The sequence below is a fragment of the Mesoplodon bidens genome, assembly GCF_964165515.1.
Source record: "Mesoplodon bidens genome assembly, chromosome: 20".
In the NCBI taxonomy this organism is placed as follows: Eukaryota; Metazoa; Chordata; class Mammalia; order Artiodactyla; family Ziphiidae; genus Mesoplodon; species Mesoplodon bidens.
In genome coordinates this window covers 26,123,169-26,195,257 of record NC_138181.1, presented here as the reverse complement: position 1 = coordinate 26,195,257, position 72,089 = coordinate 26,123,169, and the positions used below count along the sequence as shown (strand labels likewise).

Genomic DNA, 72,089 nt, shown 5'->3' with positions numbered 1-72,089 from the left:
CCAAGGACTGTAATGTTTAAGGACACTAATGATTCTGGTCACTTCATGGCACTTCCCCAGTTTTGCTATGCCTCTCTCCTCTCAGACTTCAGCATACAATTGGAAAGTCTCCTAACATTCTGTCCATCCATATTCATGTACCTGCTCTGTGGTTTAGTTTAATAGAAGTCACCTCCGTATCCAATCTAAATTATAACAAAAATAAATACATTTCTACTTCAGCTATAAGGAGGATAATACACCTATACTTTGCTTATCTCTGTGGGCTACTTAACTGTATTCTATCATAAAGAAACTAGTCTTGGGCTTCCCTGGTGGCGCAGTGGTTGAGAGTCTGCCTGCTGATGCAGGGGACGTGGGTTCGTGCCCCAGTCTGGAGGATCCCACATGCCGCGGAGCGGCTGGGCCTGTGAGCCATGGCCGCTGAGCCTGCGCGTCCGGAGCCTGTGCTCCACAACGGGAGAGGCCACAGCAGCGAGAGGCCCGTGTACAGCAAAAAAAAAAAAAAGAAACTAGTCTTTGGGGGAATCCATAGAAATTATAATGGAGCAATTAGACAGCTCAATAAAATAAAAAGGAGTTTAATTCAATCAACCAAACAAGAAGAACAATCATGGTAAATATAGTACTAGTGTATAGTGTATGCAATGCTATCTCTTGATACACCACAAAGCATATTCACGTTAAGGTATTTTCATGGCCTTAATTAGCTGATCTGAAAAAAATGTGTGAAATGAACATCCTAGGTCATTTCTATTTTGACCTCATAATAATCTATAGTTCTACTTTAATTTTGTCTTCTCTTGTAGCTTACTATTTAACTTCTAAAAAAATACCCTCTAGCCTCAGGACACTTCCAAAATTGCCTTTCTAAAGGGAATACCTCACTTGTCACAACTAGTGGCTGACTTTCCCTTTATCTATCTGCTCTTTACCCCGCAAAATGCCCTCATTAAGTATGTTATCCTTATGAAACTCTTCTCCCTGGTTGCTTTGTCTCTCAAGTCCTTCTCTCCCTTTAATCCATTTATTGCCCTTTCTATCTTCATGGCTCCTCTTACTGATTTTATCCCGAGAGTTGCCTCTTCTTTCCCCAGGCTTGATTTTGGTCATCACATAGTTACCTCGTGTGTGAATAAAACTCTAAAAACTAAATTTCAAACCCCAACCTGTCTGCTTCCATCTAGTCCTTGATCCTCATTCTCTGCTATTTCTAAATCTGGAAAGCATCTGGAACTGAACGTATCCCAAACTGAGTTCAAAATTTTATTCTTCCTCCTATTCTGGAATGTCCTACCTCAAAGTGAAGAAGACTCGAATCTTTAGGATCATGATGGAGACCTTGCCCTTTAAACCTCCAAGCCCGAAGCTTGGATCATTCTGTTTGGGCTTTCTCTCTCTTTGCTGCTCTTGCTTCACCTATCCTGTCACTTTTTTCATTCAGCTTCATAAAACCTGGTAAAAAAAACACTGTAATAATCTTTGATCTTATCCGCCTAATTTGAGACTTAAACTTGTAAATCTAGTATCCAAACTCTAGCATCCTTTATCTGATCCCTAACTTTTTAACTTTAAGATTTGGCTTTCTAATTATTAAATGTTTACAGTAAAAATAAGTTTAAATATATAGTTTTACTTGTACTTAAAATTAAAAAGAACATACATTTTAATGACTGTGTTTTATTGTAAAAACTAAAAGAGTTTTAGATTTGAGAGAGAGCAAGGGCTAAAATAATTACTTCAGTATTTATATACGGGGTGAAATTTTTGAAATTTTATTTATTTTAGCTATATTACATTAAGCATATTTGTCCTATGAGCTTTAAAAAGTTTTTATAACATGTATATGTACAATGTAAATTCCATGAACATAGGTGCTTTATCTCCAGCAATTATGAAAGTACCTGGAATTTAGTAGGTACTCATAGAATATTTTCTGGCTCAAGGATTATAAAATTCAGCAGCTACAGAAGGGCATAAAAGGAAAGTCATTTTCCCTTCTTTCCCTCCAGATAACCAGTTTCTATCCAGAGAGGCAATTACCACTTTACCAATTTCTTTTGTATTTTTCTAGCTATTATAAGCCCACCTAAGCATGTGTGCATTTATGGGATAAGCAGATGTGTGTGTGTGTGTGTGTGTGTGTGTACACACACCATAATTATCCTTTTCTCTCCCCTCAAATAGGAACAACTTATACACATTTCCTGTACCTTATCTTTTGCATCTACTATATTTTGTGTGTCATTTCACATTAATTTATGGAAAACTCTCTTCTTCATAAAGATGGCATAGGTATTCCTTGAATGAGAATGTCCTCAATTTATTTGATCAGTTATCAGTGTATTTAGGGAATACAGGATACCAAGATTTTGTGATTTTAAACAATGTTGCAATAAATGTTCTTGTATGGACATCATCGCTCATATGTGCAAGTATATAGAGGATAAAATCCTAGGAGTGGAATTGCTGAATCAAAGAGTAAATGTATTTAAAATTTCAATCAATATTGTCAAATTTCCTTCCAAAGACATTATACCAATTTACACTTCCATCAACAATGGATAAGAGTACCATTTTCCTTCATGCTAGTCCACACAAAAAATGATAGCACATTGTAACGTTTATGTTCTTTCCTTTAAATATAAATGAAATAAAACATTTCATTAATCATTCTCACATTTTAAAGACATCTGTATTTTCATTTCTATGAATTGTCAAGAACTCTACATAGTATCAACTCATTTTTACTATCTTCTACTCTCCTGTAATTTCAGTCATTACATTTTCCTCACTTCCCCACCTCAGTGGCTCTGCATTTGCAATTCTCTGTTCCTGACATGACTTTTTTTTTAGTATTTCCTTAAATCTTAAATCAGCATTGATACACATGTATTAATAATTCACGTCTTTGACTTTTAAGATATAGCTTGAGTGTTATTTTGAGTTGAAAGTAATTTATCTTTACTATTATTAACACTCATGAAAATTAACTGTATATGCATAATATACATATAAAATGTATATAACATACGTATTTTTATTTTTAAAAAAGTATTTCTCCTGTAGTTTATCTTCTTAATTGGGAATCTGTGTCTGATTATTCTTTGAATTCTGCCAGTATGCCAAGCACATTCCTTAATCAATGTAGGTACTCAAAAGCTGTTTAATTCATTTAGCAAACATTTATTGAGCTGCTGTTCTGGGAAAGTATTTTGGTAATCACTGGCAATAGAATTTACAGTCACAATCCTTGCCCTTAGAGATCCCAGTTAATGATGAAGATAAACATGGAGATAAATAACTTTAATAGGTGCGATTGAGACATGCAAATAAGAGAAATGATAAACATCAAGTGATTATCTCAGCATTTTCCAAAGATGGAGTCAAGTAGCACCTTCTCATGATGATTGTCGTTGATCACCAGCAACACTTTTTATTAGATAATGATTTATTGCAGAAAACATATTACAAAAACTAATAACTTTGTGGATATTAATTTAGCATGAGGTTACAGTTGACACTTAATTTTAAGAAGTCAGACATTGTAAAGAAAAATATTAAGTAAATAAGAGTTTAGACAGAACATAGCTATCGCGATAATAGTGAAGCGGAGATAGGGATGACTGAAGTTTGGCGGTTGTTGATCTGTCACGTGCCAACCAGGTACACACTGTATTGGTAGTGATAATTGTAATTAAATATTAGAATAGCTTCCCTTTTTTGAGGGTTTTCTTTGTATCAAGCATTATATACTTTATGGTACCCACCTAATGGTCGAAATATCCCAAAGAGACGTGTATTTTCTTGAGGAAATAGAGGTTGAGAAAGGTTAATTAAGTGGCACCCACAACTAAAAGTATACTTTTTAATTGCTATACAGTTGTACCTACTAGGTGCCAGGTATTGGAGGAAATAATACTGACCTCACAAATTTTGAATTCAATTGGGGAAAACAAATATTAGATGAATAAATGACATTTATGAGAGGTGCTATGAAAGGGTATTATGAATGCTTAAGGCAGAAGGATACTTAGGGGTGGGAGGTAAGATCAGAGAAGACTTCCTTCAGGAAGTGAGGTTAAATTTTGCTCTGACAAATGAATAGGAGTTACTGGGCTCTGCACAAAGTGAACTTCAAGTGGAAGTTCCTGAGGAAAGACATGAAAGAAGGCCAGTGTGGTTGGGTATAAAGAACGTCATAGTCTTACAAACAATGATAAGAGAGTGCCTGTTTCCACAGCCCTGAAAGAGTGGGCTGTCACATTTTTGGATTTTTGCCAATCTCATGAGTAAGAAGTGGTATGTCAAGATAGATTTATTTCACAAAGCCTTGGCTGTTACTTTATTGTACATTTAAGGCAGGCTCTTATTAAGAAGACATATTTGTAATACATGTTTTGATATACTAGACAATCAGTGTTCTAAGGATTAAATAAGAGGATCCATTCTATGTAAATTGTTTAGCCCAGAATTCTCAATACATATAAACTTAAAAGTTTTTCTGGAAGTTGCTTTCATCGCTTTGCTCAAAATATATTTCAGAAATCTTTTCCTTCCATCCTTCCATCCATCTCCTATTTAACAGTCACATAAAGTTTCATAATTTAGTTCAGCATTCCCCTACTGACATTTTCCCTTCTTATAACAATGTTAAAATGAATGCCTTGTAATCCATATTTATACACCTGTCCAATTATTTCCATGGGTTAAGTCCTAGAAGTGGACTTGCTGGATCAAAACCAATACATTTAAATCGATTTTTTCCCGGGGTTCCCCATAAAGAGGTTGTACTCACATACACCATCTCCAAGCAATTATGAGAGTGTCTGTTTCCCCATAACCTTGGCAAAAAGGTGCTATAAATATTTGCACATGTAAAAAAAATTATTTCCTTAATGCCTGAATTTGTATTTCATGCATTATTAGTGAAGGTAAAAGCATATTTACTGTCTACTTTATCTCTGCCATTGTGAAATACCTTTTCATGTTCTTATTTTTCTATTGGACTCTTTGTCTTTTATTTATTGATTTGTTGGAGCTCTTTATATTAAGACTATTAATACTTTGCCATATATGTTGCAGAACATTTTCCCCAGTTCGCCATTTGTCTTTAACTTTATGTAGTTTTAAATACTTCAACCTTTATTTTATGGTATCTAGGATTTATGTCTTGCTTAAGAAAGCCTTTCCTAGTCCAAAATTATAAAGCTATTTTTTTCTGTAGTCTCCTTTACAGTGTTGGATTAATTTGTTTGCACTTGCCCTTAATCCATTTGGAATTTATTACTGAGTTTGAGGTAAAGTTATATGTTTTATTCCTGAAGGCAGAGCCAACTGTCCCAAACTGTTTACTGAATAATTTATTGTCTATATCTGGTTGGGAGTCCCCATCTCATTTTTTCTTTTGGATACTTTTTATTGGCTCTTTTCACACATTTATTATTCCATATACACTTTAGAACCATTTGTTGTGTTCCATGAAAATCCTAAAGGGACTATATTTGGAATCGCTTTAGAAATTAGGTGAGAATTGGCATTTGTATGATACAAAATGTTTCATTGAGAAGCATAGTGTATCTTCCCACTTTTAAGCTCTTTAAGTAAACTTCATTATTAACTTTTCCATAAATAAGTCTTTCACATTTCTTGTTAATGCCTAGGTATCTTATAATTCTGAGGGTTTTTTCTCTCAATGAATGAGATTATTTTTTCCTTTCCATTATTTTCCTTAGTTATTGCTAATGTTACATCTACAAAATGCTATGGATCTTTGTATGCATGCATGTGTACACACACACAGCATGCAACAAATAATAAAACTCAAAGATGTGAGATGTACATAAAATTTTGGATGCATTATTTTATTTATTTATTTCAGAACTCTATGGCCCAGCAACTGCACTTCTAAACATCTACCCAAGTGAAATCAATGCATGTGTCTACAAAAAAATGTGCGCAAGAACATTTATAGCAGTTTTGTTCACAATAGCTAAAAACTGGAAATAATCCGTATGTCCACCAACGGGAGAATAGATAAAAAATGTGATTTGTTTTTACCATGGGGTGCTACAGAGAAATGCCAACAATAATAAAACAACTACCAATACAAGAAACAGCATGGAAAATCTCATGACCAGTATTTTATCATTTCATTCATACTACATTCAGGAACAGGCAGAACTAATCATGTAATAGAAGTTAGCAGAGTCGTTACTTTTGGGGAGGTTAGGTATTGTCTAGGAAGCTGCACTAGCTGATCTTGGGGTATGTCAGAAACCTGAATCTGAACCTTAAGTGGTAGTATCACTGGTACATAAATGTGTAAAAGTTAATGGAGCGTTACACTTAAGTTTGGGTTACTCAACATAAATTTTAACTAATTAAAGAAGAAAATAGCATCCTAATTGGCTTGTGCATATCCAGTCCTTAAAATAAAAGTAAAAAAAAAGTCAAAATGAAAACAAACAAATCCCCCAAATAAATAACCGAATAAACAAAAACAGACAAAAAAGAGAAAGTAATTGTCTGAGCTGTCTCAAAAATCAACTCTTGACTATAAGACTCATTCTAGGAGTCCATGCTTTGATCTGCTTTATCTGGATAGCCCCCAGTATCCAAGGCAGCATATTCCCAGAGGATCTTGCCTCCTACACCTGCTGTTCCTTATGTGTCTTGTATTTCTCTTCATGACATTTCTATCTCCCAGTCCCCCAAGTTAAAACTTAGAGCATGATGTTTTACACCCTATAATAACAACATCATCTCACATCAATCTCCTTTTCCCTGCTTACTAATGCCATCTTCAAATGGACTACAAAAATAGCCTTCAGATAGGATTCTTCCCACCCATCCTCTGGCCCCAGTGTATTGGTATTTTGCGAAATACTCTCAGTTTAATTTTTTAAAACAGTGCTTTCTGTGATGATGGAAATATTCTGTAGCTGCACAACTGTCCAATGAGGGGGCCACTGGCCGCAAGCATTAGGTACTTGAAATGTGGCCAGTTTGGCTGAAAAACTGAATTTTTAGTTTCATTTCATTTTAATTAATCTAAATTTATATAGCCACATATGGCTATGGCTAGTGTGTTGAACAGTGTAGTTCTAGAAGCACAGCTCTAAGCTGTGTCTCTCTACAGATGGGTCTAGACTTTACACAACACTGACTGGGGGCCTGGGCAGGTCCTGAACCCATATTCGTTCAGTGGTTCCTCCTCATCAAACCTAAACAAGTTGTTTTGCAAAATTGACTTTTCCTAGCTGGATTTGTTCTTTTAACATGAACCAAGTACTTGACTAGAAATACTTTTTAAATGCAAGAACTCTTCTCATCACTGACCATAAATGCTAGATTATTTTTAAGTGGTCTGACTCTGTTCTGCAGGTATTCGAAAAGTTTCCAATCTCTCATCACTTCCACTTGAAAAGCACTTTGGCAGAGTCTTCATCCCAAATAACAGAACTATGTGTGACTGAAACCAGGTTGTATTGCCTATCATATGTACAGATAAGAAAAATTATAAACAACTTAACATCCAATCAAAACTTGGGTAATTCATTTATGGTAAACTGATAGAATGGAGCTATACAGCTATTAAAGTCATTTAGATTTATATTGACACAGAAAGATATTTAGACATTATGACATGAAATCAGCCAGGGATAAAATATTAAATATCCTAACCCTAATTTATTTTTAAGATAAAAATATGTATACATTCATAAAGGAATAAACTGAAAGGAAATACATTAAAATGTTAACAACATTGGTTTATCTCCAAGTGGTAGAATTTGATGTAGTCAGTCCAAATTGTCTATATTAACTGGCGTTAACACTCTTTAAAAATGAAAACAGCACATGCAAATCCAGCAGGATTCTTCTAGATATTCTGCGTAACTGTTTTCTGCAAAATCCATAGCTACAGCATCAGGTAAACTGAAAATCCCAAGGTTAGATTTTTAATTATTCAACAAAGGCCTCTACTGATATCCATTTTCTGAAAAAGGGAAAATGTAAGATTTCAAATATGGCCCTAAACAATATCAAGTGTAAATCTATGTTGGGAATGGTATTCTAAGGAATGATTACCAATTCTAAAATTCAGAAAAGGGTCTATGCAAAGATACTGGTTGAAAAGAGGAAAAGAAAACTAATAAAAAGGGGATTAAAAAAAACAATGTTCACAGTGGGGAGGGTTGTCCTAAACATAGCACAAAACAGAGAAAATATAGAAGATTGAGCTACATGGCAAAAACTACAAAAAGCAACATAAAAACAAAACTGGGAGACGTCTGCAACTAATATCACAAAAGAGTAACTTCCTTAATACATAGGTAACTTTTATAAATCAATAAAACCCCAGGGGCTTCCCTGGTGGCGCAGTGATTGGGAGTCTGCCTGCCGATGCAGGGGACGCAGGTTCGTGCCCCGGTCCCGGAGGATCCCACATACCGCGCAGCGGCTGGGCACGTGAGCCATGGCTGCTGAGCCTTGCGTCTGGAGCCCGTGCGTCCGGAGCTTGTGCTCCGCAACGGGAGAGGCTGCAACGGTGAGAGCCACGCGTACCGCAAAAAAAAAAAAAAACGGGGAATTCCCTGGCTCTCCAGTGGTTAGAGCTCTACACTTTCAATGCTGAGGGCCTAGGTTCAATCCCTGGTCAGGGAACTAAGATCTCGCAGGCCGCGTGGCACGGCCGAAGAAAAAAAAACAAAAACCAAAAAACAGACAACAAAAATATACACAAGCTATAAATGCAAAATTAAAAATATTCGTTATTTTGGAGAGGGAGGAAGAGAGAAACTATTAGGGAGAAGTAGTTTCTAAGATACTAGAAAGCTTCTAAGATACTTTGTAATAATATATAATGTAATATATATATACATTCTTGCTTTAAACTAGATGATGGGTTCACGGGTGTTTTATTATTCTTTAGTCACTCTCTCTGTGTAGATATATGTGTGTGTATATACATACATATATGTATATTTGTGTGTATGTGTGTGTATGACGCAAGACCCACAAAGATCCTGTTGGCAACTGTGAGGATGTCCTCTGCTAGTGATGGCATCCACCCAACACACACACACGCATCCCTGGCCTCCAGTGTTCCTCAGGAGGCCAGCAAACCCCCAGCCTCTTCTGTGGGCCCTTCAGTTCCTGAGCCCATCAGTCAGGTGCACCCGCTTGTGGAGTACATCAGAAAACTCAGTCATCATTTACATGTTTAAAAGGACAGATGGTTGTAGAATCTATTTGTAATAAAGGTTTATCAATTTATAAAAAAAATATATATATACACATAACACACTTATGCATATCTATATACACATACATTACATGTGTATATTTCTAAAAAAATAATTAAATGCATTAAGAAGGTTTGATTATACTGAGTCAAAGGGAAAGAGACAATTGTCAGTGAAAATGTATGTTGGTATTCCTGTGGAGAATTATGACATATATAAAAATTATAAGACACATATTCTTGATTCTACTATGAATTTCCCTCTAAAGTATAATTGAACATGTATTATATGAAATGACGTTATACAAGGCTATTTGTTGTAACATGTGTTACAGTAAAATTTTGCAAACAGATAAAGAGAATTCCATGATGTATTATTTTGTGAAAAAACGTGGAAAAGTACTGTAATTAGTTTGTTAAAAAGAAATATATACTTGTTTGTATATTTACAGACTCTCCGGAGAGGGATACTTGGTTGGATGATGAGTAGATGTAGGGAGATGTATTATCTACTCAAAAAATAAATTTTAAAAACAAGTTGCCGTATAATTTAGTTATCAAAGCAAATAAAGTGCACTCATAATTATACATAGTATGATTCCAGTTACACAAATTAAAACCTTAATAGAGGAAGGGGAATTGCAAGAAATACTCTATATTAAATTAATTACAGTTCTCTTTGTGTGATGGAGCTGGAGGGGGTCATTCATATTTCTCCATTTTCATGACAGCTCAGACACTTAACAACACGAACTTTCAGTGTTTTACATGAGCTATCATAAGGAGTTGCTCCTGACAAAATTTGAAGGAAGATAGTATATTAGTTCCTTCCTTCTGTGTAAGGAAAACATTCAGTTACTGTCTCAGGCCATTCAACGAAGACCAGAGTCCTAGTTCATAGCATATTAGTGTATCAACAAATCAGCTTACTGGAACCATACAATTCTGTCCCAAACCCTCTTTGGGAGAACAGAATAGATGCAAACTTCTCCAGTGAATTGCTTTCTTCCTTAGACGGAGAAGGTGTTAGAACTGTTCTTTTAGTTGACACTGGGACCTAGACTAGTTTGTATCCCCGCCTTCTGAGAATACCATTAATGTGGCCCTTCAAGGATGACACAGAGTTACTTGATTTTGCCAAATCAAAATCAGAGCCTGATTTTAAAAGATTTACACTCAAGCCCTTCCCTGGTGATTTCCCCACCGCTTATCATCCAGAAGGAAAACAAGGGTCAAGAACCTCCCAAAGGCAAATTATGCCTTGGGGAAGCCTTGAGAAAACCGCCTTATACCAAACACTGGCCATACTAAAACCCCACAGTTTCATTTTTCTACAGTCACGTGAGAAAATCAGGAGGGTTCTTTTCTTTTTTCTGATACTAGGTAATGTCCGTAAGGTCATCCCAGCTCCTCAGGATGAAGTCATCATTTCCACCATTTGGAATTTACTTCACGACACTTGCTATTTCTGCCTTTTTGGTGGGATAACCTCAGGTGTTCCAAGACTAAATGGAAGGTCTCAGTGCCTTCTGATCTCAGCTTCCTGCAGTAACGTTATTTCTCAAGACTATTCTTTGGTTGCACTTTGCCACTAGGACACTCTTCCTAAAAGAATCTCGAAGCTCCTCATAGGGGTCAAAAGCTAGCAGAACTAGCAGACCAACTTTTTTTTTTTTCTCGGTTGTTAGAATTTTTTTGAATGATTTCATATACTGATTCCTATTTCTCTTGGAAAAGAGTGGGAGGATCTGGCAGAAACAGATTTTCCATCTAGCAACATTTTCTTGGAATGGAAAGGCTCTCCAGGTCAGCCTCGTTAGCTCTGCCCTGCTTCATTCATTTCCTTCTTACACCTGCAGGATTTCAATCCACTGGTCTAAATCTGTGCTACTCTGTAAGATCTGTAGATATGCACCATCAGCATCTGCATTCAGACATGCAGAATTTCAGGTCCATATTCCTCTCTGCTTAATCGGAGTCTGCATTTTAACAAGAGCCCTAGATGATTTCATAGCGCATTAACATTCAAGAGGCCCTAATCACTTCCTGTCTTACCTTTACTCACCACCTACTAATGAGCATTTTACATTCCAGCAATACTGAACTCCTTGTAATTTTCCTACTCAAAACAGCTACTTTTCTTCTCCTTGATTTTATGGTGCTATTCTTTTTGCCTAGATGACCTTCTCTAAGTCACCCACATGCCCTAGATAACTCATCTTTTAAATTTCTGTTTAGAGGCCACTTGGCCCCCTCTAAGATTTTCCAGCAACGCACCTCACTCCAACTATAATGAGGTAAAGCATTCCTCCTCTGTGTTCTGCTAATGCTTGGTTTATGACTCTTCAAGATTTTAGCTTTCTAGTTATGTGGCTGTCTAGACTGTGGACTTCTTGTGAGCTCAGTGAGTGTTTTATTCATTTTTCTAGCACTAAGGCCTACAACTGGGTTGAATGGTGGCCCTCAAAAAGGTATGCTGATGCTTTAATTCCCAGAACCTGTGGCTGGGACCATTTGGTAAAAGAGTCCTTGCAGATGTAATTAGCTTAAGAATCTTGGGGTGAGATCAATCTAGGCAATTCTGTGGGCAGTAAATCCGATGGCAAGTGTCCTTATCTGGGACACACAGAGAAGGAGGAGGAGAAAAAGGCCATTTGAAGATGGAGGCAGGGACTGGAGTGATGCAGCCATCAGGCAAGGAACACCTGGACCTATCAGAAGCTGGAAGAGGCAGGGACAGATTTTTCCCTAGAGCCTTCAGAGGGAATACATCCCTACCAAAATGTGAATTTCAGACTTCTGGCCTCCAGAACTGTGAGTGAAGAACTTTGTTGTTTTAAGTCAGTCAGTTTGCAATAATCTATCATAGCAGGTGGTCCTAGGAAACTAAGGAAGTGCCTAATATATAATTTGGCTGTTGTCTAATTGCTAACAACAGTTGCCAATACTGAGCACCTACTAGCTACCAGCATTTTTTCAGGTATTTGTCAGATGTTGTTTTTTACCCCCCGAGTTTTTATTTATTTATTTATTTTTATTTTATTTATTTTTTTGGCTGCTTTGGGTCTTTGTTGCTGCGTGAGGGCTTTCTCTAGTTGCGGCGAGCGGGGGCTACTCTTCATTGTGGTGCGTGAGCTTCTCATTGCAGTGGCTTCTCTTGTTATGGAGCATGGGCTTTAGGCACGTGGGCTTCCGTAGTTGTAGCACATGGGCTCAGTAGTTGTGATGCACGGGCTTAGTTGCTCCGCGGCATGTGGGATCTTCCCAGACCAGAGATCGAACCCGTGTCCCCTGCATTGGCAGGTGGATTATTAACCAGGTAAGATTCTCCACCAGGGAAGTCCTGTCAGATGTTTTGAAAGTTAAACTGGAGGATGAGGGGAAAGGTGGTTTGGGAAAAGCATAAGCAGATATACAACAATGAAGGAGCTGAGAGGATGAGAATCTTATCACCTGAATTCTCATTTAAATGATTTGACTACAAATGAAGGTTTTAACAATCAGATGAGCAATATGATCCATCCGTGGGAGTTCATCAGCTTTTTCTACCAGCCAGCCAGTTTGCAAGGGCTCAAGAAATTCTGAAGACAATAATACAGCTAAGGAAAAAGAGGAACAAGTAGAGGGCAGATGGGTCACAGTATAAGAGTTAAAGAATACCAAAACCTAATTGAGTACAGCTTCCAAACACATGGAAACTTAAAAGCCTTTATGTTTCTCACAACTTTTTTTTTCTCATAACCTTAGAGGGCTTATAGGAAATGGGATTCCTTATAGCAAATGAATATCTAAGTTCAACAATTCTTTGACTTTTTTTCCTGAAAATTTAATTATAAAATGAAATACTTTCTTAAGAGTAGCACGCATAGGCAGTGGTGTGCTGGTCAGTGTTGAGCAGCCAGCTGGAAGTGTGGAGCCCTAATTTGAGCACACACTGATTTCTGTGGTGTAAATACATCCATCGTGACTGATCTCAAGGTATGGATATGATGTCAACTGGCTGTCATAATTCCTGAAAATTTAATAATTGGCTCACAGGCTCTAGCAGATCAGTGAGTTGGGGGAACTAACACAAGAGTCCTGATCAGAGGTTCAGATTAAAGGAGACGCCCACTGACTTGAAGTCCGGAGAAACAGGAGACTGGATAATGGCTTTCAGACAAATTTAACTATCTGAGTGACACAGGAAAAAAAAGTAGCATCTCTAAAGTGATCCCATTTTTTTTATGATACTGTATCTCTCTACCCACCCACAGATACAGAGAAATACTCACACTAAGTTGCTTTATTTCTGGACATGAAATGTACAGAAATGTACCAGTTAAGGTAAGGGGAAGTCTCTTGGAAACTACTAGGAAAAATTTTCTTGTCTAAGAAATGAGAAGTGAGAACTGAAACCAACATAGTGGCCTACTAAGACCAAACAAAGATAATTTAGCAACTGGTTTTAGGCAATTTATGTCTGAAAGATAAGCCTATGAACCACCTAACACAGCTTGATTAGCAAGAACTGCAGCATGCCCACCAATACTTGTTAGGTACCTCACCTGCTGGGGTGACCAGCACATGCTGTGATGTCATAACCATGGCCCAACCTCTGTCAGTTCTCTGCCTTGCAAAACACACCTTGGAAATTACATGACTCAGGTCCTAAAACCATGCAATATTCTTCACTAGCTTCCCTATTTGAGACCCTACTTAGAGCCTCTTGAATTCCATTTTCTAATATCAATATTGATGAGTGCAAAGCCATTCTGATAATGGATTATACATCTGTGCCCTATTTTTTCTCCTTTTGGAAGTTGTTAGCATCTTCTCTTTATCCCTGATATTCTGTATTGGTGTGGATGCTTTCATTCACCACTCTGGCATATAAGGGACCCTTTTAATGCAAAATCCATCAGTTTAAAATTTGTTTGAAATTTTCCTCCCCTCCCCTGTCACTTTCTGTTCTCTCTTTGGAAATCCCATTGGTTAGATGGCAAAGTTCCTGGATTAGATAGATATAAATAGGTTGATTTACCTTTGCTTTTTCAGCTATTTTTCATCTTCTTGCTCTCCTCACTGGGATTTTTTCTTCTTCCAGCTTTTTAACTGTTTTTTTTGTTGTTTTTTGTTTGTTTGTTTTTTTGCGGTACACGGGCCTCTCACTGTTGTGGCCTCTCCCGTTGTGGAGCACAGGCTCCGGACGCGCAGGCTCAGCGGCCATGGCTCACGGACCCAGCCGCTCCGCGGCATGTGGGATCCTCCTGGACCGGGGCACGAACCCACGTCCGCTGCATCGGCAGGCGGATTCTCAACCACTGCGCCACCAGGGAAGCCCAAATGGCCTTTTTTCATGGGAAAGCCAGGGGGAATTTCCCAGAGTAACCTTCATAGGCTTATGGGGAAATGGCTCTTGGGATTTTTAATTAGTACACAACCTTAACCTGTAATGGTCTATTTTTTTTAATTAATTAATTTATTTATTTAAAAATTTTTCTTTGGCTGCGTTGGTTCTATCGTTGCTGTGTGCGGGTTTTCTCTAGTTCCGGCGAGCGGGAGCTACTCTTCGTTGCAGTGCCCGGGCTTCTCATCGCGGTGGCTTCTCTTGTTGCGGAGCACGGGCTGTAGGCGTGCGGGCTTCAGTAGTTTTGGCTCGCAGGCTCTAGAGCGCAGGCTCAGTAGTTGTGGCGCACGGGCTTAGTTGCTTCGCGGCATGTGGGCTCTTCCTGAACCAGGACTTGAACCCGTGTCCCCTGCGTTGGCAGGTGGATTCTTAACCACTGTGCCACTAGGGAAGCCCCTGTAATGGTCTATTTTTACCTGAGTAGTTATAGCCTCTGTTTAGCAGACACTTTATGTGACCTTTGCCCCTAAGCCCAGAATTACTGTATTCCATCCATGCAAGGATAAAATGCTGTACACGTGTAAACAAAGATCATCTGTTCTTGATGATTGAAAAGGCTTAACTCCTCCTCAGTGGATTTGAAGCAAGTGAGTCAGGCCATGCCTTCATCTCTTCTGGATACATCTCAAGCTTTATACCTGAGCTAGAAAACTAGTCTGCTCTTGGATCAGAATACACTGAGTTCTGATTTTTAAAATAATGTATTCAGAGACATACTTGGTAAAACTTGGTCACTGGTTCATGATGAAATGACACTAGAGAAGTCTATTTCATTAGGAGCTGTCATCTTTACAAAAAATAAAAGCAAGCAAACGAACAGAAAATAATTCTTAAGAGTTCCTTTAGACAAAATTGTACTCCAAAGCTCTAAAGTCAGACTGTCATCCACTCATTGATGTCAGGGATCTGTGTTTTTGTTTTCTCATGTCAAATACCTAGTGTACAGGGATCACTTAATAAATATTTGTTGGTTGTCTTTTTCACCATTCATTCAAAGCCCTCGCCATGACGTAGTTTACATTTCCAGAGAGGAAAGACAGATAAGTTAAATAATATTAATTCAGGTAATGATCAATGCTATAAAGGAAATACTGTAGAGTAAGAGGTAAGAGAATGAAAGAGGATTAGGTAATGTTCAGGGAAAGTTCTTTGTGGAGGGTAGGCAGAGGAAGGCAAGAATGAAAGCTACACTTGGAAGAGTTTAGACTAGTATGGTAAGAGGGAAGATAGTAAAAAGTTTGAGTTGGGATATATATGGAAGGTAGAGTTAACAGTACTTGCTGATAGGCTGAACATAGAATGGGAGCAAAATAAAGGTGTCAATGATTTCCAAAGTAAATTGAGACAAAGTGAAACTGTGAAGCTCACATAAAACATGGGATGCCACAGAGGTTGGCACATTTGGGAATGTAGTTGGCTCTGACTGGGGGTGGGGAAGACTTTTTTTAAAAATAAATTTATTTTATTTATTTATCTTTGGCTGCGTTGGGTCTTCACTGCTGCGCACAGGCTTTCTCTAGTTGGGGATAGTGGGGGCTACTCTTCGTTGCGGTGCGCAGGCTTCTTGTTGTGGTGGCTTCTCTTGTGGAGCATGGGCTCTAGGCACGTAGGCTTCAGTAGCTGTGGCACGTGGGCTCAGTAGTTGTGGCTCGCGGGCTCTAGAGCGCAGGCTCAGTAGTTGTGGCGCACGGGCTTAGTTGCTCCACAGCATGTAGGATCTTCCCAGACCAGGGATCGAACCTGTGTTCCCTGCATTGGCAGACGGATTCTTAACCACTGTGCCACCAGGGAAGTCCCGGGGAAGACATTTGATGGATCTTCACATGTATTATTCGTAAGTTTTTGAAAAGAGGCTGGTATGTCACACACCTCCTCCAGTTCCCCAAATCACTCTAGACCCAGGAAACTAGTATCCCTGCCTTTCCCTCCATAACAAGCCATGTAACTCCATGATGAAGATAAGGATAGTATATTCTCAGAGGAAATTCACATTTATAGTCCCTGGGCTAAGATTCACTGATGTTTGAAGTTCTGAATCTCAACATCAAATATAGGAACAGCTTTTAGCTTTAGAAATGTCACAGGCCACACAAAGAGTTAGGGAGACTGCAGCCAGTACCCTTAGACACCTCCCTTTTTCAAATAGAAAACCCACCAGCATCTGGAATCACCGTATAGTTCTCCTATCTGAAATAAGAAACACAAATACAGGGTAATCTTTAGCTGATTTCATTAGGATGAACACAAAGCTCATTAAAAGTACTCACTTAGGGAAAAAAAAGCTTACTCACGTAAGGTTTCAAAGTAGTATACAAATACATAAATACATTTCATGAAAATAATTTTACATTGTCTCCACTGACTGCTTCTTTTGAGAAATGTGAATTTCACTTTCATCTTTACTAGGCCTCAACTTCCCTCACCTTCCCTTCCAGTCAACCTCAGATCTCACTGAATAACTTTAGGGATATACAGTCTGGGTGGAAAGAAATGAATAGCTTCATTTTTCAAGAGTTTGTATCACTATTTGGTGGTTTTTTAGCTTATTTTTGATTCAGTAAAATAAAAAATATCTCTTAGAAGAATCAAATGAGGTAATGCATATAAAGCATTTGGAAGTTTATCTTGAAGATAGTATATGTACAAACTTAAATTTTAATATGTAATATTTAAATTCAACAACGCTTTTGTCACCCTACCACATTCATTTACTGCTGCAGATAATTCCTCTCACTTGGGGGTAAGTTTCTAATCTCACACTTCGCTTTCTTCAAGGCAAATGTCCCATTCTGTTGTATACTTTCCAATTTGTCAGGACAGCTAAAATGCAAGCTTCTCCAATTTTTTCCATTCCCCATCCATGTGCTTTTTAACTTCAGTTTACCACTGATGGCATTTATCACATTCTAATCAGGGACTCCAAGAAATCAAAGTTTCAAATCACTTGCCCATTCTCCATGAATTCATTATCTCCTCTATCCGAATTCCTTTTCTTTATCCAAAATCAAAAAAAGTAATGGCAGTGAGGCCACTTACCTTTTCTTCTTTTAGCCCCCAGATTATTTCAGGCAGACTGTCCTGACTCTCAGGGGAAGGTCGCAGGTCTAGACTGGTATGGGCTTAATTCTTAACCCAGAAATGTGTTAGCAGTTCAGCTATAAAGAATCTCACAACTGAAGTATTCTACAAAGGTGTAAAGAAGTCATTTCGAGTTACAACTAAAAAATGGAACTGGAGTTTTTACTTAAGTGTTTTGCCCAAGTTACATTTATCATATGTAAAGTGTTCTAAGGGTAGAGATGTGTCCCCAGTGTGGTGGGATAATCCTACATGTTCTAAAACACTGGAGGCTCCTCCAGTGGCCGAAGAGTTCCTAGGTCTTACTTAGCCCAGTTATCCAAGACATACAGTTTCTTAAAGTGACTTCCAATTATACCTTACCCAATCAACAATCTTCTAAGACAGCAGGCTGACTGGCAGCCCCAGTCATATGAAACACACATGTTTACTCATTACTAAAGAAGGCATCCAAGGCTCACCTTAATCTTTGACCTACTAAGAGCCCACCTCCCCAGCACTATCACCACACATCTTAACCTTTTAAGACTTAAAATTACAAGCCACACAAAAGGCTGGAGTCACTGACCAAACCAGTTGTTCTGTTTGCGTTTACTAACTTTCTTCTTAATCTTGGCTCCATGTTGTAAATCACCCACGGACTTCTGTAAAAGTGATTCCTGGATTCCAGTACCAGAGATCTTGATGTAATTAGTATGTATGTGTGGGGGGGTAAAGGGTGATGGGGGTAAGGGGTGATGATTTTTAAAAATCCTCGGGCTTCCCTGGTGGCGCAGTGGTTGAGAGTCTGCCTGCCGATGCAGGGGACACGGGTTCGTGCCCCGGTCTGGGAAGATCCCACATGCCACGGAGCGGCTGGGCCTGTGAGCCATGGCCGCTGAGCCTGCGCGTCCGGAGCCTGTGCTCTGCAACGGGAGAGGCCACAACAGTGAGAGGCCCGCGTACCACAAAAAAAAAAAAAAAAAAAAAAATCCTCAGGTGCTTACAGGATACACAGAATCTGCAGACCTGCTGCTGCATGTGAAAAACTCTTTTCATACTAACCCGCCTGCTATGGGTTAAATTGTGTCATCCCCCACCACCCCCCATGCCCCCACAAGAGTCCTATCTCCCCGTACCTCAGATGTAACCTTATCTGGAAATAGGGTCACTATTAAGTTAAAATGAACCCATACTGTAGGGTGGGCCCCGAACCCAATGTGACTGATGTCCTTATTTATTTTTAAAAAGGCCATGTGTAGAGACAGAGATACAGGGAGGACACCAAGTGAAGACAGAAGGAGAGAAGGGAGTGATATATCGATAAGACAAAGAACAAAGATGTCCAGCAAACCACCAGAAGCTAGGAGAGAGGCATGCAACCGCCTTCAGAAGGAAACGGCCCTGCGAACACCTTCATTTCTACCCTTCAGAACTATGAAAAAAGGCATTTCTGTTGCTTAAGCCACCCAGTTGTGGTACTTCGTTATGGCTGCCCTAACAAACTAAACCACCAGTTCACCTGAATTTATTTACTGACCTTTTCATTTTGACGTGGGTGCACCTCCCTTCCAAGACTTTAACCAATAACCATCACCTACCCACCTCCATAATATACAACACTACTTGTTGCTTTTTCCTCACTTTCAATATGTATTTGAGAATTTATGTGCTAAGGACTGTTTAACACAAGATAAGATAATGAACAGAAACAAGCACAGTCCTTACTCTCATGGAATTTAGTCTAGTGGGAAAGGCAATCAAAGAATCGTCCAAATAAATATAAAATTGCAACTGTGCTTTGCATAAAAGAAGCTGTAACTGGTGCAATGATGTCCCAGGATTCTCCCTTGTTAAGTTTGTCAAGGAAGGCTGCTTTGTGGAGCAACACTTAAGCTGAATTAGCGAAAAGGGGGAGAGTGGTGACTGAAGTCAGGGAAGTGTATGTGCAAAGTCTCTATGACTCGTAGAAGGATACACTAGGCATCCATTTATTCAGAGGGTCAGTAGGCTGTGCTAAAGTATTATTTTCAAAGGCTAAAATTCATGGTCCTCATACAAATATTGACAGTGATATGTCAAAGATTTTGCTCAACTCAGTAATTAGTTAGGGAACCAGTTAGAGAGTAAAGTTTGTTGCAAGAGAAATGAGAAGCAGTTTAAATAAAATTGCTTAGGGTAGATCCAAAACTGGTTAATACTCTACATGGTAATAAAACCAAAACCTTTAAGGATTTCTTTTCTACCAGATAATTCTTCGAGTTAACATGTAACTTCAGTGTCTAGGTTCTCATCAGCTGGTAACTACCAAAGTCAATCGCAGATGCATTTTCCTAAATAATTTAAATAATCTTTTTGTGTTGGTTAGACAATGTCTCAGACTGACATTGGTAGGACATGCTGCATTCTCTTTTGGTTTCTAAGTTTGGGAAAATAGTTCTTAAGAGTCAAGTTGTGGAGGCAGTAGAAATTTGAGGTAAGATGAAGGTGAAGATTTAGACTCATATATACAATTATTATTAAATTCTCACATTTCCCTATATAGTAAATCGTCATCTTTCCCACAGGAAATTGGGACGGGGTTTGAGAGCCATTGCTCTGAGTTCTAAATCTCAGTGTTTCAAATGATCATCTAACCTCCAGCTCACTCACCTGAGCTAAACCCCCTTCTCAGATCAGGGCTACTTTCCCCTTAAGTCTTGTGATTTGATGTGAAGCTATGCAATGACTTTTTCCAGGCTTACATTTTTTACAAATTTGAGACAGAGCTTGCTTTTAACATGATGATCCAGGTTTAATTCTTACCCTTGTAACTTACTAGATACTTAACAGCTATGTGACTTAAGGAAAATTAAATCACCTCTGAGCCTCAGCTTCTACATTTGAATAATAAAGATCAATACACACTTACAGGTTGTTAAATACATAAAGGGAGATACACTATGATAAACCTTTCATTAAAAGTCCCTCTAATAAATATTTTTGTTGTCTTTTCAGCATCGTACGACCACCCCTGAACAAGGCTCTAGCAAAAAATTTTCAGTGGATTATCAAATAGAGAAAGATGAAGGCAAATACAAGACACCACTACATTATTTAATGTAATAGTTTTTCAAAGCAGTGAACTATCAGACTTCTTTTAAGAAATCTAATTTTCCTTGTAAGAGAGAAGTTGGATACTTGAAATATTTTTTAAATACATTTTCTGCAACACCTCCTCCCCACTGAGATAAGGTATCCAGGGAAATTAAGTTGTCCTCTATTTTGAGTGATGTTAGAAGTCTTGACAATGTCAGGAATAGGATGTCTCCATTCTACATGTCACTCTGACGATAGCCTCAAATCTAAAGTCTTGATTATACCCAATTCTGTTTTCAGAAATCTCTAGAGTCCTTAACCTAGTCTTAACGATCCCAGACTATTTCCGTCTCTAATTTCCCAATCTTATGCTGCATAGGCATTTGCTGTTCTAATTAACGTGCAGCCCTTCAGTTATTATCATCCATGATTCAGGTTAAATGTTACCTCTTCCATGAAATGGGTGTTGAAAGCCACATGAATGCAAAGGCTCTGGGGTGTTAACCTGGGTTCCAACTCAAGTGCTAAAAACCTTTTATTGGATTACTTTGTAAAATAATTTATATAAAGTCATGCTTGTAACATTCAGGCCTCCTGTGGTCTTAGATTTCACACCAAAGAAGATTGAGGGCTAAAAGTACCATTACAAGAAGAAACATGAGGGAGGCAGATGCTCAGAGAGTCTGAATTCATGCCTCCATTTGAAATACAAAGAGAAAATACAGGCCTGAGAGCTCCTTGGAAGGCGAGATAAGAGAAATTATAGATGAGGGATCTCTTTGTCACATCATAGAAGGATATCTGGCCATACTCATAATCCAGGAAAACTCCAACTCTGTGCATTTGCTCTCTCCAGGAAACCCTTTTTAAAGGGGGAAAGGCCCAGAAAGTATAATCAGTCCCCATAATGGATCCTGTGAATAAGACCTTATCTCCGGAAGCACTTCTGCTGGCAGAGCTTCCGTGTACCCCCAGCTGCCACTGTGTTGCCTTTTCCACATCCACCTCCCAGTAGTGCCGCCCTGAGGTGAAGCTCTCCACACCCAACACAGTGGCGCTGAAGTCAAATCTCTCTGGGTGACTGGGTACATCCTGCTGCACATTTCTGAGTCTCACACTTCTCAGATCCTCAGATAAGACCAGACAGGGATGAGCTGTTTTAGGGTCCAAAGTTATAGGTCCTGCAGGGAGAAAGAAATTTAGTTAACCTAGGGGTTTGTCAGTGCCAGAGACTGATGATTTCTAACACGCAGGGGCTTCCTCATGAGTGGGCACGAGTCTCAGGCACAGATATGGGAGATGCAATCTAGGAGAGTACAGATAAAGGGACCCCTAAGCTCTGTTTCAAGAAATGGGGGAATTTCCTGGTGGCCTAGTGGTTATGACTCCCGTGCTTCCAATGCAGGGGACCTGGGTTCGATCCCTGGGCAGGGAACTAAGATCCCACATGCCGTGCTGTGCAGCCAAAAAAAAAAAAAAAAAAAAAAAAGAAATGGACATCACAGAGGAACAAAGTCAATAAGATAATGGAAGGAGATGAAAATGAAATCTATCTGAGGAAGAAGAACAAAACAATGAGTAATGAACTACGGAGAGGTTTAGAAATACCTCTCAAAACAGAAAGGAATTCTGCCGGGCTGTAAAAATGACCTGATACTCAGTCCTAGCCCAGTATCACCTGAGACCCAACTCCAGTCCCTAAAGATCTTCTCCAAGCCTGGAGCAGCCAGAAACATTAAGTCTCCTAATAGAGCAGTTGATTCATGGCTCTATCCTGTGACTGAACTGCTTTCTTCATCTTAAATATCACCAAGATGTGACAGATACTTAGAAACTGCTGCCAGCAGGCCCTTAATACTGAGTAAATCAAAAGAGAATATATTAGAGGCCAGAAATCCTGTGAGAATCATCCAGAAAAATCAAGCTGAGATCAAGAACGCTCACTGTGATTTCTTATATGTGAATGAAAGTGGTACGTGCCTTCATATCGCTAACTGTTCCTTCTCATTTCTTTCTCTTCAACTTTTAAATATTCTAATTTCTCAGGGATTGGTCCTGGGTCTTACTTTTCACTACTTGTATCCTTTTCCTGTAAGTGCCTTTATATAGCCTCAGTTTTAAATATCTTCTATATGTTCATGACTTACTCCATAAAAAAGTTGACAAATACCAGTTGAACAAAACGTAGAAATTTCAAACATACCCCATCCAAAATGGAACTCCAAACTTATCCCTTCCCAGTTTCTACTTTTCAGTAGAACACTTATTGCTTTATAGTTGGTCAAGCCATAAACCTGTAGTAGTCCTTGATTTCTTTCTTTAACATCTAATCCAGCAGCAAGTTTTATGGGCAAATGAACTTAAATCTCTGCACTTAATTCATATCATTATTAAAGTGGTCTTAAAAGCCACAAGCCTTGAATTTTAAATTTCAACTTGTCCCAGGCTCCTAGTATTTCCAGAAGACTGGCAGAAATAAATGCAAATTTTCTCTACAAGTATGTACACCTTCATTCCTGTCCTCAAAGAACTTCTAAAAATAATATTTAAGGAAAAAAGGAAAGCTTACTATTAAAAAAATCATTAACCACACACTCAAAGTAAAAAAGTACTACTGAGTGAGACTAGCAGAAATAAATCTGAAGGACTTCCCTGGTGGCGCAGTGGTTAAGAATCCGCCTGCCAATGCAGGGGACATGGGTTTGATCCCTAGGTTGGGAAGATCCCACACACCACGGAGCAACTAAGCCCGTGTGCCACAGCGACTGAGCCTGCGCTCTAGAGGCTGTGAGCCACAACTACTGAGCCCACATGCCACAACTACTGAAGCCTGCATGCCTAGAGCCTGTGCTCTGCAACAAAAGAAGCCAGTGCACTACAACAGAGTAGCCCCCGCTTGCAGCAACGAAGACCCAATGCAGCCAAAAATAATAAATAAATAAATAAATTTATTTTTAAAAATCTGAAGAATTTTACATACTGGAATTGCCAGGCACAAACTCTACAGTAATTTTTGCTTACTATGTTTAAAAAAAAAAAGAAAAACTTAAAAGTATCTACAGGGCTTCCCTGGTGGCGCAGTGGTTGAGAGTCCGCCTGCCGATGCAGGAGACACGGGTTCATACCCTGGTCCGGGAAGATCCCACATGCCACGGAGCGGCTGGGTCCGTGAGCCATGGCCGCTGAGCCTGCGCGTCCGGAGCCTGTGCTCCGCGATGGGAGGGGCCACAACAGTGAGAGGCCCACGTACAGCAAAAAAAAAAAAAAAAAGTATCTACAGAATATAGGAAACTAAAGAAAGCAAGACTAAGTGGATTTGACAAAGAACTAAATAGATTATCTAGAAATAGAAATAAAATGTATTAAATAAAGTGCCAATGGATGATTACAAGAAAGCTACAGAAAAATGTCTCATTAGCATAAATGCAAAAATTCTTTAAAAACCATTACTACATTGAATCTGGCAATATGTAAAATGGCTAAAACATTATTACCAAGAGTTTATCTTGGGAATGCAAGGGTGGTTCAACATATGAAGCAAATATAATTCACCATATCAATATATGAAGGAAAAAATAAATATTTTGGTAGATACAGAAAAAAGCATCTAATAAATTCTACATCTGTTCATGATACAAAGTTTTAGTGAATCAGGAATAGACAGGGAACTTCCTCAACTTGACAAAAGGCAACTATGAAAAACCTACAGCTAACATTAAACTTAAAGGTGAAAAACAATGCTTTCTTTCTTCCTGAGATCAGGAAGAAGGTAGATGATTCTCACCACTCCTATTCACCATCATACTGAAGGCGCTAGTAAGTGCAAAAGGTAAGAATAATACAGAAAAGGCTTACAGAAAGGAAGAAAAAAATTGTCTATATTTATAGATTACTTGAATATCTTTGTAGAGAATCCCCTCAAAATCTATAAAAGTCACTAGATCTAATAAATCAGTTTAGCACAGTTGTAAGATACAATGTCAATCAATATACACAAATGAATATTTCTATATACCATTGATAAACTAGAAATAAAATTTCAATTAGAAGTTGATATTTAATTCCATGAGTAGAACTAAAAAATACTTAGGTATCTAACTAAATATGTACAATATTAGCTGAAAACTACAAAACACTGTTGAGAGAAATCAAAGACGACCTAAATAAATGGAGATATACCACCATATCCCTAAATTGTTCTATAGATTCAGTGTAATACCAATCAAAACCCCAGCAGGTTTTTTGTAGATGCCGACAAACTCATTTTAAAGTTTATGTGGAGAAGGATTTAGAGTAGCCAAAGTTATTTTTGAAGGAACAAATCTGGAGAACTCACAGTGCCCAATTTTAAGACTTTTTGTAGAGTAATCAATCAAGCCAACGTGGTATTAGCAAAAGGATAGATACAATGGTCAATGGACCTATTAGACTTGACATAGATCTGCTCGTATGTGCCCACGGATTTTCAACAAATGATGTTGGAACAATTGGATACACACATGTACTAAAAGAGGAGGGGAGTTGTACCATATCTCGAATCATACATAAATATAACTTTAGGGGTCCCACTGGCAGTCCAGTGGTTAAGACCCTGCGCTTCCACTGGTTCGATCCCTGGTCAGGGAACTAAGCTTCTGCATGCCACACGGTGCAGCCAAAAAACAAACACACACAACTTTAAATGAACAATAGACCTAAATGCAAAAACTAAAACTGTAAAAATTCTAGAAGGAAATCTTTGTTGGGGTACAAAAAGATTTCTTAGGACACAAAAAGCGTACACCATTTAAAAAAGAAAAAGGTAACTTCAAAATCTAAAACTTCTGCTCTTCAAAAGACACTATTAGGCAAATGAAAATATAAACCACAGGAGAGAAATATTTGCAAATAGAGTCGTTTTAAATCCTTAAGCTATCTGGAATTTCACTTATGGTAGGATGTTCATTATCCTCAAATACAAATATAAAGTGTCCTGTGATCATGGATGTGTGTCAACTCACTTTGCAGCACTTCTAGCATTTTGCTCATTCCTGTTATTTGGCATAAACTCAGGTCTGTGATTCGGGCGGGCTCTAGACACTGAAGCAGTAGTGACTCACTCCTGTTAAAGAAAGGACAATCTCAGTTACCTGTGCAGACCGCAGGCCCCTCCATCCAGAGGATGGATCTCATTACATGGCCTTGCTATCTGCACCCCAACATCTCTAACCCCTGTGTGCTCACAAATCAGATTGTGAATCTGACCTAAGTGTTTCCAAAATGAATAACTTACCTTTCCAAAGAATGTCTTGCATTCTATGGGGTGAAAAGAGACAAAATTACTAGCGGGTATTTGAGCCAAGCCTTTTGTGAATTGTGCTCATGAAAGTATTTTCTCTTATAATGAAACTCGATTTGCATGTAATTTCTTCAGCCTCATGCTAATTCTCAGATACCAAATTTCGACACTGAATAGGAAAAGTCAGAAAAATGCTTGATATCACTGTTCTATTCCCAAGGGAAATAATCTTCTATACCTCAAATTCACAATGCTCCGCATTCAAATTCTGCCCGTCTATTTGCTTTCTATCCTGGGGCGGGCAGGAATTGAGCCTCCTGCCCCGCGTCCTCCGCCCGGGCTTCCTGCAGCCACGGAGACAGGCGTAGCCTCGTCGGGGGGGCGGGCTCTGGGGGTCCCTGCCCCGGGAGGGTCCACCTGTGGGAAGGGTGGGCTTTGTTCCCCGAAGAGGGGCCTGCTGAGCCCTGGGTGGCAGGGCGGGGGTACATCTGGGACACCCTGGGCCCCAGCCAGCCCTGTGGTGACCCACTCAGGCCTTGGGCAGGAAGTGGGGGACCTGGGGACGCACGGGACGGGGCCACTGACCCGCGCTGGGTGTGGGAATGGGCCTTTGTGTGGCCGCAAGTGCTTCTGTCCCCTGTGGGTGTTGCGGCGTGGGTGTTCCTGGGCGGGTGGGAACCCAGGGGCGGCCGGTGGAGGGGCAGGGCACCCTCGGAGACTCCTGAGAGGCAGCGGGTTCAGGACCTGGGGGTGGCGGGCCCAGTGCGCCCAGAAGGAAGCCCCCTGTGGGGAGGGGCTGGGAGGGCCTGGCAGGTGGCAGGGGTGGGGAGGGGACATCCTTCAGAGGGTGGGAGCCACGGGCATGGTGGGGCACCCAGACCCTGGGGTGTGCCGGCTGCCCTGTTCTTCAGCCCCTGAAACAGAGGTTCCCGGACTCCAGGGCCTTGTGATTGATTGAGGCCCCCGGGGCATTTCTGCGATGGGGCTCTATCTTGCTGTTTATCTTCGTGGAATTTAAAGTTGAAGAGATTTAGAAATTGCTCTTTAGTCATTCATTTAAAACAATAATAAACTCATTAGTTATTAACAAACAAACAAACAAACAAAAAAAAAAAAAAGAAAAGAATTGAGCCTGCTAAGCTGGGGATGGTGGCTGGAACCAGGTCAGGAACTGAATATAACTGGGTCACACCTATCTGCACTGTCTGGAACTGCGCATGGCTCTAGAACAGAACCTACGGGTTTATGTGCAGGGGCTTCTCTGAGTACTCATATTGCAAATGTGGACTTGGCAGAAGGATTTAAACAGTCTTCAAAAGATAAAAATTTACTTTTTGAAAATAGTAATGCACGTTACTCAACAAAATTTAAAATACACAATACTGGGAATTCCCTGGCGGTCCAGTGGTTTGGACTCTGCACTCTCACTGCCAAGGGCCGGGGTTCAGTCCCTGGTTGGGGAACTAAGATCCCACAAGCTGTGCAGCCTGGCCAAAAATAAAAAATAAAAACTACAAAGAATCAAAACAGTTTAAAAAACAAACAATACTATACAAGTAAGTCTCACCCTTGTTTCCCAAGGTTACTGCTGATTACAATGTTTGTGTTTATTTTGCCAGAGGTTGTCTGAATGTTAATGAGCATATACGTCTACACATATTCTCTAAATAACAAAAAGTTTTCTGCATGTTTTTTTCACTTAATGAGATATCTTGAAGATAATCTTTTAGTGCGTTTAGAACTGCTTTACTCGTTTTTTTATGGTTGCAGAATATTCTATTGTATGGATACATCATCATTTGACTAACCAATTATTTACCTTATTAAAGGACATCTCAATTCATATTTACTACTGATCACTGAAGCAGCTCTATACATACTATTAATTTATAATGAGTCATAATGCTTTTGGTAGCCTTCATGTATGACTGAAGATCACTGGGTACTGTGTTCTAGAACTGGCCCCTAATGGGTACTGTCCACTTCTCATTTCTCAAATACTGTAGTGAAGGTTATTCCCAGAATCTTACCTGGAGCAACGCTGAGGCAGATTGCCCACACTTCTCCTCCAGCTCTGTGGTGACCTTCTGGAGGCTGCAGATCTGTTCAGAGAGCCTGACTTCACTCTCCCTCAGTTTACTCATGTTCTCTCTCCCCAAACAGTTCAGTCTCTGCAGAAGCATCCTTATTACTATTCAACAGCTGACAATTTCTCTTATTCGCTAATTCAACCATCTCTTTAAAAACCTGCTTTACTGCCTGCCACCCCAGAAACAGACATAATTAGATAAGGCCAGGATATTCCTCTGTGTCAAGCAAGACACCTCAATAGAAACTTGATTCTTTGACACAATATATTTATGTTGATGTGGACAGTATCCACATAGTCTACTTCATCAGTTCACAACCTGGACCTAAAACAGATCACTTTTTTTTGCTGTGCAGTTTTGTTCAGGAAGTTTCCTATTTCGTTCATTAAATTAAAACTATGACTTATTATAATTTAATTAAAAATTAAATTCATGGATGAGAATAAAATAGATAATCAAACCAGAAAGGATACCAGTTTCCTTTCTATCCTTGCAAAGAAGCTCCACCTCGTTAAATACACGAATGGTCCATGTTATTTTTTTCTTAACTCAAGTGATATCATATTATACTCCACTGCTGATCTGACAGCTTGCTTTTTTCTTAATACATAATATGCTCTTGGAGAGCATTCCTTATCTATACATATAGAGCCATGTTATCTTTTCTAAATGCTGACGAGCATTCCACTGCATGTCCTGTACAATGTAGTTCATGAGTCCAACGTTGATGGATACAGGTTGTATCTACTCTCTTCCTATCAACAAATATTAGTAATAGTAACACCTAATACTTACATTACACAATAATGTACACACATACAAACACCATTTAAAGAGCTTTATGTCGATTATCATACTCAAGCCTCACAACAATATTATGAACTAAGGACCATTATCCTCATTTTACAGCTAAGGAAAGTAAGTCAGAGGTTAAGCAACACGTCTCAGGTCACCTAGAAGCTAGTAAATTGCAGAACCCAGATACGAATCTCATCAATCTGGCTTCAAAGACTACCTCAAAGCCACAGCTCTATACTGAAATAATTTTACCACACTTCCTTACCCACGTGTCTTTTTATATGCACGTAAGTATATTTGCGAGATAAATTATCATCAGAAATAGAATTGCTGGATGACTATATCCCTTCTTTTAATAGATCCATGGCTGTCAGTGGATGTCTTATTCTGGAATTGACATAGTGTTCAGGTCTTCTTTCTCTCATTTCCCAAATATTGTTAGGATGCCATGTTTCACATCTCACCTGTAGTATTTCCTGGAACTTCTCCTTTAGCTTTGTGGCAAACTCCATCAGTTGGTTCTGACTGGCTTCTCTCAAGTTCAAGTTGAATCTGCACCCTTGCGGGCTCTGGAAGTTCACTTTGTTTTCTTCAATCATCAACCAGAACCTTATCCTATATTCAGACTCAATCATCGCTTTAAAATTCTGCTCTTCTTCCTTCACCATAGATGACAGAATTCAGGTTAAACACCACAGATAAATACCTACGGTTACTTTCCATCTATAATTTTAATATAAAGACAAGGAAATATAAAAGTACAGGGGAAGAAGTAACAGATACATAATACAAAGGACAGAGAGAAATTCAGAGTCAACATCAGCCAAGACATCAATACAATCTTAGAACATGAAATGCAGATGAAGAAATGTTAATTGACTTAGAAAACTGAGGAATCTATACAACCTCAGTGACCAAAAAGGAGACCAGGAAAACTGGAAGACAGCACCAGTGGCTTTTGCTGATGGTTTGGATAGGGGGTGTGAGAAAAGAGGAATCAAACGGTGACTCTAAGGTTTTTAGACAAAGAGTAGAGTTGCCAAAACATAGAAAGGAAAAGTATGGAAGGGATAGACTCCAGAAGTGGGGAGGGTATCAGCAGCTCAGTGTGGGATATGTCGATTTTGATTAGTCAGTTAGCCATCCAAGGAGAGATGCTAGGCAGGAAGTCGGACATGAAAACCCACCACTGGGAAGTCTGAGCTAAAGACATCCATTGGGAGTAGTCAGCTTAATGACCATATTTAACCTCCTGAGACTCTATGGAGTCAAGATTTATCAAGAACCTGACCATTCTCACCACTTCTACCACCCCTCCCCCACAGTTCACCATAATCTGTTCCTGACTATTGCAAACAGTCCCCTTCAGTTCCCCCCACCTGTGCTCTCACCCTCCTACAGTCTTATTCTCATTCAGCAGCTAGACTATTCCTACGAGAATGGAAGTTAGATCACATTACTGCTCTGTTCAAAAGTTTCCACTGGCGGGCTTCCCTGGTGGTGCAGTGGTTGAGAGTCCGCCTGCCGATGCAGGGGACACGGGTTCGTGCCCCGGTCCGGGAAGATCCCACATGCTGCGGAGCGGCTGGGCCCATGAGCCATGGCCGTTGGGCCTGCGCGTCCGGAGCCTGTGCTCCGCAATGGGAGAGGCCACAACAGTCAGAGGCCCACATATCGCAAAAAAAAAAAAAAAAAAAAAAAAAAAAGTTTCCACTGGCTTCCTTTTTTCATTAAAAAATAATAAATTTTTAAAAAGAGAAAAAGAAAATCAACTTCCCTATAAGATGTGGCCTTCTGATCTCATCACCTATTAGCCTCCACTTCCTTCATAACCCCAACCAAGGACACACCAGTCTTGAGATCTTTGTACTTGCACTTCCCTCTGCCTAGAATATTCTTCCCACGACTGCACAGCTCACTTCCTCACCTCCTTGAGTCTTCTCAAAACCAATTTTGGAATGACAAGGTCCTGATCACTTTGTTTAAAAGTACATCCCATCACTCTTTCCTGCTTTTTTAATAAAATGTACAGCACTTACAATGTAACATACTATACATTTTACTTGTTTACCTCCACTAGAATGTCAGTTGCACAAGGCCAGGATTGTTTGTTTTGTTTTCTTTTCACTACTGAATCCCCAGCACCTAGCATAGCTCCTGGCAAACACTGGGACCCCAATATTTGTTAATATATGGTGCTTGGAGCTGAAAAAAATGCCTACCATCCTCAACTGGATGAGAATCTAGTATAACTAGCAGAACAGTTACATATGAAGGGAGGGTCTGAAATTAGAAGTGAAATGTGCATAATGGACGGTGATTCCTCAATTTGAATAGTAATTCTTTCTTTATTTTTTATTGACGTATAGTTGACACAATGTTATGTTAGTTTCAGGTGTACATCAAAGTGACTCAGTTACACATATATATTTCTCAGATTCTTTTCCCTATATATAAAATAGATATATATATTTAGATCTATAAATATATATATCTATTTTATATATAGTACTGTATATGTTAATCCCAAACTCCTAATTTATACCCCCCCACCCCAGAATAGTAATTCTTAAATTGCCCTTTAAATGGCTTCAGGATTTACATGGCCACCAAAAAAAGTACATAAGATGCTCATTCTCCTATGGCATTGTTATAAACTGTGCTATCAGTCTTCGCCAATAAGGGGTACAAATGCCATCTCACTAACAAATTTAATATAGTTAATTTGTATTTCTCTTACCATGAGCTTATGGACCAATTCAGTATGTTCAAAAGATATCTGCATTTTCTTTTCTGTGAACTCTCATGTCTTTGATCATTTTTCTGTGGAGTTTCTAGTCTTTTGCTTATTGACTTTTTTTTTTTTTTGGCTGTGCAGCATGTGGGATCTTAGTTCCGCAATCAGGGATAGAACCCATACCCCCTGCAGTGGGAGCCTGGAGCGTTAACCACTGGACCACCAGGCAAGTCCCCTGCTTATTGACTTTTAAGAGCTTTTTACACGTGAAGAAATTAACACTTTTCCTACCTATGGATTTCAAGTAGTTTTTCCTGCTTTGTCATTTGTCTTTTGATTGTGTTTATGTTATTCGCTATCCAACATCATGGGTAATTTCCCCCTAAGAATCAAGATAAGCACTGACCTGCATCATCACCATTCTTTCTCGCTCATCAGCCAATATGCTTTTAGCTACTTCAAGTTTCTCCTTCAATGTGTTCAATATCTCCTGGAATACCTTCTGCAGAGAAATATATCACAGAATTCCAGGTAAAGTAATTGCTTTACAACAGATAGATTCCTACCCTTAGATAACTGAAAGGCCAATAGCCCTGACTACAATGTTTTCCTAGCCTTGAAGTTGAAGGTCTAAATATGGTACTTATCTAGTATTCTTTGATAAACATCAACTAAGGGAATGGTCTAGGAGGATCAGAATATCTGTCCCCCAAATAAATAAGGGAATAAATAAGAGGAGGCAGCCAGAATGACAGTGGTCTGGGATCTGCATGAAGCTTACCCTATAATTCTCAGCAGCCTCTTGTACTCCATATATCACGTGATTCCTGTGCTCCTGGGACATGAAGTACTTGTCACAAAGAGTGATTTGGTCATCATGGCAAAACTGCTGTGGTGGCTCCAGATGTATCTCACAGCGGGCATCTTCTGGGATTTCTTGCTCTAACTGGGAGCGGAGCCTTTTGGACATGCCGGCAGGTGGCCCTAGTTGAAAATTGGCCTGTTTCTGATGTGGAATACACCTCCCCGTACTCTGAAAAGGAAAAGAGTGGCAGTGTTCTGGTGCAGACACACTTATTAACCTCAGTCCGCAGTCAAGCATCAGCAGGTCAGTGCATCCTGGACTCCTCAAATCCAGCAAATCTTTGGCAGCCACGTGCTTGGGAAAGGAGACAGAAGAAGATACACGAACGATCAAGCTTCCTAAGAATTTCAAGCAATTGGTTGAAAATTATTTACAAGTGACAACACAGCAAACCACCTCCCTGCAAGTCATTAAAAAAAAAAAAAAAAAAGAGGGACTTCCCTGGTGGTCCAGTGGTTAAAACTAAGCGCTTACACTGCAGGGGGCACGGATCAGGGATCTAAGATCCCACCTGCCATGCGGCATGGCCTAAAAAAAAAGAAAAAAAAGAAAAAAATAGTGCTCAAAGAAGGCACACTGCTGCAAAGAGCATGAGAGGAACTTAGGAGCTTCCGGGACTAAGGGGAGGCCAAAGCAGAGCCTAGCCTCAGGCACTCAGGTCGCAAATTAAAGGAATCACTCACCCAGTGCTTGCACGAGCCAAAAAGCAAGGGCCTCCTTGTATGCCTCCTTAAACCATAGAAAGGTGAGGCGCCGGTTACCAACTTTAAGGAAGGGCTTACTTTCAGATTTCAATGTGCGCATACATGAGAAGCGCTCCCTTTTGGACTCCCTAAGTGCGCATGCGCCTGAGTGAGGTAAGGCAAGTTTTGCGCCCGAAGCCCAAGGCATGTCTCACTAGAGACTTGGCCATTAAAAGGTGTTCGTTAAAAAAATAAATAGGGCTTCCCTAGTGGCACAGTGGTTAAGAATCCGCCTGCCAATGCAGGGGACAAGGGTTCAAGCCCTGGTCCGGGAAGTTCCCACGTGGCGCGGAGCAACGAAGCCCGTGCGCCACAACTACTGAGCCTATGCTCTAGAGCCCGCGAGCCACAACTACGGAAGCCCGCGTGCCTAGAGCCCGTGCTCCTCAACAAGAGAAGCCAACGCAATGAGAAGCCCACGCACTGCACCAGAGAGTAGCCCCCGGCTCGCTGCAACTAGAAAAAGCATGCACGCAGCAAAGAAGACCCAGCGCAGCCAAAAACAAACAAATAAATAAATAAAATAAATTTAAAAATAAATAAAACAACCCCCCCAAATAAAAAAAACCTTTTCAAAAATAGTAAAGGGAAATTGCACACATTTATATGTACATATACATATATTTTTTCATATATACATGTATGTACATATGCACAGATATACATATGTACATACAGATTTTAAGGAAACAGAACAAGGGATCTATAATCTCCTACATCCAGACAATTCCAGATAATTCTGATTACCTTTGAGCAACAATTCTACTTTTTCACTAGAAACATTTTAATTATATTCTTAAAATGTATTATCTACTGAATTTGGGAAACTCTTTCCCAATGAAGAATTGCCTTAGTTTCCTTGTTTAATCCCATCTCTAGCCGTTGTTGGGTGATACCATAACACCGAGTATTAATTTATCAAAATTCTCTAATTTACACCTGCCCATTCCATCTCATTAGCCAGTTCTTTTGACAATAGCCCTTTAAAGGAATTGACCTGCCAGAGCGCAGAACTCCCAAACTTCCATTTCTGGATTTATTAGCTTCTTCTGCCTCTCACACTCTCAATTCCACCCAAACTTGACCATCAACCAACCAATCTCTTCACTCTCTTTTAATTTTTAAGATATGCAAAACTTCAGAAACAAAGTCTGAAGTTGTTACTCTTATATACGTGATGACACTTATTTTTTTAGGGTACATATTAAACCAGCAGACTTGATTTGCCTTTTCACTGTGTTGACATTTGCACTGATAGTAGATAAAACTGCTGGTGTCTTACCATTGATCAAGGAAGGAGCACCAAACAGTACCATAGTCATTTATTGTATTTTTTAAATCTCGACCTATTTCCATGCTCCCAGTTTAAAAGAAAAAAAAAAGCCCATTTTACTTAAGAACATTCTTATTTCTTGATGCAATAGTAAAGTATTAAATCTCAACCCTGAGTACAGGATTTAGCATTCTGGGTGACAAGATGGAAAATATGTGTAAAGCATTTATGCTGCATATGGAAAAACAATGGTTGTCTCACAAAAAAGCATTTTCTATGATTGTTTGAGTTGCAAGCCATACTAGCGGCGTTTTTTCATAGGTCATTTTTAGTAGAAAGAACAAATGAGACAAACTGTGGTCATTCAGATGTAGTGATTTGGAAAAGACATTTTCTCAAACACTGACAGAATGACCCTGTCATTTCAAGGAAACCAAGTGAGTGTATTAGTTCCCAATGATAAAATTGGAGCTTTTAAGCAAAAATGAGAGTTTTGGAAAACTTGTACCTACTATTCTAAGCTAGACAGTTTCCCAATACTTGGTCTTTTCTGATGAAATTTGTAGGAATATTAACAACTGTTTTCTTTTTTTGCTATTGCATAATGAAATGTGTCAACATTGGAAAATCTGCAAATCTGGTGAACCAATTATTTTCCAAATGACCAATGCATGATGTTATAAGATTATGCAAGGGTAAAGTGAACTCAAAGTATAAGACAAATCAATGGATTTTAATGTTACAGAGGACAAAATGTTCATTAATATGATTTAAAAAAACAGAAAAAAACAATTAACTGAAAAAGGTATTAGAATGATCTCCCCTTTTCCAACTATGTATTAGTGTGAGGACAGATTTTCTTCATATACGTCAATTAAAATAACATTGCAATAGGGCTTTCCTGGTGGCGCGGTGGTTAAGAATCTGCCTGCCAATGCAGGGGACATGGGTTAGAGCCCTGGTCCAGGAAGATCCCACATGCCGCGGAGCAACTAAGCCCATGCACCACAACTACTGAGCCTGCTGAGCCTGCGCTCTAGAGCTTGCAAGCCACAACTACTGAGCCCGCGTGCTGCAACTACTGAAGCCCGTATGCCTAGAGCCTGTGCTTTGCAACAAGAGAAGCCACTGCAATGAGAAGCGTGCGCACCGCAAGGAAGAGTAGCCCCTGCTTGCCTCCACTAGAGAAAAGCCCGTGCACAGCAACAAAGACCCAATGCAGCCAAAAATAAAAATAAAATAAATTTTTAAATAAATAAAATAAAAAATATTTATTAAAAAAGAAAACACTGCTGGGCTTCCCTGGTGGCACAGTGGTTGAGAATCTGCCTGCCAATGCAGGGGACACGGGTTCAGAGCCCTGGTCTGGGAAGATCCCACATGCCGCGGAGCAACTGGGCCCGTGAGCCACAACGACTGAGCCTGCGCATCTGGAGCCTGTGCTCCGCGACAAGAGAGGCCACGACAGTGAGAGGCCCGAGCACCGTGATGAAGAGCGGCCCCCGCTTGCTGCAACTAGAGAAAGCCCTCGCACAGAAACGAAGACCCAACACAGCCAAAAATAAATAAATAAATATTAAAAAAAAACAAAACAAAAAAACCCCCACAGCAATAGATGGAATGCTGGAGTAGATATAAACCAGAAATTAAAGAGATTTGCAAAATTGTAAAACCATGCCACTTTTCTCGAGAATTATTCAGAAAAGGTTCTTCATAAAAATGTTATATTTATTTTTAATATTTCTTAAAAGTTCTAATTATGAATACAGTAACTATTAATATAAAGGCACCTGTAATTTTGGTACATTTTGCCAGATTCCCAACTGCAAAGATCATGTAATTTTGCATTTCAAACAACATGTTTGCATTTCAAACAACATGTTTGCATTTCAAACATGAGAAGGTGTCAAACTTCACTTGGTCAGTGAGAAATTGTATCCTTATTTTTAGCTTGCATTTATTTTATTATTAATAAAGCTATTATTTTCATATGCTTAAGAGCCATTTTCATTTCTTTTTCTACGAACCATGTTTAAGCCTTTCAGCTGTTTTTTCCTACCAGGTTTTTGGTCTTTTTTCTTAATTTTAAGATATACACTGAAAAGATTATCCCCTTATTATACAAATTGCAAATATTTTCTCTCTACGTATCATTTGGATTTGAATTTACTTCAATTTTTTCTTGCTGGGTCCTTCAAACCCTTGTGGCTTCTCTTGTCTTGCCTCCCTGAACATGTCCTAGACTGGAAAAAAAAAAACTGATCAGTTACAAAAATGAAGAAGTTTAGAAAGTCAGTAGTCACTCCTGGCTTTATCTTACTTGAGCTCTCAGCAGTCAACATAGTTGGCCAGGACCCTCCTCTTGGAATGGTTTCTTCTCTTTGCAATCAAGATCATGTAGATGACATCCCTCCTATGTTACTCGTCTGTTTCCCAGCATTCTTTTTTGGCTTGGAATCCTCTTGAACCTCTAAGTTTGGGTGTGCTTCCAGGGTCAGTTCTGGTCCCTTACCTTATTCTAGTTCCAATGTCTCCCAGGTAATCACATTTACTTCCAAAAGTTTAGTACTACTCTCCAATTTAAGCTTCTACCCAGACCCAGAACTCCCAACTCACTTGCAGTTAAATGTCTAATAAGCATCCCACCTCAACATATCTATAACAGTATTCGGATTTCAATATTCGGAAACCTTCCCTTCCCCCAACTCACTTTGAAATTTCATCATTAAGTTTAAGCCACCATCATTTCATCATCTCAACTAGTTCATATTCAACCCTGTCCCACTCCTGTCTCCAACTCCTCAGCTTAACAACCAGAATGTTAATTTAAAACCTAAACCAGGTTTGTAATCATTTCTAACAACTTTCCATGGCATTTAGGATACAATCCAAATGGCTAACAATCCTAGATGGTCTGGCCTCCTGCCCACATTTAATCTCACCTATAGCTTTCCTCCAACCATTGTCCATTCCAACTACGACAAATTTATCTGTGCTCTTTCCGCTTCCTCAGCTGGCCATGCTTTTCTCTCAAGATTCTGCCATTCCAGCTCCTTCTTTCCTCCCTACAGTTCTCAGCTCAAACATCACTTCCTCAGAGAGGCCTTTCTGTAACTGCCCAACTTGAAATACCTTCCTACCATTCATAATCATTTTCTTTGTATCTATTTTACCTAATAATATTTTTAGACATTTTAAATCAAACCAGCAGAAAGGGAAATCAGTAGCAGAGAACACAGATTACATATTTTTACAGAAACCAAGAGAAAGCAAAGTAGGAGAATAATTTGTCTCATGAGTATACTTTTATCTATGTGCCAAATTCATACCTATCCTTGTTTTTCCCAGTTTTATTTATTTTTTGCCCTGGCTTTCTCACTTACCCTTTTATACTATTGCATGGCATATATATTTTTAAAGCTTCCATAAATATTAAAATCAAGTTTAGGTATTTAAAGAAAACCATGATTAAGGAAATGATCTTCAGAGAAAAGCTTACCTTTCTTTGTAATCCTAGGTATTTCCTTCAGGGAAAACAGCTAGAAAAATGGAGACTGAAGAGCTTTCGTCTGTTCAGCTACTCCCTCAATCCCTCCCTCTCCCTATCAGGTAGAAAACCTGTGAAGTTTCAAATCCTATCCATATAATAAATCTAGGACAGTGGTCGTCAAACTTCAGGGAGCAGTAGAATCATCTCAGCTTTATTCAAACAGAGTTCTGTGCCCCACCCTGAGAGTCTCTTTTAGGACAGATCTGAGGTGGAGTCTTAATTTACATTTTAATGCGTTCCTAGAAAATACTGGATAGCCAGGGACTTTGTTCAGGAGTTTCAGTCTCCGTGGATGGGTGAATATTTTGTTCTTTGCTTTATCTCCAAGGTCTTTTGAAGGGGCTACTATCTGGTAGGCACTCACTATAGAAGTGTTTGTTTGTTTTTCGTTTTTCATGAACACCATGGATACAGTAACAATTTCACAGGAAGAAATTCTTCTCTAAGCCATTACCCTAGAATCTCATAGTGTTCCTTCCTTAGTCATACCATTTTATCTTAAGCTGTTAAATACAATAGTTTCATTAGAAGATGATACGTGATTTCCTTGTTTCCAGAATGTTTGCTGAAAGAAGTGATCACTGCATTATTTGTAGATAGAAAAGAGTAGAAATAACTGACGGATGGAGGAATGTGTCACAGATGGGAGGTCAGGGGACAATCTCAGATAGTTCACTGTTGACCCCAGTGGAAGGAAAATCTGCACAGCTTCCCAAGTTTTATAATTCTGTCTCTGGTAGGTTTTATTTTTTATTTTTTTTTGCCTCAGTCAATTCCCTGCTGATCAAACATCAGCGCCTGGTTTTTTGTTGTTGTGGCTTTCAAACTGCTGACGGGATGATGAAAAAATTCTTCTGCTTGCTATCTGACCTTCCAAAACCTGGTTCCACCCTGTGGAATCTTAAGTACCTCCTTTCCCTTTATCTCAAACAACACTCCCCACACACACCCTCTTCTCCTTCAAGTAAATCACATTCTTTTCTGTGTGTCCCTCCCTCCTCAGCCTTCTTCTCTACTCTTTCTACTCAGTCTACCTTTTCTCTTTTTTTTTTTTCTTTTTCGGTACGCGGCCCTCTCACTGTTGTGGCCTCTCCCGTTGCAGAGCACAGGCTCCGGACGCGCAGGCTCAGCGGCCATGGCTCACGGGCCCAGCCGCTCCACGGCATGTGGGATCTTCCCAGACCGGGGCACAAACCCGTATCCCCTGCGTCAGCAGGCGGATTCTCAACCACTGCGCCACCAGGGAAGCCCCTACCTTTTCTCTTTTAAGCTTGGATGCAGCCAACTTCTGTGAAGATTTTATCAATTACCTGGTCGTTTATTCTTATCATCCTGAGCTTTCATAATTTATATGATTTCATTCTGGTAGGAAAACATTGTAACCTTTGAATCAAAGGGTTAAACATCAAGCAAAATTCTCATATCTTGGAGTCTTGTAAGGTCCATCTTAGACTCTAAGTAAATAGTAAATTATTCTGGAAGACTGTAGACTATGTTTTAACTAAGATAATTCTATAAATAGCACTATGTGACACAGTGTGCTAGGCTCTTTTTATATCTCTATATTTCCCACAATCCTGTGAGGTATGTGATACTAATACATTTTACTGCTGATAAAGCCCATGATTTTGAGGTTAAGTAGTTGATCCAGAGCACTCAGTACAGCCAAATTTCATAATACTTCCTTACCTCTATTAAATGTTAGCTAAAAATTTTGCCAATTTATGAAAGAAAATGCCTCATATTTAAATTACAGTTTACCACAAGATACTTTCATAGGCCTCCAGTGTATAGTCAATATCTTTAAGTATCAATTGTTTGACTTAAAAATCTCCCCTGCGGCTTCCCTAGTGGCGCAGTGGTTGAGAATCTGCCTGCCAATGCAGGGGACACGGGTTCGAGCCCTGATCAGGGAAGATCCCACATGCCACGGAGCAACTGGGCCCGTGAGCCACAACTACTGAGCCTGCGCGTCTGGAGCCCATGCTCCTCAAGAAGAGAGGCCGCGTTAGTGAGAGGCCCGCGCACCGCGATGAAGAGTGGCCCCCGCTTGCCGCAACTAGAGAAAGCCCTCGCACAGAAACGAAGACCCAACACAGCCAAAAATAAATAAATAAATTAATTAATTTAAAAAAATCTCCCCTAAGCATTAAATTCTTGTGATAAATTAAGCTTCTAAAAATAGTAAACCTGGAGTTTTAAAATATTACAGTGCTTTGTGTATATTTGGGTCCCCACTTAAAATCACAAATCTTAAATCAGTGACTCAGTTGTATATTTCAGATTGGAGTTACATGCCTATTACCATAAGCTATGTACTCCTAAACATTAGGAATGACACTAAGTAGATTTTTACATGTTCAATACCAAAATATTAAGAGTCCGGTTGTGATTGGTTAAAAGGTACTGTACTAACCTACTAGGAAATAATTAGCTTCTAGGTTAAGTGAGGTTACATTTGGCTGGAAACTTCCATTGGGCATGAGCACTGAGGCTGCAGGTATCCAGGATACCCATCAAGCAAACTGACATCTTATCTTGATTCTGATAAATACCTTCCTACGTGATAATTTTGCAGTTCCTTTTCACCCTGCATAGTGTGGTAGAGTGACCAGATAGGTCTGCCAGGGTGCTCACTAGGATCTTGTCAGAGACACTGGTGGGACTCTGAACGTTATTCACTGTGTTAGCAGCCCCATAGCTTTCTGTTCCTGAAACTGAAAACATGCCTCCCTTCTCAACAACATATACACATTATTTGATAGGTTTTTGCATGAGTTTTTTCCTCGATTCAATAGAGTTATCTGTCTTTCATTTAAATCTAGCTTGATCTTGATGGAATGCTGCATTTTTTAATTAGGCATTTCTGCTATGTTGTACGTTTTCTTAAAAATTCAAGACACCTTACATTCTGCCAAATCATGCACTAATAGTGTTTGTATAAGTGTTGGAGCAAAATGCTCAATCACTATACAATTTTTTTTTTTTGGCCAAGCGGCATGCAGGATCTTAGTTCCCCGACCAGGGGTTGAACCCGTGCCCCCTGCAATGGAAGCATGAAGTCTTAACCACAGGACTGCCAGGGAAGTCCCCAATCAGTATACAGCTTGAACCAGATGTTTATTACAATATTAACAGCCATTTTTTTTTAAATGTAGTACAGTCAAAGACAACAACACAAAAACAGTTACCTGTTGAACCAGCTTTTTTAAAGAGTCAAAGTTATTTGGTAGAAGTTTAGCGAAGGATTGAGGGTGTGGAGTTAAGGCAGCAAGGGCAAAATGCACAGAGGAACAACAAAATAAGCATCTCAAAGACAGTATCTGGTTAAACTGAGCCAAGAAGCCTCTAGGGTGAATGGCCATCATGGTAGTGGAGAGGTTACCACACTGATGGCTTGCTGCATTTGGCTATATTAGTGTACTTCACCTTCAACTGTTCTTACCTGGCGCAAAACTTCAACATGATGGGAAAAAGTCACGTTTGAATCAATGTGATTTTCTTGTCACAACTCCTTTTTTTTGTATCATAGAACATGCTATTTCTAGTCCTATAGTCAATTTCTAGTCCTAATAAGATAATTCCCAAGGATGTCTGATATCTAATAAAACCTTGAACTTCCCCTATTTTCTAGGATCATTCCAAACTATATGACTCATTTTACATATTCTTCCTGGGCAGTTATCTGTTCCTTAGTCTTCAGTTACCATCTGTATGCTAAATACTCATCTCTAGTTTAGATCTTTCTGCTGATCTTCAGACTCATAGGTTTGAGTATGTTGATTGTTGGAAATCTCTATTCAGAGATCACTCAGGTACCTCAGAGTCAACAAATCCAGAATACGCACATACCCTTCTAGCCCCATTCTCTTCCTATGAAAAAGGTAACAATATCCACTCAGTTGTTCAAAGATATCTGTATTATCAGTGTCTGTATTCTCCATACTTCTATAGTTAAGTCTCAGCTATTGCTATGGTCTAAATATTTGTATCCTCCCCAAATTTATGTTAAAATCCTAACCCCCCAATGTGATGGTATTAGGAGGTGGGGGCCTTTGGGAGGTGATGAGGTCATGAGGGTGAAGCCCTGATGAATGGGATTAGTGCTAAAAGAGATCCCACAGAGCTCCCTAATCCCTTCTGTGTGAAGACACAGTGAGAACCAGAAGAAGGTCCTTATTAGACTGTGACCAGGCTGGCACCTTGATCTTGGACTTCCAACCTCCAGAACTGTGGGCGGTAAATGTTTATAAGCCACCCAATCTGTGGTATTTTGTTATAGGAGCCCAAAAAGACTAAGACACTAGTCTCCTTTACACATCATTAGTAAGTTGACTTCTCTCCATCCCCATTGCCATTCCCCTGGTTCAGCTTAGCACTGCAACCAACTATCAAGATCTGTGACACTTTTGGCTATTTTGAACCCAGCTTACAGCCAGTCATAGAAAAAAAAAAAATCTGACTATGCCAGTCTCTTAACACTTTAGTTGATATGAATTTACTTCTTTGGAGTCAACTAAGATTTCTTTAGATTTATAAGACCCTGCCTATCTTCTCCCAAGTAACTTTAGTTTACTGATGAGTTTGACTTGTTCCTATTTCCAGGTCTTTGTACGTAATAATTGTGTCTTCTGGACCTCCCTGTGCTCCCCACGCCCTATTAGAGTTGAAGAAGGGGTCTTTGGGCACAATCCTTATATATTTCCTAGAAACTGTGTCCGAGTTTGTTTTCTTTATACAACCACTACAGCCACTGCACAATAGGTTCTAGATCATGACTGTCCAATTATTGATACTTTTCTGGTTTCTTCATGTGCTAGCTTCCTTGCGGGGATAACTTATTTTTCAGCCTTGTGGTACACTCTAGGTCCTCACATTGGAACAAACTGGTGTTTGTATGCTGGGGTAAAACGTGGAGCTAAAACCTATGAGCCTGGACTCACCGAAGACTCTGATCTCGTGGTCATCCTTATTCAGCAGACTGCCAGGTACACGTACGTGTTAATTTTTCTCTTCTAAGGAAGGTCCCTCTCATGAGACTCTAACGCCTTGCGTAGAAAATCCAGGATTTCTTGGACCTCATTCTGAAAAGGAAAGATCACTATTAACTCCTCTTGGAGGTTGTTATGCTAGATCTATAAGATAGAAGTTATAACACAAACCTAGGCATGAGTTATAAAGTGAAAATTAATTATTCCCATTCAAAATGGTGTCTTTGGGGCTCCCAAATCTCCAGAGTTGACAGGTCAGGGATGAAAAAATGATTTAAATATGTATCACTTTGAAGACCCAAGGTATTTAAAGAGGAAAGAATGATTGAGAATGAATTTGTATTATGTAAGTTATAGGTGTACAATATAATGATTCACAATTTTTAAAGGTTATACTCCATTTATAGTTATTATAAAATATTGGCTTTAATTGCCATTCTTACCCCATTGAGAAGTTGTGTGGGACTTTAATTCCTCTACCTTAGACCTCTCTCAGAATGTTATTCTCCATCCACATTCCTGCTGCAAACTCTTGTTTCTAAGAGGAGAAGGGAGACAGATGGCTTTGGTAAAGACAGGATGAAAACATGACCAAGGGACCAGCCTGCACTGCGGCAGAACCTAGTCTTACAAAGTAGTTTTGTTCGTTGAATTCCTGGTCCTCAAATTTCATTGCATATTAGAGTTTTCTGAAGAGCTCTAACAATCGTGATGCCTAAATCAGTGGCCTCCAAGCTTTAGAGTACATCAGAGTCACCAGGAGATCTGGTTAAAGCACAGATTGCTGGGCCCCACCCCAGAGGTTTTGATTCAGTAGGTCTGGGGCGGGGCTCAAAAGTTTACACTTCCAAAAAGTTCCAGGTGATGCTGAGACATACTCTTCCAATTAGGGCACTAAACCAATCTAATCAGAACCTCTGGAGATAGGCCATAGGCTTCAGGTATTATTTAACTTATTAACTTCAGGTATAATTTAACTTATCAGGTGAACACATACAACTAAGTTTGAGAACTACAACTCTAAAAGACTGAAAGGGTTTTAAAAAGAGGCATTTTGGGGCACCTAGAAGGTGGCATAGACGAAACCTCAATGTCCTAGCCTACCTTGTGACCATAAAACGTGCTTTGCATCCCCAGTTGCTCTGCCAGCAGAGTTCAACCTTTTGGGGGTGCTCTTCCCCGAGTATTCCTAAAAGTCTTTTTTGTTTGCTTGTTTGTTTAAACTTCCCTTAGTTTCAATCATAATCAGAACAATATTGCCTGGTCCCTCGTGTCACAGCTCCTTAAAGGCACTTAGCATTTAGTTCTTATACTTGCAGCAACTTTCCCCAAGCACACTCATATAGTACCTGGTTACTGGCATGAATTGCTACAATTCATGAATTCCCAGCTATGCCTAAGACCCCCGTTCTTCTCTAGGGTTCTCTCCAACTATAATTGGCACCCTAGCCCAACAGGTATTTTCTTAGACCTTTTGTACCTCAATGTCCAAGAAAGGGCAAGGGTGGTGAAGACAGTGACAATTTGTTTTTTCTCAAGAGATTCCATGGGCTCTCTTAAGAAGCTGTGTCACAAACTTACCTAGAAGTGCTCTCTTAAGACCTTGACATCTTTGGCTGCAAACAATACATAAACACGGGAGGAGCGCCACCTGCAGTATCTGGCACCAACTACCACTGGATAGTTGGAGGGGGAGACACTTACCCCATCGACCTTCAGGGCTTGATTTGACTGGATCCTTGCATAACCAGCAAACCTGTTTTTGGTCACAATTGTAAACCCCTTGAGTTTAATGTTTGTGACTCATTCAGTCCTGTGGAAATGGCAGTATAGCTCTGTGGGTAATAGCATGGACACTGAAGTTAGGCCACCTCTGTGGATCTAGGGCAAGGTTCATAACTAGGGCTTGTTTTCTCACCTGTGAGGATAGAACTCATATCTATCTTCTAGGGCCGTTGAGAGGATTAAGTAAGTAAATATATAGAAGTGTTGAGAATGGTGCTTGGTACAGTGCCAGAGTTCTCTTTTTGTACTAGCTAGTCTCGTGCTTTTGTTCCTCTAAAGATACTGTTTTATGGTGAGAGAATCTTAGGAATAAATGTTAAGATTTCCTTGAGAAAAGCAAAAAGCAGACTTTCCCATTAAAGATGAGGAAGCACCATGTATACACATAAGCATCTGTTTCTTTACCTATAAAATATTTGTGTACTGTGGGATAATTATTTTTCTAATTTACTGGGTATGGTACACCACCTGGAACGTGAAGATATTTAATAATTCCTGCGGAATTAAGTGATAGGCATCTCATAAAGGGTGTCATATGATAGAAGCAAGACACAAGTGACCCTTGCACTCGAGGTTTTTTTTTTTTTTTTTAATCTAGCATTATCCTTTACTGATATTAAATACTGTTTACACGGGTAGTAACTCAAAATTATTTGTAATAATCTCAAGTCCCATACTCCCTATTAAAAAGGGGAAAGTTACACTATAACTCCTTTTTCTTAATAGTCCATCCTAAATTTAGACCATGTCTTTTTATTCTTATATTTCACTATTTGTTTGAACTGCTTTAAAAATTTTCCTGGGGGCTTCCCTGGTGGCGCAGTGGTTGAGAGTCTGCCTGCAGATGCAGGGGACACGGGTTCGTGCCCCGGTCCGGGAGGATCCCACATGCCGCGGAGCGGCTAGGCCCGTGAGCCATGGCTGCTGAGCCTGTGCGTCCGGAGCCTGCGCTCCGCAAGGGGAGAGGCCACAACAGTGAGAGGCCCGCATAACACACACAAAAAAAAAAAAAAAAAAAATTTTCCTGGTCAGGCTTCCCAACTCATACATTTTTTTTTCTTTTCCTCGGCTTCCCTTTTTATCTCTTTAGAAGATAAAGTACATAAAGCATCCAGCATGAAGCATGGAACAAATACATTTTCAACAATTAACTTTTCTTAATGCAAAGGGATGAACAAATAAAGGGTTTATTCTCCAGAAAAACAAACAAAAACACCTCACCTTAAATTCTCATATAAGATGTGTAAATTGTCGAAGCTCTGGAAGGCAACTCTCAACCACCGACCTTGGCAACTCAGCAGGAGCCGCTGGGTTACAACTTTTAACTGAGTATGAATTTATAACACCAGGACCCTCCCCTCTGATCTGCCCTCCAGGTGTTGTCCGTGCTACCTAGAAAGAATAACAAAGGTTATGCTAAGCTGAATTGGGTCTTTTAATATTTCTTGGATAAACAGAATGTTACAATCTAGATTTTCTGTTATTGTAATATTTTGACCCACTGTCAGATCCTGTATTTTATTCTTCAAATATCCTCAGAGTTTTCTCACTTCTAAATAGTAGCTTATTCCTTTGTTTGAAATGTACTTAGCCTTTAGTTTAAAGGTACAGATCAAATGAATTTTTCCCTGATTTTCCAGCCAGAATGAAACATTTCCTCTATGAAAATGCCAAAGCAGCCAATGAATTTAAATTCTACCACTCTTTTTAAAAAAATTCTACCACTCAGTGGACTCTCAACCACTGCGCCACCAGGGAAGTCCCTTTAGCCCATATTTTAATTGGGTTATTAGTTTTGTGTTATTTTGTTGTTGTTTTTCTGCTGTTGAGTTGTAAGATTTCCTTATATATTTTGGAAATTAACCTCTTATCTGATACATGGTTTGCAAATATTTTCTCCTGTTGATTGCCTTTTTACTCTGTTAATTGTTCCCTTTGTAGTATAGAAGCTTCTTAGTTTAATGTAGTCCCACTTGTCTATTTTTGCTTTTGTTGTCTGTGCTTTTGGTGTCATATCCATGAAATTCCATATTTTTTCTATGCCTTTGTGTATACAGATACACTATCAACCTCTATAGCATGGCCTCATTTTTGTAGGCAAAAATACATATATAACCTAATTTTTATTGTTTATACTTAAACTATTTGGGGGAGTAAAAATGTATTTCCCCCTTCATATCATTTAATGGATGTCATGTCATGTCAGTATATATAAATAGATCTGTTATTTTTTAATTATTATTATTTTTTTTTGGCCGTACGCGGGCCTCTCACTGTTGCGGCCTCTCCCGTTGCGGAGCACAGGGTCCAGACGCGCAGGCTCAGCGGCCATGGCTCACGGGCCCAGCCGCTCCGCGGCATGTGGGATCTTCCCGGACCGGGGCACGAACCGTGTCTCCTGCATCGGCAGGCGGACTGTCAACCACTGCGCCACCAGGGAAGGGAAGGGAAGCCCCCAGATCTGTTATTTTTAAATGGCTATATAGTAATAAGAAGAGCTATTATTTTTAAGTATACTTTTTTGATGACCTCTTCATAATTTAAGGTAAGGTATTTGACACACGTGTTCCAAAGTCTCTTTCCTAGATTGTAATTTTCAAACATTTATTTCGTTATTTTATTACTTTGCTGTATAGAAGTATTTAATTTTTAGTTATTTTAGCTTCATTTTTTCCTTAGTGGTGGCTAACTCCAAAGCACACTTTAAAAAGCCTTCTTTAAGTCTTCCGTTTTAAATTTCTACTAAGTTACCAATTATCTCCTTCTACAATGTGCTTCATCCTTTGGATGCAATAATTGGCCATATGTTTAACAAATATGCTTTTCACTTGTTAAATAGATGTGGGGTAATCTAGAACAAAAACACATACAAAAATAAAATAATAAGGTGAAAAAAGCAATACAAAGGGAAGTAATATGAGTAGAAATTCATGACTAGAATGGGGAAAATACACACACACACATACACACACACATCTGGAATACACATTGGTGTAAACTGTTAGGTAGAGATCCAACTTTTTTTTTTTTCCCCCAGATGGCTACCCCTACCTGTCCTAAACCGTTTGTTGGATAATCTATCTTTTCCACACTGATATGAAATGACAGACATATTTTTTAAAACCAGGCTTTCAAACAAGATATTTTTCAAATTATGTCCCTATCTAATCCACTGCCTTCACCAATGAATAAGCTCTCACTGTATAAATATACATATGTATATGTATATCAATGAATAAGCACTCACTATATATATTTTTATATATATATATATATATATATATATTTTTTTTTTTTTTTGCCTGCACTGCATGACTTGTGGGATCTTCCCCGATCAGGGATTAACCTGGGCTACTGGAATGAAAGCACTGAGTCCTAACCATTGGACTGCCAGGGAACTCCCAGCCCTCACTGTATCCTTAAGGTTCCTCTTTTCCGTGTGTTCCAACCCTAATTACATGTTGGTGACAGTTGTGACTGTGGACCTCTTGGGGTATCCTTACTGTCACCTCCGTAGGAGGAGACAGGCCAGAGAAAAAGCTATTTGAGTTGCTGATCTCAGAAATCACGTCTGGCAGTACAGTACCCGAGGGTTGGTGTAATGTATTCTGGGAAGTCTGGCCCACTCTATAAACGTCCTCATCTGTGAATTAAGCCTAATCACTGTGTTCAGAGAGAAGGTAAAGAAAAAGTCTGCATTCCCAATAGTGAGTGTAGCCAGTGATTTCAGATGCTTGTCACATGATCATGCCATAATGATAGCTCTCTAATTTCCTTCTGAAAGCACTTGAGCCATATTCATTTCATTGACATAACTGGAAATTTTCACCCACTCACAAGACAACAAGTGAGATGCAGTGTACTCTTGACAGAAGAGAATGACAGGAGGTAGGAGACCCAGCTTCCTAGCCCTGGCCTGACTCAGAGTAAGTATTCAGGGAACCAACTCAATTTATTTGTCTTAGTTTCTTCATCATCTTTAGAAGATAGTTGGATTATATGATCTCTTGGCTTCCAGTTAGATAAAAGACTGTGATTCTACAACAATATGGTTCCCCTAGTTGTTCATTTAAAACTTATTTACAGACAAATTGAGCCCTTGCTACACGCAAAAGAATTCTTCTAGTCAGCAATGAATAAGATATGGTTATTGTGTTGAGTTTATGAAAGTTTATTTGGAAGAGGGAAGTGGGATGGAACAGATCAGTGTGACTTGAACTTAGAACATGCCAGTCTCCCCATTCCAAATTGGAATACAGGCTCTGTGATGTACCATAACTCTATGGTAGGGCTTATTCTAATGATTCTGGTCAACGTTAAAGATTCCTGAGTTTGTGTGTGAATAACACACTGAATGTAGGTGGTAATTCATAAATCCTTTTCCAGAGATGGCAATTCATGTTAGTGTCGTTTTTTGGTTTTGTGTGTGTGTGTGTGTTTTGCAAGACCCTTACTTGAGACTAACTCCTAACAATATTTTGAAGCCCCCAGTTACTAGCGTAGAAGCAATCTGAACAGTAGAGATTTCATGACCCCAAACTGATGCTACCACTCTTCCTATTTAAGCTAGTATAACTCTTTGCTCTAGTTCTTCTTTTTGCTAGCAAAAAACCTCATCCCACTCATTCACAAAGGATGTATGATTAAAACATTAATGACTTCAGAAAAATGAGTTTTGACTAGGAGGAAGGAAGGTGGAGGAAGAACTATTTCGGGCTAGAAAACTCCTTTTTGAACAAAAGTTCAAGGTAAGGAAACACTCAACATCCTGCTGGAGATGAGTGGGAAAGAAGCATCAGTTGGAACCATGAAAGTCAGAAAGGAATTAATGGAATAACACAGGTAATGGAGACCCATAGAAGGTTGCCAAGCTGGAGAGTGACAGGAGAAAGATAGAAATAAGGTATGAACTTAATGGGAGGACAGAACTGGTTAGACTCTGAGGAAGCTTTTAAGATTCCACTTCCTGGCATGTAGTGAGTGGAGAATGGGCCATGGCAAGAAAGGACTCCTGAGCATAAGACAGCAAATTTATAGGATTTGGCACTAATCTCAGAGGTCATTGCACGTGGTTTGCATACTATATATTTATTTTTTCATCAGTCTAAAAATAATGTCCACACATTTAATTTCTGTCCAGTAAGCAGTGATAAGAGGTTTAAGAAGGCCTAGTTTAAACATTTTCAAAGAATGAAAATAAGTGAGCAAAATTATATTTATCCCCAAATATGTCTTTCCATCCACTCCATAGTGTAATGGCTCCTTGAGGCAACTTCCAACAACAATGATGTTTCTGATGCTTTCTATGGTAGCAGAGAGGTGAGTATCACGGTCTGCAGGGCAGAGCAATAAATATAACTCTAGTAATCCATTGTACATTGAAAGTCAGGGAATACTTCATTGGAATTATTCTCATTTTGGGGGATGAATAAAATTAAATCAAAGGACACAGTACCTGATAAAGGAGCAAAAAGTTTGTAGGCTTTGGTCAAAGAAAGAAAAGGGCCTAATGAGTGAAGAAATATATATTATAGTTTTCTTCCTTCAGTTTCTCAACTAGATTCCATTAGTGGAGTTTTCTAAAAGATTTGGAGGAGATTCCAATTCAGATATCATCAGAGATCATCATAATTTAAATCTCTGTACTGGCTTACACCAAATTACCCAAACCTCCAGTGTAAAACCAAAGTGTTTCAACGGTTTCAAGGTGTTATTCATATACAGTAAGCGACTCTTGAAATGACAACTGTTGGGAGCAAGTATCCTCAGTATCCAGCGTGTGGCTTGCTTGTACGATGAGATTCCTTAAAAGTTTGGGGTTGATGATGAACCCAGTATACAGAGGTTCCACATTAAGTCATAATTGGCTTTGTGAAATCAGTCACAGAGGAGAATAAGAATTTCATGTAATAACACCATAGCAACTGATTACCCACTAGTTACTCAAAACAGTAGACTCTCAGGGAGGATTTTCTAATCCCAGAATAAAGGCGTGACCTTGCTCTGATGTCCTTTGAGAAAATGTCTACAGCATATTTGATGGAGAATCTCAGGGAGGAACTGACCTGTTTGATCTGCTTGGACTATTTCACCAGCCCAGCGACCACTGAGTGTGGGCACAGCTTTTGTCTGGTGTGTCTCCTGAGAAGCTGGGAGGAACATAACACTCCTTTATCTTGTCCTGAGTGCTGGAGGACCTTGGAGATCCCATATTTCCAGCTCAATGAGCGTCTGGAGAGGGTGGCTGGCATTGGCAAGCAGCTCAGATCCCAGATGCTGCAGAGTGAGGGCAACCAAGGCAGCTATGAGAGAAGGCTAGCTTCCACTAAGATGTTGTCTGATGATGAGCAGGGTGTAAACGATTTCTCAACCCAAGGTCATGGAATAAACAGAAGGAATCTCTCAAATGAGGCTGAGAAGCATCACAAAGTAAGATTGGCTGCTTGATATAAATTTCAGAACACAAATCAGGCTCCATCGCTTAATTCCCATAATATTTTCTATGGGTGACATTCATGGGTGCTAATCTCCAGGCACCAGACCACAAATTTGGTGTGGGTCCTGCCTCACCCTTTGGTCTAGAGTCTCAGTCATCTGGTTACTGGTCCTCAAGACACCTTCATGACCCGGTGCTCTGCTCATTTGCCACAGAGTTTGTTTCTATTGCAGGAGAAACTCCAGGAAACCCTAAATATTTTGCGTAAAAAGAAAAATGAAACTCAGGTTATAGTAACCCATGAGAAGGAGAGAGTGATATTGTGTAAGGTCAGTATCTTGTTCACTTTTGCATCTTGTATGTGATTCTATGAGGAGGACTAAAGGGACATGTCATGAAATACCAAGGGGAAAATGACAACATTTTCCAGTCCCAGTCCTATAACATGCAGTATCCTTGCTTTGGGCTGCCCACCTCTGCTTGTCCATCTGGGAATCTCAAGACTCATCTCAAATTCTCCCATCCCCAGGCTGGCTTATTTCTCCCTTCTTGGTGTACCTATACCACATGGTGGCTACCTTTATTTCTGCTCTGATTATAATTATTAAATATACAAGTTATAGACATATAACATAGAATGGAAGTTGACAGAAAAAGGAACATCTCAAATCCTTTGGGGGAAAAGGGGCAGATAAAAAAGAAATAAACAGAAAGGGAAATTAAAGCAAAATAGTAGTGTGGATTAGAACACCTGAACAAAAGCTTGAGGTTAGTCACAGATCAGAATTTGAGCTGTCTAGCAAAGCACAGAATTAAATATTTTATAAAATATTAAAAAAATAAGCATGTATCTGATTATTCCAATAATCTTTGAGTTCTTACATGGGAGTATTTGTGATGATCATTTCTAGTCCTAGTATGTGATCCATTGCCTACTTCATTGAATAAATATTTGTTGAATAAATGAATGCATGTTTTTTCCCCTATTTTTTTAAAGAACTAAGCAGTTACCCTGTTTATTTATTTATCTATTTATTTATTATTTATTTATTTATTTTAAAAAGTTTTCTTTCTTTGGTTGCACTGGGTCTTAATTGAGGCACGTGTGCTCCTTAGTTGCAGCCAGCGGGCTCCTTAGTTGCAGCTCTCAGGCTCCTTAGTTGTGCCATGCAAACTCTTAGCTGCGGCATGCATGTGGGATCTAGTTCCCTGATGAGGGATCAAACCTGGGCCCCCTGCATTGGGAGTGCAAAGTCTTAAGTGCTACGCCACGAGGGAAGTCCCTCCCCTAATTTTTTTCCTTACTTTATTTTGCTTTACTTTTTAAAAATAATGGTACTGATCACCATCTATTATATTTTTACTTGACTGTTTACTTTTCATTGTTCCCAATAGAATGACAGCCTCCTAGGAGTAGAAATTTTGGTTTTCTTTGCTACTATAGCTACAGTACAACATCTTCTAAAATATCAAACTATCCACCCAGCTAGTCAATAGACTGTATGTCTTATGTGTCAGGTTTCAAGAACTGTCACAATGGAACTCTTGAACTTTGTAAGGATTAAAAATCTACATAAGTGTTTCTGTTACTAACTTTATTATATTGTTCGTGTGTGTGTATGTGTGTGTGTACACACACGCGTGATGGCAGGAAGAGACAAAGACCTGTAAACAGGTTGTTGTGTCAGAATATGCAAAAATGCGCCAGTTCCTGAAGGAGGAGGAGCAGCTGCAGCTCCAGTTACTGGAAATGGAGGAAAGAGAAAACCTGAAGAGACTGAGGTACAGTGAGATCAAGCTGACCTAGCAAATTCGAAGCCTGAGAAAAATGATTGGACAGATAGAGTCTATGTGTCAGAACTCGACCATAGTCATTTGAGGTAAGAATATTGGAGAAATTCATGGAAAAAAACACACGTAGTCCCCTATCATATTTCAAGTCATACAAAATAAACTTTTCCTTATTTACCTGAAAAATTAAGTTCTGGCCCCCCAAAAAGTTTTCCTAAAGAATGAGTCGTTCTATATAGTATAAATAAAGCCTTGAAGAGGAAGAAAAACACAGAGGAATATACATCCGAACCAAGTCAAATGATGACTTCAATTTTGTTTGTGTGCCTGCCTCGCTGCAACCTCAGCTTTGCCAAATAAAAAATTTAAGTTTAATGAACATTTACTAGGTGTTGGGCACGTTAAATTACATCCTCAAAAAGACCTGATAAAGTTAAATACTATTATGATATTTACAACAGGTGACTGTTATCTACAAAATGGGTTAATAGTAGCAATTGATTAATAATTCAGACCTATGGCAGTTAGATAGTTTGCCTGTCAAATAGCTAGTAGGTGACAGAACCCAGGTATTCTGTGTACTGAGCCCCAAATCCTCACCATCTTTGCTCTACTGCCTTCCTAGGCTACTACTGCATTCTTTGGGACCTTCTTAAACTAAGCTATGTTCCAGCTTCCAGTCTCCAGCTTCATGTCTCTTTCCTAGACTGGCTCCACAGAATGCTATTTAATTTGGTGCCTTCCCAACAACCCAGTCCAACTGTACACAGGTGTAGTTTCAGCTCTCAATGAGTTACTTTCCTTTCTTAGCTCTACCTCCTGGAGGCATTGGATAAGGAGGCTAATAGTTTGGCTCCTTTCTCAGCAATAGATTCTCTCAACAAAGTGACAATATGAGAAAAAGAGATCTCTAGTCATTGGGAGAACCATCTCATGTTCAAAAGAACTCACCCCTAGAAGAAGTTGGGGTTTTTTCTACCATATGCTCTCCCACTCAAGGTGTTCTAGAGCCACGAGAAGGGGATTCTGTGAAATTTCCAAAGGACTGTATCCAAAAGGTATTCAGTCTTTGCTAGTGATCAAAGTGCACAAATACTAACCTTCTTTCTTTTATACCCTTAGGATGTGAGAGGAATACTGGAAAGGTAGGTTTCAATTCTGTGTTCAGTCATTGGGGTGTGGTGTTGATGCAATAGGTTATCAGAGTGGGGATGAGAGAGAGTCCATGCTGCTGGGGCAAAATGAGCTGGATTCTCAAGTTGGAGCAGGTCACGCGGTCTGCGCGGAGGAGACTGAGTGAGTGTCTCTGCCCTCCTGTAGGAGTAAGCCACTCTTGCTTCAGTGTCCAGAGGCCATCACCACGGAATTGACTCTGTGCCACATCACTGGAATGAGGGAGATGCTAAGAAAGTTTAGCAGTAAGTCAGCCTGATTTTTTGAACCTCCAGGGGTTTTCAGAGTTAATGGGGGCCATAGGCCATCCCTGCTGGAACAGACAGAAGCACTGGGACTTGACTGATGTTTGATCTGGCTTTGTTTTCTGAGTTCTGCTCCTTCCTTTGTTTTCATTGTTGTTTTGTTCATCCCATTGCCTTGCACATGCACACATACACATACCTCCTCAGGGGTTTCTGCATTTCTACCTTTGTTCTTGTCAGGATAAAAGCTGATTCAAACTCTTAAATCTCAGTGAGGGAACATTCAAAGAATGTCCTTTTAAAATGCTCTAAATATTTAGGCTGGCTAACGTCTATAGAGGTCAGCATTAGTTTTCACCTTTTATCTTGTTGACAATCTGACCTTCAGAAGAAGGCCTAATGGACTTTGGACTCAACAGATATTTGAGAAGTGCCTACTATGTGCTATAGTAGGTACTGTGTTATCAGTCTCTGAGTGTACTTACAATGATGAATAAGACAGACTTGCCTTTGCTTCTGTAGAACTTAGTGAGATTGAGGAGAATGATATTAAACAGAGAATTAGTGATTGGGATTTGATCTATAAATAAAAGTATGAAATGGTATGATGGGGTGCCTAATCTTATCTGGATAATCAATGAAAGTTCCTCCCAGGAGTCTGGGAGAGGAGCTCTCTCAGTGGTTCAAAATGCGTTTCATCAAATGGTCACTGGTGGTTGCACTAACTCATAAGAAGTTGCACTTAAGCATGATGTAATGAAAAATGCTGATTAGGAGCTGCTATTCAAACACTCAGTAACTTTGTAATCTTGGCCCCGTTTCCTAACCTTTATGAGCCTCAGTTTTTTCTTTTATGAAAATGGAAAAAAGATAATAATACTTGCCATAATTAAATGGGATAGTGTACAGAAAATGCCTGGCACCTAAGTAGAAGTTCAGTAAGTGATAACTATATTTCTCTCCCACCCCAACTGAAGAACCATAACCAACCTTGGCTAAAGCAAATACAAATGACAAAAGATATGACCTGTGTGGATAAATAGCTCCTAGTTCTAAAACTGTCTTATAAACAGAACTACCTCCATTCCATTATCAGAGATCCAATATCACTCTTGACATGACTCTCTCTGGTTTCCTTTTAGAGATACACTCTCTTGTGTTTTGTAAAACACTAAAAGAAGGGGCTCAGAGACACTGCCCACCACATTCACCTAAATTAAGTTTTAAAAAATAGGACTAGATACTAAGACCGTAATTTCAATTCCACATACATAAGAGGATTTTCTACAATGCAAATGAGGATTCATTCTTTTTCCTTCTTGCAGCGGATATAACCCTAGATCCAGCCACGGCCAACGCCCATCTTGTCTTGTCTGAGGATCTGAAAAGTGTGAAATGTGGAGGATTCTGACAGCAGTTGCCTGACAACCCTGAAAGATTTGACCAATGTGCAACGGTGCTGGGCGCTCAGATCTTCACCTGCGGGAGACACTACTGGGAGGTGGAAGTGGGCAACAAGACTGAGTGGGAGGTGGGCATCTGCAAGGACTCAGTGAGCAGAAAGGGGAATCTCCCCAAGCCTCCAGGGGACCTCTTCTCACTTATAGGCTTAAAAATTGGAGATGATTATAGTCTTTGGGTCTCATCACCTTTGAAAGGCCTACATGTTAGAGAGCCAGTGCATAAGGTTGGTGTTTTCTTAGACTATGAGTCCGGACACATAGCATTCTACAATGTGACAGATGAGTCCCTTATCTACAGTTTCCCTCCAGCCTTTTTCCAAGAGGCTCTCAGGCCCATCTTCTCCCCTTGTCTGCCAAATGAAGGGACAAACACAGGCCCTCTTACCATCTGCTCACTGAATAACCATGTCTGAGGGAGGCTCCCTCAGCCTTCTCTGAGAATGAGGTCTAAGACCAACAGGTGACTATTAATTAGGATGATTAATGCATTGACAGTATTCACATCAGGTGATCTGAAAGGAAAGATTACCCCCAACCCCCAAGAATTTCCATTAACTTGAGCCCCCAATGAACAGCCAAATTGGACTATCAACTTCTAATACCAATAGGAGAAAGCTGATCATATCCTGTGTCTTTAACCAAATTCATTATCTAGACTACCCCCTGTATGTGCTGATCACTGAAAATGGAGAGATCGAACTAGTTCCTATTGACCAGAATCCCATTGTCATAGGCCAGTTTTATAAATATATGTATTTTTTTTCAAGTGTATTTATTTATTTGACTCTAAAAACTTTACTATTTCCATGTATCTTTGTCCTACGTGCAAAGCTCTGTGTGCCGGGGCAATCCCAACTCCTCCAGGGGGCTGGAGGTATGTGTTCTCCTTTTCACTCATGACTCAGCCTCCTCTGAAAAGTCGATTTTCTTCCCATCCCGTGGGGCCTGGAGTATTTGTACTCAGGAAGACTTATGTGTTCAGACACTACGAAGATATGTGTGAATATCATCGAGGCATTCGTGTTACCGTATTCACAAGAGGATGGCACCTTTTGTTGTTTGTTAATATGTTCAAAGATGACAGAGCAAAGTCCCTAGCCAATAAATGTTATCAAGGCTGTGGATGCCGAGTGGCTTTTTGAGTTTTATATAAGGTTATTTTCTGAGCTTTTGCTATTTGCTATGAGCAGAAGGCTTTTTATCTCTGAAAGACCAAATCAAGCCTACTCTTTATCCCAACATGCCAGGGTTTAGGAAGGGGGTAGTGACTGAGCGAAGATGCTTCTTTTGGCTGGTCTTACTCAGGCTCCCCATTCTTAGTGTTCTGTCCTTACAGGCTTCTTCTTTTTTTTTTTTTTTTTCTTTAATTTCTTCCTTCTTGCTCTCATTTGCAGGATGTCACCAGTCACAGAGGGCACCTCTTCCCCTCCTTTTCCTACTCAGATAAATTAGTGTATTTTCAGTCTCTGACAAGAAAACTGATGGATTTAACCCATGCGTGACTGCAAAATTATTAAGAAAAAATTGATCACAGGTTCTACTTTGTACATTAGAGAATAAGTGAGGAAAAGTTGATAACTGAACCTCTTAATCAGCATAGAAAATCATAGAAGGAGGTCAGTAACTGGGTTTACTTTAGCGTCTCTGTTCACCGTTCTCATTAATCTAGATCTGCTTTGTCTTTCAATCTTATACCTTTTAATCTTGTGCCCTCAAAGGTGGGGAGCAGACATAAAACTAGACTTTAAATCCCAGATAATGCCATCTTCTGTTCTTTGAGTTCCCTACTTGCATTTTCACCCTGACATCACATATACCCAGAGAACTGTGGAGGAGGTGAGCCAATCACATCCTTTTCAGATAATTTGTGGCTGCTTCCCATTTTTCATTTTACTAAATTTTATTTCTTGATTTATCATCTCAAAAAGCTAAGAAGTAAATTATAAATAGCAAACACCAAGCATATTTGAATATATTGTCAATTATAAAAAAAATTGAATTTTTTAAAATTTTGATAAATGAATATAAAAGTAATACATTTTAATTTAGTGTACATTTAATTGTAGTATAATCCTGGTGATAGCCCTTTTATTTATTTATTTATTTATTGATTCTCTTTGTCCCAGAGGGGTTGGTATTGCCAAGGAAACCAGCATATTTTTTCCCTCTGGGAAAGTCATCCTGAGTGGATCTTGGCTGCATGATTATCTACACTGGGACTGCCACTGATTGAGTGTGGGGGGAAGATTAAATCTATATTATTCTTACTCTTCTGGGTTTGCATAAATAACTATGTAAAAGGTGCAAGAAGATGTTCACCCAGGGTTCCTAGATACAAATTTCAAGCCAAGCAGATGTGGTGGTAAGGATGGGAGCAAGAGTGGCCAGAATGAAAAATGAAAAGAAGTGCTCCCTTGCTTGGCAAATGCATCCCCTTGCACTGTCAAGGGTGTGGGTCTCACTGCCTCAGACAGAACATTTGACAAAGACATTTCCTTCAACATGAATGGCGTCCCCCAAGGAACCTGCTACCATCCCTCAAGCTATCCCTTTTATCCCCCCATTAACTCCCCCTCTCCTTCCCAAGTCTCTCTCTTCCACCCTTTCCTGAATGGACAACTTCCCCAGGAGATAGCAAGTCACTGGTAGCCTCTTGTAGTGAACATTACCAAATGGAATCCAGAATCATTGCCATTTCCTTCCCAACCTCTCCACATCTGGCTGGAGGACAGGGGACAGTCTGGTCTTGAGGTTGGAGGATATCACATAGGATTCCAGGCAGGACTGCAGTTTGATTACCTTTAAAAATTTTTTCTTTGTTTGCCTTAGAGTACCTTAAAAATAAAATATTATACATATCTTGCCCTGAAATCTGATTTAGCAATGAAACTCCATTCTTCAAATCAGGTCTTTATCGACCCTCCTGCTCTAGTTATTCCCTCCCCCTCCCATGATATAATTTTGACCTGTTATTCTTTGAGCTTATTGGTACCTTATCTTACTTTGGACTACTTTACAAGGACCTCCTACACTAATTTAACTCAATGATGTGCCCAATCAGCCACTCCCTAGTCTTGGATTTCTCCCTGTGCTTATACCTTGGAGGAGTGGGAACAAAATATAATAGGTCACAGTAGGAAAAAAGAAAAATGTGGAAATGTACAAAAAATAAAATAAAAGTTGGATGTAATCTCACTTACACAGATAACCAATGTTATGTTTTGGTGTGTATCTTTCTAATTCTTTTTCTATGTATATTTTAAGCAAAATGAAAATTAATTACCTTAAATTATATATATTGTGAACTTCTCATCATTAGATATTTCTTGAAAATACAGCTTTTTTATCTTTAAATATATATGTATCTTCTAAGAATTAGTACATTTTGTTAAATTACATTTATTATATAAAAATATACATTCAGGGCTTGCCCTGGTGGCGCAGTGGTTGAGAGTCCGCCTGCTGATGCAGGGGACGCGGGTTCGTGCCCCGGTCCTGGAAGATCCCACATGCCGCGGAGCGGCTGGGCCCGTGAGCCATGGCCACTGAGCCTGCGCGTCCGGAGCCTGTGCTCCGCAACGGGAGAGGCCACAACAGTGACAGGCCCGTGTACCGCAAAAAAAAAAAAAAAAAAAAAAAAAAAATATATATATATATATATATATTCAATAAATATTATTTAATGATATCTAATAAATAATCTAATTAAAGAATTCCCAATTAGTCTTGTAATGTTCTTTACAGCTGTTTTTCCATCTTCCAGCATCCAGAAATAATATAGGATTGTGTATTAAAAGTAATTGTTTTGGAAAATATAATTCCTAATGGGAGTAATATTTTACCATATGAGTGTCCCTATTTTACTTAATAATTCCCCTACTGTGGGACATTTTAGATTGTTTTCCATTTGTAGTTATTATAAACGACACTGTGATGAACGTATATGTACATAAACCTTTGGGTACATTTCTAATTATTCCCCAAGTATCTCTCTGCAGGTGGGAAAGCTGCCTGTGGATCCTGTGGGCACATGTCTGAAGGTCATACATCCTGCTACAAAAGTTTAATGTGTACTACAGGGAGTCCAGGATGTCTTACTCACTGGCATTTCCACACTGAAGTTGCAGACACACAGCTTTAAGACAAGTGAACATGTTTTCCTCTGCCCTATGGTCTTGCCAGAAGCACTGTATGTATGCCAAAAAAACCCAATCCTGGGAGGAATTGGGGAACAGTGCTTGGGCTTTGAAATCAGGCAGCCCTTGGCTGGAGCACTGAACTTCACCACAAAGTAATGTTTCAACTTCTGCAAGTTGTTTTAACTCTCATAGCCTTACTTTTCCTCTTCTCAAAAATTTGGGAAATACCACTCATTGTGATAATTAGGTGAGAACAGCGAGAAACAAATAATCCATGGTGCATGATGAATTTTTGTCAGCCTCACCCCTGTCCCTTTAGAGACTCCATTTTGCAATTTGTCAGAAAGGGGACAGAAAAGCCATAGCATGCTTGTGTGGAATATGGAAAACACTGGCACCAAAATCTCTGAAATACTTCCAAGGTAGGTGTTACTATTTAAGGGGGAAAAGTATTAACATAAAATTCAGTTGGAGGAAAAAAAACAAAACAAAACCCTGTGGATCATTTTGTTATCATTCATGGAAGTCCTTTTGCTCTTCACACTTGTGAGCATCTCATTACCCAATTAAAAATTACTATAATAAATAGGAGATAAATAAAAATAGAAAATATTATAGGGCCTCCCTGGTGGCGCAGTGGTTGAGAGTCCGCCTGCCGATGCAGGGGACACGGGTTCGTGCCCCGATCTGGGAGGATCCCACATGCCGCGGAGTGGCTGGGCCCGTGAGCCATGGCCGCTGAGCCTGTGCGTCCGGAGCCTGTGCTCTGCAGCGGGAGAGGCCACAGCGGTGAGAGGCCCGCGTACCGCAAAAAAAAAAAAAAAAAAAAAAAAAATATTATAAAGTGGTAATCTCATTCTCATTCCTCCAGACCTGACAATCTCACACCTTTGCTCTGGGCTCCCAGGACATGGTATGAACATTCCTGTCATTAGCTCTGCTAGCACTTGAAGTACTGAACCTAGAGGCATGAGCAACCAGGCGCTCATTCAACCACGGCACCTCATTCAGTGGTACTCAAGGGCTTAGAGGTCCCCTAAAATCTTGATCCTATTAGCCTCTGGCTGGGACTTAGGGTGGTCACCACCAGCTGTGGACCTGATGACATATTTAAGATCATTTAAAAATCAAATTGTAGCAACCTTGGTTTAGGCATCCAAAATGGAGCCAGGTGGCCATGTGGATATGGTTCACACACTTTCCTGCATTGCTGAGAACTTGAATTTTCTCAACTGTATCAGAGAACACCACCAGCCATTTTTAAAACAAAATCTGCTAGCAGCTGCCAGCTGCAACCTTGTAGTTTCAAAGTCCCTTGCTCCCAGCTAATCATTTGGAACCTCAACCAATCCTGCTAAACAAGCACCCTTACTTCTTGCCAGCTCCAATCTTAATTCTTTTTAAAAAAAAAATGAATTTATTTATTTATTTTGGGCTGCTTTGGGTCTTCGTTGTTGCGCACGGGCTTTTCTCTAGTTGTGGTGAGCGGGGGCTGCTCTTCGTTGCGGTGCGCGGGCTTCTCATTGCAGTGGCTTCCCTTGTTGCAGAGCACAGGCTCCAGGCGCGTGGGCTCAGTAGTTGTGGCTCGCGGGCTCTAAAGTACAGGCTCAGTAGTTGTGGCTCACGGGCTTAGTTGCTCCGTGGCATGTGGGATCTTCCTGGACCAGGGCTCGAACCCATGTTTCCTGCATTGGCAGGTGGATTCTCAACCACTGCACCACCACGGAAGTCCCCAATCTTAATTCTTGACAAACAATATGTAACCTTGTAGTTTTTTGCCTTTATAAGCTCCCCCCATTTCATAGGCAGATGAAACACAATTCAAGTGCTTCTTGAACATACCCCAAATAAACCTCTTTATTTTAATTGGTCTCCACTTCTGAAATTTTCGTTAACCTCTTCCTCCTTCTACTGCCTTATAAAAACATGTTAGATGTGCGTCCCGGCGTGAGAAAGGTAGGAAAGCACTGCCCCCCTCCCCCCACCATAGGAGATCAGACATATAAGGAGACATATTACTTATCCGGGATATCCTGTGATAGCTTTCTTATTGACAGCCAGTAGGAAGGAACCAGGTTTTGTGAGGCCTGAAGCTTATACAAATGAGGAGAGTCCTCGTCAAGAAAAAGAATAAAAAATTACAAAGTAAAACATTAGGTCCAGGACCTTAGAGGGTCTCAAACAAATAAGGATCTTGAAACTTAAGTTTGACTAGTTTCATAGTATATCTGCCTCTGGGTTAGCCAGATGCAAGGTGAAGTGCAAAGGCAGTAAAGCCAGATCTCCTGGGTTCAAATCCTGGCTCTACTACTTACTAACTGCACTGCTCATGGCAAGATAATCAATATCCTGGTGCCTTACTACCTACTTAGAACACTACCTACTTTAAGGTATAACTACTCAATCCATGTGAATTACCAACAGTTCCTTACTAAGCTTTGGCATCTGTGTTAGCCGGACTCTTTGCATGTTTGAATACTGAAATCTGTGGTTCTGTTTCTCACAGTTCTGACCATGAACTTATATCTGAATTCAGAATATGCCTTCTCCTACTCTCATTCCTGCCTTTACGGTCCTGGTTTCCATCCTTGATGGAACCTCTATGTCTAGTTCTGTGATGGCCTCAAAGCATTAATGTTCATCCTTTTGAGTTCCTAATTCTAATCCTCATTCTTCATCTGTTAGGAAGATTTTTTTTTTTTTTTTTTTTTTCTTTTTGCGGTATGCGGGCCTCTCACTGTTGTGGCCTCTCCCGTTGCGGAGCACAGGCTCCGGATGCGCAGGCCCAGCGGCCATGGCTCACGGGCCCAGCCGCTCCGCGGCATATGGGATCCTCCCAGACCGGGGCACGAACCCGTATCCCCTGCATCGGCAGGCGGACTCTCAACCACTGCGCCACCAGGGAGGCCCAGGAAGATTTTTTTTTTAAGTCTTGAGTATTTTACATATTGCCTTTTATTAGCCTCCTTGATTCTTTTTCTTCCAGTTCATGATTCAAATAGTAAACTCTTATAAATTATAAGTAGCAACATTCAAAACTGGTATTTTTTTTCTGGGCTGTGTTTTTAGTGATGGTGGATCCACAACTTGGTTCAAAAGGAAATGTTTCCTCCACCAATTTAATCAGATTTCATTTTGGTGGGAGACAGCCTCTCTTCACACAGCATCTGAGTCTCCTGCCCTCCATCCAGATGGGAAACAAATGTCCAGGGTGTCGGGCCAAGGCACATTATCCACTAGGTGAGGAGTATGAATGTGTGTGGGGTGTGTGTGTGTATGCAGTGTGTTGTGGTAGTGTGTGTGATATGTGATACGTAGTATGTGTTTTGTGTGATGTGTGTGTGGCATGTGTTATGTGTGGTGGAATGTGTGTGTGTATGTGCGTGATGTGTGGTGAGGAGGGTGTGGTGTAGGAAGAGCCCTGGAAGGAGCTTAGTTTGTCTTCTGAGTCTCTTCTTGACCCTTCACATCGTGTCCCCCCTTTCAAGTAGCTCTACCTTCTCTCAATTCTCCTTGTCTTCCAATTATCTAGTTTCTCAGGAATGAAAAGCAGGCTCTGTAAACCTGCTTTGAGAAGAGAATCTCACCGGGGGTCTATTGGACTCTGTTTCTGCCAGGGAGGGAAATGGCCCTGAGGTAAAGGATGAGAGAGAAGAGCTTGGAAAACACACAAAGCAGGACCAGACTGATGTGCAGTGATACTGTCCCAACACACATCATTTTCCTACAGAAGAATCCGGGAGACCCTCTCAAGGCTAATCTGGAAGGAGTCATGCCACTTTTATATACATTGTAGTTATTTTACAACTAGTCTTTTTGTGTTAATGAGCATCTTTCAAAATCAGTTTTAAGCAATATACATATTGAAAACCATGCTATACAATATTCTAGATTTTGTATTTAAAGTCTAAATCTTTTGTTGTTTGATCTCTGCACACCATCTTAGGAAATAATGTCAGATTGCTCCTTTCTTTCTTCCCTTGGCATACATCTAAAGGAGTGTTACACTCAGAGTGAACATTTTATTAGACATTTAAAAAAGTATTTATTAGAAGTATTGTCTAGAAGTTTTAGAAGTATTGTCTCTTTGGTGGTGCTGGAAACGTTCTGTGCTTATCTGATTACACCTCGTATTCCGTTTGTGAAAATACATCGCGCTGGAAATTTATATATTCAATTTCTGTATGTAAATTGCACTTCAATAAAAACTTTCGATAAAGTGGCTGCCTCTTATTGCAGGCTGGGTTCCCAGGAGCACGAGCAGATGCTGAGTGGGAGTTTGTCAGGTCCTCTGTGTTTTAGGGAATGCCATGGAGACAACAGGTAGGTCCTCTGTGTTTTAGGGAATGCCCTGGAGACAAAGGCCTGCCTCCCTCCTTCCTGTCTTCCTTCTTGCCTGCTTTCCTTCATTCCCTCCTTTCTTTCTCTGTCTCTCTTTCTTCTTTTTTATATTTCCCTCTTTTTTTCTTTGTAGTAAAACCATGCTTTATATTTTCTAAGTGGTTAAATTAAAAGTTACCATGCATTATCTTATAAAAAGATCCCTTGTAAAAACTATCTTTTTTTTCTTTCCCTATTTATTTTATTGTGGTAAGAACACATGAGATCTACTGTCTGAACAGATATTTAGTGTTCGGTACGACATTGTTAACCGAAGGCAGGAGTGGCTTCCTTATCTCCATGCATCTTCTCAGACTTGTGTTTCTTGGGGCGTATGGTACGGACTCTTAAATCACCGTCCGCGGGAATTAAAAGCGAATAAAAAGTCCTTCTAGCTTTTGGAAAATAAATTAAAAGGGCCTGAATTCTTTTTCTTTTTTTCTTTGGCCCCGCTCCAGGGCTTGCGGGATCTTGGTTCCCCGACTAGAGACTGAACCCCGGCCCTCCGCAGTGACAACGCAGAGTCCTAACCACTGGACCGCCAGGGAATTCCCTGCACTGTTTTCCTTATGACACTTAATAAGCCCCCCTGAAAATGTTCAAACATGGCTACCTGCTCATTCGAATTCCGGTTCTGAGAGAGGCCGGAAGTCGTCCTCTCAGAATCGCGGGCTGCTGGGTTGGCGGGGCGGAGCAGAGGCGGCGGGAATTGCGCGGGCGGACGGGCGGACGGCTCCGCGCGGAGGGCGTGGGAGGCGTGGCAGCCGGTCGCTCTGAGAGGTCCTTGGGGCTCTCGGCGGCAACAATGGCGGGCGTCTCGCGCAGGCCCGCGAGCGGCCTCACAGATGGCACGACTTTCAGCACCGGGAGCGTGTCACCAGGCACCACCAGATGAGGTAGGAAGTGAGGCGAGGAGCCCGTGACGGCTGCGGGGCCTCAGCGTCCCGCTCCCCCAACCGCCCCCGCGCCCCCCGCCGAGCCCCCTCCTCCCGGGGCGGCCCGGGCGGGTCTCCATCCCTGCAGGCCTGGCGCCTCTGTAAGCTCCTTCCCGGTTCCCCCGAGCCTCGAGGGTCCAGCGCCGTCTGGGCTCCGGAGTGGCGGCGACGCTGGTCTCGCTGTCCGACCTCGGGAATCCCAATTTCTAACTGCGCCTCCGTTTTCTCACCTGGCAGGAAAATTAATCTACTTTTTCGGTTTCGGTGAAGAGTTAGTGAGCCAGTAATTCGCGTAAAGGACGTGGCATAAGATCTAGCACCTAAGTCTGCCCAATACGTAGTAGCCCAATATGTTGGGCTGTTTTGGGGATGTGGACCCCAAAGTCCACACTTTGCCTCCCTGAAATGAATTTTATGACGCCCCTCCCCACGTGAGGAATATTTCTACATTCGTTTATTTGTTCAACGAATATTTATTGCGCTTCTACCCATCATGCATTGGGGTAGGCACTGAGGATGTAGCGAAGGCAGCCCTGGTCGTTGTATCCGTGTTATACCTTCAGTTAAAAAAAAAAAGTTTATTGACCAACAAACAAAAAATAAATTTATTTTCTGTCAAAGAGTAACGATAGATACAGATGCATATATACCCTCTCTGCTATGTTCCAAGCTAAGAATACCATTAAGAGTTCTGTTCAAGGCCTGATTAACAACCTCCTTTGGTATCGTGTGGCTTTGTCTGTAGAACAGTTCGCGCATTATACATACAAAGGAAAGGATGATAAAACACGAAGCCGGTGAAATTTTTGTACTTCTGCATTGTTGGAACAATGGTGAGCTCTTAGGTTATTCCATCCTACTCTTTGCGACGGGATTTCTGCCTATACGTCAGTAGTGAGAAGAGTGTCGTGACTCAGGTGCACACTATTAGTTAATGTGGTTTAAAATGCTTTATAGCACATGCTTAATAAGTTAATTTAGAGCGAAGATAGATGCAGTGGACTTTGGTTATGAATGTCACCTTTTATGGCCTAAATTTGGCTGCCCATCAGCTTCATCTTCTGTACACAAACGCGTACGTACAGCTGATATACATATAGCTGAAAAGAGCAAGCTTCCCCCTCTGATAAAGAATCCCAACAGGCAGGGGATTGCTTTTGACTCCATCATTGATATTTAAATTGTTTTCTGCTGTCATCAGCAGGACAATTCCTTTGAGAAAAGAAACGTGCTGAAATATAAGGATAATAGTAATAATAATGATGAAAGCAAAGGCTTATAGCACTTATCCTTTGCACGGGACTATTCTAAGTACTTAAATACATTTACTCATTTTATTCTCACAACAATCCAGAGATATAGTTACCATTATTATGTCTAGTTTCCAGGTGGGAAAATGAAGCACAGAGAGGTTGATTAGCTTTGACCATGTTCACAGAGCCAACAAGGAGTAGGAGTAGAATTTGAACCCCAGTGGTCTGGCTCGAAGTCTGTAATTTTTTACTATTATAGTTGCAGAATAAAATATATCCTTCACATACTAAATGTACAGCAGCGTTCTTATTCACTCTTCAGGAGATGAGCAAATAATTTGATTTTTTTTCTTATTAGCTCCGATAGGGAAGAGGCTAAGAATAAGTCTTTAAAAAGAGCAAGCTGTGGAAGGCACATGATCTACTCAGTAATCTCTGCTAGAAATCAGATTCCATTTTATGCACCTCTTCTCAGTTCTACCACCTTTATCTTTCATTATGGACAATATCTTGGCTCTGTGTTTGGGTTCAGATTCTTCCCCTGGAAACTTGGCCCTCTGGGGACTGTACCCTGGCTTTCCACCCCGATGGCTGATCATCGCACTTTAATTGCTTAGGTAATCGAGCTGCTTTGAAAACTTCTTCAGTGTGTTTATGAAATCGAGGCAAAGAGAACACTTGTGACTTAAAGTATTTTCTGTGCGTATGTATTTTCTCTCTAATAAGATTATATTCTATTGGATAATGTATCCCAGGTGGAAAATAATTTCTCGCATTTATTAAACATCTATTGTAGGTTAAGTATTGCGTATAATATTTACACTACTATGAACAGGTTAAAGAAATTGCCCAGTGCCACACATTTGTCAAGTGGAAGAACTAGATATCCACCCAGGTCTACTGACTCCAGGGCCTATTTTTTAACCACTGGGCTGTATTATTCTTTAATAGAAATTAGGTGAAGGATCCAGTTTGTCTGATAAAGCATTTGAGTTTGAGGGAGATTGTGGCACATAATGGGAAAAGAACAGTGAATCCCTTGGCTTTTAGAGATGGAAAATCAGTTCTTTTGACAGGTTTGGGCTGCAGGAAGGATTTTTACAGTGATTGTCATATACATAATAACTGAAGTTGTAAGATGACATTGCTTTATTCTAGTAAAGACTGGAGATCAAGAAGAACATAGGACCAAGTACTGAGCTTTAGAAGAAATCCTCAGTTTAGCTTAAAGAAGCAGCAGACCAGGAGGGTAGAAGAATATCAAATAAAGGTCTGTTGAAACAATATTTGAATTAAGAGAGAGGTAATTGAAATACTGGGAACTGCTGTACTATTTTAATGCACCAAATTCATTCATAAAGAATTTCTAAGAGAAAAAGAAATTACAGGTGGGAAGGAATAAGATACTATAATAGACTCAGTTTTTTTTTCCTTCCCATGTTTGAGTTTCCTCCTTCTCTTTCTCCATTCTGCATTTAGTTGACAAAGTAAGTAGAAAAAAACTTTACTTTTTTGGGGCACAAAATGTAAGATCTTAAAATGATCGCAAAATGTAGTCATAAAACAGAGGATCATTATAATAAAATCTCATGTTCTTGGTTGTTAAGTAACTAGAGGATACCACCAGTATTTCAAACCAAGTAGTAATACTTTGGATCCTCAAACAACCAATAGTTTTCTCAGTATGGCTGAGGGTTTGCTGACTGGCAGATGTAGAGGTCCGTCAGTATGTTCCTGACAACCTGGTATGATTGGATAGAGCGTCAACATCTTGGTTAGAATCTTTAGCCTATTAATAAAAAGGTGGTGGATCAAGGACAAACTGATTAGGAATTCAGGCGTCATAAAAAATCAGTCAATAAAAAGAGTAATCCCCAGAGTTTATAAGAATATGTTTTGTTTATGCTTATCCTTTTAGTGCCCTTTAAAAAGGTCTTTTTAGAAAGAGACTCATTTCTACTGAGCTTTTTCTACTCAGCTCTACACAGGGACAACCTTGAGGGCTGCTACTTCTGTACTTTATATGAGAGAAAAAAACAGTGTTTGAGAAAGTTGGTAGTTAAGAAACTTACTATTAAATGACTGGAAACAAAGGAAAGGAAAACAATTTAGTCAGTTTGGGCCAATGCTGACCAGCTTATTTTGCATGCTAATTAAGATTCAATAAGAGGGAAAAAAAATCAGTGAGCTGAAAGGGCATCTTATTTAAACTAAGAAACTTAATCAAAAATTTGTGGACACATTTTTAATAGAAACGGTGAAACCAGCATGCTAATTTCAAGTTGGTGATCTCATGGGCTTAGGCTGTTGTAGCAGTTAAAGTGCTATAACAAAGATACCCACCAAATACCATGGTTTAAATAGCAGAGAATACCTTTTTCTCATATAACAGTGCTTGGTGATTAAGTGGTCTCTGCTCCACAGTCATGAAGGAACCGAGGCTAGCAAAGTGTCTCTGCCACCCCCAGCATATGGCTTCCAAGTCAGTTTCAGTCATGAACATTTCAAGCTAGTAGGAGCAAGGGGGGTTAGGAAAAGTTGAAGTCCAGAGCAAGAGATGTGGCCTTTAACCACGTGATACAGCAGCATCACATATCTCTTGGTCTCAGATTCCTCTAGTCATCTGCTCACACGTACCTGCAAGGGGTGTTGGGAATTATGTGTAGCTACATGTCCAGAAAGAGCACATCTGGGGTCACCTAGCAGTTTCTTCAGCAGCTGTACTAAAACCTAGCTTTATGTTTCCTGGTTGACAGGAATACTTTGAAAATCATACAGGTTTTCGATTCCTTATCACCCTTAGGCTAAATATGTCTTGGAAGTAAAGATTTGGGGTTTGTAGAAAAGTAGTGTTACACGTACTCCGTGTTGTGTAACATCCCAGTGGGATTTGGGGCAGTACCTTTTAAGCAGATAAATTAATATTTGATGATAGTATTATTAATGTAGTAGTGAAACGTAAGATTATTCATACTTAGTGAGATAAATAAAGGCTAAAACTATTCTCCTGGTAGTACAGGGCAGGTTTGCCTCCAAATAAGATTTCCCATCCTCCACCAGAGTGGTACATTTCCTATGACTGATGAGCCTACATTGACACATTATTGTTACCCAAAGCTCATAGTTTACGTTAGGGCTCACTCTTGTTGTACAGTCTGTGGGTTTTGACAAATGTGTGATGACAAGTATCTACCATTGTAGTGTCATACAGAATAGTTTCACTGCCCTAAAAATTCTCTGTGCTCTGATTACTCATCCTTTCCTAAACCCTGGCAACCACTGACCTTTTTACTGTCTCCATAGTTTTGCCTTTTCTGGAATGTCATATATTTGGAATCATACAGTGTGTAGCTAGAATGTTTTGGACCAAGAATTCGGTGGAAGTTTCCTTCCTGCTATGCTAGACTGCCTCCTTACCTACATTTTCTCTTCTGTCCCTGTGAGACATCTTTACACTCTCTTCTCCATTTTGCCTTTAATGTAGGGGAATGATTCTTAGTTCTCACCACCTGTCTAGTAATACCCAAAGATGCCTGACAGGTGGGAACAACTTATGTTTAATAGTTTGATAAGCTACTGTCCTTTGGTATCTCTCCCTCAGGAGGATCTGATTAGAACACTCATACACAAATACATTGTTTTGCTATAATGCTTGTTTTGAAAATGCAAATTTGTTCCAACGCAGTGGGTGTTTCAGAGAATAATTCAAGCATAACAGGAATCTCATGTTTGCTTATGCATGATTTCATCTACAAGAAACACTAGGCGAACATAGAAAACTGCATTCAGCTGAACCTAGCCACCCAGGAAAGCACAAAGCGCCTGCGCTTGCGCGCACACAGACACACATCTTAAGCATCTGCCAGCTACCTTGATTCACTGCATGTGTTACAAGCTGCGCCATTAACCTTTGGCGTTAAATCCATCTGATTTCCCTCCTTTCCTCTCCCTTCTGGTGACCCTCTTTTCACCACCTCACAATAACCCACAAGTTGCCGTCTTTCTGATGCCTGTGTCCACAAGAACACCCCACGTCTTTTCAAGGTAAAGTGTCGTATTTATTGCAATCCATTTATGTGTTTCCTAACCATTTAACAAGTGTAGGACTGTGCTTCTGTATTTATTAGGGTCCTGTTTTTTTAATGTGTCACTGAAAAAGTTTTAAAGTGTTATGCCCATAAACCCATAAGCCCTGTGGTTTTTATCACCACAATAATGTGGTGATTTTTAAGAACATGTATGTAGTATTCTAGCAGAACTGACAATATATGACAGGATGTTAAAATGAAACTCCTTTTCTTTAGGCTTCCACAGAGGATCAAGATCATCTCTGTGACAATCTCCTCATTTTTCCTTATGTTAAAAAAAGGAGTTGGAAAAAAAATAGCTTTTTCATTTACTTTTGCTTTAAGTGGGCCAGTGTTAAAGTTGATTCAGCTGGATGTTTATTGGGAAACTGGAGGCTTTTTTTTGGAGAGAGTAACCTGTACACTTAGGACCCTGGATCCCGCTTTTATGGGAGAAGGATAGAGCTTACTTTCCCCTCATCTCATGCCTCGTAAGAGGCATTTCAGGCACTGAGACAGATGACTGTGCATCTACAAAGCTTGTGATTGCACATGGGGTAGTGTCAGCCTCATGCCTGAAAAAAGCCTACGGCCTGGCTGAAGCGGCCTGAACTACACTGGTCGGCACTCACTTTTGTATACCCTGCAATGACTGCTTGAAATAACCATTTAGTGGGGTGACACTGGCCATGAGAAGAAATGGAGATGATAGCTAGGGGAATTGTGGGCAAGATGTAAGGATTAAGCAGAGGTCGGACGGGAGAAATGATACCACTCCCTTGGCCTTGAAGATGAAGGAAAGGGCTACTATAAGCTAAGGACTGTATGTGGCTTCTAGAAAAGACAAAGAAACAGATTTTCCCCTAGATCTTCCAGAAGGAATGCAGGCTTGCCTACACCTTGATTTTAACCTAGGAAAAATGATTTCAGACTTTTGTTTCTCTGCAACTGTGAGATAATAAACTTGTGTTATTTTAAGCCACTGAATTTGTGGTTATTGGTTACAGCAGAGATAGAAAACAAATACACATTAAGGGTATAGGAGGCGGGGAAGGAGGAGGTGAAGGAAAGACCTTCACTTCTTAACTGAAAATAAGGATTACAATCATGTTTTTCCACTGAGTACCAATTTAGCTCCAGGGGCTGAGGCAGACCTCGCTCGGGACCAGGGCAGAGGCACCTTGCAGTGCTGACACCATCTGGTAGAGCCACAGCCAATGGCACAGGGGACTCAGTCCAGACAGGCACACCATACTGACTGTGTTGTTGACATATTCTGGTTGCTATTGACAAAATATCTTTCTTCTGTGAATAAGATGATGTGTT

At 40.0% G+C, this 72,089-nt stretch overlaps 2 protein-coding genes across 5 annotated transcripts; one reads left to right on the top strand and one right to left on the bottom strand.

The window, feature by feature from the left end:
- Positions 1-21,288: 21,288 nt before the first annotated feature.
- On the bottom strand, positions 21,289-38,142 carry TRIML2 (tripartite motif family like 2). Of its 4 annotated transcripts, none has more exons than XM_081220914.1 (8): positions 38,055-38,142; positions 32,456-32,707; positions 32,081-32,176; positions 29,402-29,596; positions 28,080-28,220; positions 26,044-26,066; positions 25,772-25,872; positions 21,289-21,952 (listed from the first exon to the last, which is right to left on the bottom strand). In XM_081220914.1, the coding sequence occupies exons 2-8, from the start codon at positions 32,642-32,644 to the stop codon at positions 21,381-21,383; spliced, it is 1,317 nt and encodes a 438-aa protein (XP_081077040.1). In that variant the 5' UTR covers positions 32,645-32,707; positions 38,055-38,142; the 3' UTR covers positions 21,289-21,380. The 4 variants fall into 4 exon arrangements, with proteins under 4 accessions (XP_081077040.1, XP_081077038.1, XP_081077041.1 ...); XM_081220912.1 differs by having other exon boundaries at positions 32,456-32,833; positions 38,055-38,129; XM_081220915.1 differs by lacking the exon at positions 38,055-38,142 and adding an exon at positions 37,498-37,745.
- A 12,760-nt stretch (positions 38,143-50,902) lies between these two features.
- On the top strand, positions 50,903-56,402 carry TRIML1 (tripartite motif family like 1; the record flags this gene model as incomplete). Its single annotated transcript, XM_081220958.1, is given in 9 exon segments — positions 50,903-51,310; positions 51,551-51,646; positions 52,969-53,121; positions 53,125-53,186; positions 53,188-53,197; positions 54,231-54,253; positions 54,429-54,526; positions 55,852-55,934; positions 55,938-56,402. Coding segments are annotated over 9 exon segments (1,398 nt in total).
- Positions 56,403-72,089: the final 15,687 nt, after the last annotated feature.

What these genes read in the sequence shown, in the direction of transcription:
- TRIML2 (XM_081220912.1), bottom strand. Translation starts at nt 32,776, where the DNA reads ATGCTTGACTGCGGACTGAGGTTAATAAGTGTGTCTGCACCAGAACAC. An exon ending in AGGCTGCTGAGAATTATAGG is followed by an intron (nt 32,177 to 32,455) that starts GTAAGCTTCATG and finishes ATTTCTCTGCAG; the next exon opens with AAGGTATTCCAGGAGATATT. An exon ending in AAAGAATGGTGATGATGCAG is followed by an intron (nt 29,597 to 32,080) that starts GTCAGTGCTTAT and finishes TCTATGGTGAAG; the next exon opens with GAAGAAGAGCAGAATTTTAA.